Raw genomic sequence first — 60948 nt, 5'->3', positions numbered from 1 at the left:
TTTCATCATATATGTATATGTTTCATTTTTATTGAATTCAGATCATTAATTGTGACTTTCGTTTCAACTTTTAGTCGATTGATCAATCTTACGTATAACCACGGTACCAGGCGACGGGGACATCAACGACACTCTCACCCGTCAACTGAGACTTGGCATTACATATCATCGTATCCTTTTGTATTCGTTTTTGTATTAGTCACAATCAAGTCACCCCCTTCAATCCTTTCATCATTTATAAAAATTTATGCATGTAACATTTTCTTTTAAAGCAAGCATGTAACACGTCTTTTAGCTTTATCGTTTTTCATCATAAAATTCCATAAAATTTCAAAATAAATATTTTAACATTCATTACAATATTCAGGACACTGCCATGACGTCTAACATTTTTCAGGTTTAAAATGGCCGTTTTGTCCCTGAAACCCTAACTTCCCAATTTGCCCTTGGACCTTAAAACGACGACCCAAATCCATCCAAACTTAACATAACATCTTAAAATACACCCATAAACATTTCTTAGATGTAAACTTAAACTTCTCGACTAAATTTTCATTTAGTTTTAAAACTTGAACATACGTCCCAGTTTTAAGCTGAATCGACTCGAAACTTTACCAAACTTGAACCATAGCTTATTAACACAGAACTAACCCTTTTTTAACCCAAATCAAGCCAATTAAGACCCATAGAACAGCCTAACATCCTACTGAATTTCTGCCCCTTTTTCGAAAAAACCATAACCTTAACAACCTTGCACCCCTTCAACCCTATCCCTTAACCAACAAAACCAGACCCTATGCAACCTTCCTAAGACCTTGATCAAACCCCTTAGACCCTTCCTAGAGCAGCGCTACAGCCCATGCACGCCACAACCCTTAACTCGTCGACTTCAAGCCTTGCACGACCCCAACTCATGCCTACAGGCCTCCTTCTCGCATCAGGTACGATACCGACCATCTAGGACCATGACTAAGCCCTCTTAGGACCCATGAACAAGTCCCTATAGCAGCTAGCAGCCGCACCCTCCTAAGAACCCAAAACCGTGCCCTAGTTTCCTCCAAAACTTTATAACATGCGACCCCATTATATCCTGAACCATACCAGCCTACATCATGCATCTTAAGACCATTAAACATACTGAAAAACATCCCTTTAATGACCCTACCATGGAAGCCCCTTTGTGCATCATTAACATGAATTTAAAATCATGAAAACTCAAATTTTATCATGTACATGCTATGAAAATGAAAATATATAAGCGGAGATCATATTCATCATGCAATCATGTATAAACACACATGATATGGTATGAACGATGAGTGAAGGAGGATTAAGGCATGCCTTTGCGTGTTTCACGCACGAAAACAATCCTTTACGCAATGGACGTTGACGGAGAGACGGGAGAACCTTGCTGCGTTTTCCTCTTCCTAAATCACGTGAATTGCCTTGGATGTGAGGGTGTATGATTGTGTGTGGCTGCTGATGGAGAGAGTCCTAGTGCTTGGCATGAGTTTGCGTGTGTTTAGGGTTTGGAAACTCAATATTTTTATATAAATAATTAGATAGGAGTTTAGGCCCAACAACCTTGGTATAATAGGCCCTTAGACCCACTATAATGTAGGTAAAATATTTTGCTTAGGAAATTTTTCGAAAATATTAGCCGAGTTCCAAAAAAGTACTTATTTTCGTCAAAAATCGAATACCGGTTTAAAATACGACTCGGGACATAAAACACATCAAAAGACATCATTTTCGAAAATAACTTATAAAATATACCATATATTAAATAAATAAAAATAATCATTTAATAAAAATATTTTTCCTTTATGGTCTCTGGTCTCCGTTCCTCGATCGCGCTCGAATAACCTTTAAAACACAGTTTTATGCATTCTAGTAGAAATCCATATTTTAAACATGTAAACATGCCTATTACATTTAATAAATGTAATTAAATAATTTAAATTAGTCATTTTCCATTTTTCCTGGATTTGCATGCAGTTGGATTACGTTATATCATTTTGGAGCTTACAATATAATTCAGAAAACAACATTTCGGCATATTCTCCGAAGCACATTTGTCAAGTATCACTTATTTGAGTCTGCCTCTACCAAATTGAGAACTCAAATCTGCAGACCCTTGGATTTTCAGCACACCTATGTAAGTATCCTTAAATGGTTAGACAGAATTATCAAAAGATCTCAAATTCAGATAATGTTTGAAGTATAAAGACAAATTGAATATGGTATTTTCATATAGTGTACCCGATATTTAATGTGACATATTATTTTTGGCTAGAGACAAAATACATGTGGCACCTAATACTACTCAATTTGAGAAACACACTCTAAAAGTTTTATCAGACCATTTCGAAGGATCACTATATTCTGATTTTCTACTCACTATCAATTTCAAGTTTTTTATTTCCTTCCACATAAATTCCATTTGTTCAATCAAAGTTGTTTACCAGAAGTTTTGGTAGGAATTTGTATAAGTCTTGTCGAAGGCAGTTGTATAAGATGTTGTAACAATCAAAGTATTCTAATGATTCCTTATTCGAATTTCCAGAAACAAGTATTTGAGCTTTTACTTTCCTGCACTTGAATTCTTGCTGCAAGTTTCAGACTACTGAGTTTCTTGATTGGTTGATTCAGTGAGTTTGGTTAGACTATTTCTGCACTTCTATTTAAAGTATTTTAGCATATTGAGATTAGCTCATTACTATTGACACCAGTTTTGAGCACAAAAAATTCCACGAAATAAGGAATGACAGATATCATTCCCATGGCAAGACGGTCCCTCTAATCCTTTCCAATTCCACGAAAATGAGGAATGAAGGCGACATCATCATTCAATGACGCAACCATACGTGTGTTTTACAATAAATAAATTCTCATAATAAAAATCTTAATTCTAGCGAATCAATAAGTCATAGCAAAGTAAACTCCACCAAGTCTGTTGGATCGGTCATTTCCGCCATCTATAATAGGTGGGTTGAGTTGATAATTTCCCAACCCGCCAAAGGACGACTAATCCTGTTAGTCAGTTTTGACATTTCTATCTCAACTCAAATCAAAACAAGAAATTATTCGTAGTTCGTTTCCCAAATTAAATCAAATTAAAACATAAGTACAATTGATGTTGGCGAACTTTTGAAACATTAAAACTGAGAAATATTGCTGTGTCATCATATACCAACTCATGTTCATGTAAATATATATATATTGTTCTTTAAATATTTGTCTTACAACTAGAATTAAGTACAGATGAAATTATTATAAGATATTGATAGAGACAAAATATAAGAAAGAAAGTTCACATTCAACAATCAGCAAGCCCTCCTTTAAACTTGAAAACCTCCTTTTTTTTCTCTGTCTCAGCGCATAAAAGGAATCAAGAAATATTCTGCATAGAAAAGCTGCCACAATAATAACAAAGTTTAGTTAGTTTGGTAGTTGAAAACCCACAAAATGTTTAAGGATTCATGCATTAGGCTTAAGCTAACTAACTTTTCATGGAACAAAATCTTCAAATTATTGAGTAATAATTTTTTTTGAGGCTAGGTTTGATTCAAACTGATCGATCGTGGACGTCAATTTCTCAAAAAAGTGTATCGTTATAATCTCAAAGTAAAATAATCACCACCTAATATCTTTATACACTTTAGGTTTACAGTTAATTTTTTACACAAGTGAGTGTGTGTATGTATTAAATCTCAAAATAAATTGGAACAAAATTAAATTTGAGCAGCATATATGCCTACTTACCTTCCATATGAACATGTAAAAGCCATAGACAGATCCTGCAGTGGATATATTAATCCGGAGGGCTCGATACATGAGAAGAGATGCAAGTGAAAAATGGCCCAAAACCTACATATATAATTAATTATTGTTATTAAATGTTAAAAGGGTACGGGATAGATTTAATCGTAGACTTAAAAGCAAAAACAAAAATTACGATTTTTACAGGAAAAAATTCACAATATGTTTTTTTTTTATAAAAAAACTATTATTGTAAAGAGACAATACTCTTTATTTTTTGAAGAATAAAGAGAATACTTTTGCTTGCTCCTTATTGACTTGAAGTGTTATAGAAAACTATGTCAAATAATACCAATATTTGTTATATATGTTTGAATATTCAAAAATCATATATTAGTAAATATCTGAAACAGTTGATACTCAAATATTATATATTAGTATCATATTTTTAATGTTTTGTACCGAGTTTCATTCGAAAAAAAGATGTGGCCTCACGTAGTGCAAATATATTTCGTTGTGGATCAGAGACTACAAATACATAATTTTTCTGAAAGAGACTGAATGCAAACTTAAGTGTTAGTGTATGGATTTAAAGCAAATTTACTCTTGATTTTAATAATAAATAAATTAGAATATTTTTTTAATCTATGATATTTATCTAGTAAATAAGATATTAAAGTTAGACCATAGGGAAAATACTCACAGTGACAATTTTGTTCAATAAAGAAGAGGAAGAAACTCCTATGGCCATGGCACCACCATAAGCCACCATAAGTATGTTAATACACATCCAAAATACCTTCAAAATTGACAGGAAAAATCATTAAAAGAAATGAAAAAATTTGAAATCTGTTCATTGCGATTTTAAATATACAAAACTTAAATATAATATTAGAACTTTTATTTAGTAATTCAATTGTTTTTCCACCGGATTAGATGATGTATGCTGACATGTACAATGACACATATTATTAGAAACTAAAATTACATAAAAAACTAAAACTAAAAAAAAAAATAAAAGGTAAGAGACTATGACTTAGTCTTGACGATACGATTAATCGAAATCACATAGAAACAAATATACATAATAAATATTATAATTTTCTAAGAAAGAAATTACGTATCACTTACACGTTCTTGTCCAAGCATGACGCTGAATGATTTAAAACCATGCATTTCGTCTCCTTCAACATCAGGTATGTCCTGTAAGGTTTTTTTGAAAGAATTAATGTGGAGTTAATTTTTTATTTATTTTTAATCATGTGATTTTTAGCATTTTTATATATAATTTTAAAATTAAAGGTAATACACGATTAATTAATTAAATTGTGTTCTCGTTACATACATTTTTTCTAAATATATTATCCAGTGGAATGTTTATACTTTAGACTATTATATTTCATTAGGGATTTTCTATTAATTAATTTACAATATTTCGTATTATTTAGGAAATATATAGATATTTTTCCAATTTTTTTTACATGTATATTAATATTTACAAAAATACAAGTTTTGTTTTAACCTAATATATTGTATGTAAATAATATGTAAGAAATAATTACCTTGAACAAGGAAATAACGCTGGCAAATAGGAACATGAAACAAGCCGCAAATGTAACTCCCCTTGAAAACACTAATGGTTCACCAAGAACGTACATCTGCACACATGAAGAAAACTTCCAAGATTTAAATAACGAAATAATCACGCGCGCTCACGCACTTTTTTATATAGTTGAAGCGTGCAATGTTTATTTTTATAATCTTTTCAAAAAAAAATTAATCGAGATGGGATGATCGCTTTTGATCGGCACATGTGAAATAGTTAGTTGTGTTCTACCAGGATCTCCCTATAAAAAATTCAAAAAAACTCTTGTGATACAGTTTCATGAGTCAATATTGTGAGACAAATCTTTCATTTGGGTCATCCAAAAAAATATTGCCGTTTATGCCAAAAGCTTAACCCTTTATTGCAAATATGAGCATGGTTGACCCGTCTCACGAATAAAGATCTATGAGAACTAAATCAACTTTGTCATGTATACAAAAAAAAAACCGATTCTTAAGAACCCTACGGGCCCTTTCCCCTTGAATCAGACAAACAAGAAGGGAATCATGCAGGGTTCTTACGTTTACAACTCAATTCATCCGATTACTACAGGGATGAACCTAATCCGGAATATAAACCATTAAAGAAAATTCCTATTAAACCAACCATAATAATACCAGTTTCAATATCTATTATCCAAAGAAAAATCATTCCAGTAGTATCGATCATTTATTATCAATTGATCGATCATAATAAAGTATACATTTTTTATCTTGCGATTTGCGACTAATCGTAAAGTTTTTAAAATACCTGTATATGAATAAAATAAGCGAATTGAATCACTAGAGCCCGAGCTGTTACAATGGTTGCTGCAGCAAGAAATGGATCTCGTTTCCACCTCATAAAAGGTAACTACAAGAAGCAAAAGTAGATCGTTCAATTTTATAGGAAATAAAATCAGGTTATCGTGTCTCCCATGAGGGCCGACCCCACCCGACCCAAATGCATTCAAATATTACATTCGAATGTTTTTACTTTTTGTAGCAAAGACAAAAATTTATCACCATTGTAAAAGCATTTGGACTCTGCGAATCGATTCTTTTCTATTCATGATTGGCATCGGATCATTGTGAAGCATTATTATTACATATCGTCGGAAGGAAGGTTAGTAAATCATCAACTACAAAAAGATCCTAAATCGAATCGTGTTTATTCATTTATCATATACTATTCATGTTATTTTTCTGTCAAATTCAATGTTGGATACAAAACTACTAATCCGGTTTCAAAATCATCGAATCCAACACGAAGACAGATAATCAATTAACCTGATAGCTAGGATGAACCGTCGTGGAACGAAAAATGAAATCGGCTCATTCTATATACTAAATTCAATACATAAAAGATGTAGATAGATTTGTGTCACCTCTATGGAGTATAAACTTCCTAAAAAAAACAAGCAAAGGAGAGCAGCCATTAGAGCCAGTGATCCAGATATCATTCCCATGGCAAGACTCTGAAAAATATATATTATAATCTCAAGTTAATTATCTCATGTATTTTTTTTTTAAACTTGTTGCACAATTAATTATTTAATTTTCAATTTTATGAAAAAATAATAATTACATATACACAATGCATGTATCAGTTAATTAATTGAGTAAGTATTTTACTCAGATTGGAATATATATTAATTAATTAACAATTTAGTTACCATTATAAGAGATATAACCACGACTCCAACCCCCAACTTCATTGACATTACTCCAGAAGCTAAAGGAAGATAGGGTTTGTTCACCTGAAAACAAGAAGTGATAAATTTTTACATAAAGTATGCTCAAAATTAATCAGATTTTGCATTTCATATAATAAAAAAATAATATATTTATATTTCGGGTTCATTTAACTGGTATATATATAATAGAGAAATTAATCATGATAAAATAAAAAAAATTGATGGTTTAACATGATTTTGAATAGAATTAAGTATGCTTATTTTCTTTGGTCGAGATTGAGAGGGTCTAGAGAAAGTGTTTGATGTAAACAGTGAAGACTATTATAAAATTCCAGAAAAATCACTCGCTACTTTATTTTTCACACGCAAGTTTATGTATGTTTAAACATAAATATGTTTGTTATATAAAAGTTTTTATTTTATTTTAAAATTAGGGTTGTGTTAAATATGTCCTTTTTTAAATAAGCGTGTGGATGCCAAACACACCAAAAAAGTCCATGGTATGGATTTAACTTATTTATCAGGAAAAATTGCGATTTTAGCCCGTTATATATTCAAATTATAATCTTAGTTATGTATGTTTATTTTTTTGGCAATTTTGATCGGAAAAACCCTACTTACCGGATTTTGATTATTTTTGACATCGGCGCTTGCTTAGAAGGCATAAAAATTGGGGGTAGTTCAAATGTGGTTGAGAAATGTCGATTTGGGAAGATGATGCTCTTGAATCCCTTTGAACAGTTGCTTGAAGGATCCTCAATTTTTATACCATAGGAAATATTCGACGCAAAATCATCAAACTCCGGAGAGTAGGGTTTTCTAGCCAAAATCGGACCAACATTGCCAAATAATTAATTAAACATACAAGACTAAGACTGAAATTTGACTATAAAGCGGAGTAAAATTTCAATAGGGGTATGATTGTGTGTGATCTTATAATATTTAAAAACAAGTGACCAGGATATTATAAAGTTTTAATATAATTTCATTAATATTATGCCAATCTATTATTTAAAAGCTCTTAATAATTATATATATATATATCTTATAGTCCTTTGGCTCATATTATTTTCTTTCTCGCACTCATTTGATTTATTTCTTTTTGGGATACTTGATTTTATGGAAAGGTTCAAAGAGTCCAAATTTAAACTAAAATTTCAAAAAGTAATAAAATAGGTGAACAAAGAGATTAAATTGAGAAATGAAGAAGGATTTGAAATCCCCATTTATCAAAATCAAAAGCTATGTAAAGAAAGTGTGAAGTTTAGTCATTACCTTGTCTATTTCAACATCATATATTTGGTTAAGTCCAACCACAAATATATTCATAAAAAAAGGTTGGAACAATTGCCTGCAAATGGATCAAACAAGAAACTTCATGAACCTGGCAAGATATGCATACAGTATTGCTCTTTGGCATTTATGAATAATAATTATATAAATAAGTTATTCTTAAATTTAAATATTTTAAAGAAGACAGGAAAAATTGCAAGAATGATCATGCACGTCACTTGGTTTGTTCTAGTTTTTTGTCTTTTAAATAGTAAAAGTTTGTTCTTAAGTTAGCCTTTTTCTGTAATTTTTTTACTTTCATCGTTTTTACCTACCCTGTGATAATGGAGGGTTTAATTTGGCTAGCCAGGATTTTAGGGAATTTAAAAGAGTCTAGTCATGTAGTGCACATGATAGGTTATTTATTTAAAATATGTTAGCCGACAAAATTCATACTATATATTTATTTATCTTTATAGAATTGTCGATTTACATTACAAACAGTGACTTATCTACAAATAGTCACGTATACTTTATATATCATACATTCTTTGAATCAACATAATGAAATCACATTCGATGTACTGCGAACATCGTTGCAGATTTACTGTCGTCTTTTGCTATTTCTCACCCAACTTTATTTGTTTGGATGCCCGATGATTTTACTTATTGTAATTTATGATACTTTTCAATCTCAATAATATTAAAAAAACTAGTGGGTTGTGTATTTATTTATAGGCTTCAGTATTTATCTTGACGAGTTATTGGAAAATTAAATAGAAGTGGGAAATAATCGAAATTAGGTTGTGTGGTGATGTGTAAGAACTCAAGTTTATAAATATAAATTAAATATATTGTTATAATAAGAAATAAAAATAAAACTACTCAACTATTCTAGTACATTTATATATCATCAATTATATTAATTATTTTCTTATGTTATAAATTGATTGGTTAACTCTAATTACAGTGAAAAAATTATCTATATAAGAGACACTACAATTAAATCTCAATATTAACGATTTGAATAGTTGATTAATCATTTATTTTTGATAACATACAATGCCATCAGCATAAATTAAAATTTTAAAAATTACACCCAACTTTTGAAACTATAAATAAGTTATATTTTCAAGCATATTCATTTATTTAATCAAGCTTTTATAAAGATATTTCTAAATAAAATTAAAAATTAAAATATAATATAACATTTTGTTAGAGAATAGTAATAAATTAGAATTTAATATAATCAAATTTAATTTTTTGTATTATTATTGTTATCAGTGAGAGAAGAAATAGAGAAATTTTAAAAATTACAAAATTAAGAGACTAGTGATGTAATACAGATGATATCTTGTCCCTTGATATTTTATCAATAAATTTTTTAAAATAAAGCTTAGTTCCCTTGTCTCGAATTTCTGGTTCCGTCCCTGTCCGATCTAGACCTGATTAAAATTTTTAAAATATATATATAAATAGTTTTGATGTTGGGTTGGCCCATTAGTTACTTGAGGTTTCAAGAAATTTAAACATGTGTACTAGATCTAAAATGAAAAATTAAATATTTATAACTTTATACATTGAATATTGTTGGGTGCAATAATTGTTCCTGCTTGGTAGAGCGATCGAATCGTGGTGCTTGAGCTGCTGTGTGATTTAAAAGATTTGAGTTGCACCATTACCACCAGCTATATCTTTTGATAAAGCGGCAAGCGATCGATCTTACAATTGATATCAGCGCCAAGGTCACGGGTTCGATTCTCATTGATTGCAAGGGGTGCAATTATTGGGAGGGTGATTGTTGGGTGCAATAGTTGTCCCTGCTTGGTAGAGCGATCGAATCGCGGTGCTTGAGCTGCTGTGCGATTTAAAAGATTTGAGTTGCACCATTACCACCAGCTATAACTTTTGGTAAAGCGGCAAGCGCTCGGTCCTACAAAAATGATTTCTAATTTCATACTTGTAGTAGACGACCATTTTTATTATTGATTATCAATTGACCTTTCAAAAATCTATAATCGCCTTTGAATGAAAAATACTTTAAATTTTAATTGGACATGTATTTGGTTGTAATTCTCTAGTTTTGGTAATAACAAAATTACCTAATTGTTATAGGATCAAGCTGCCATTCAATATATTTACATGTGACCGAAGATCAAGTAGCCAACCACAATGTTTGCAACCGGAAACATCAATATCGGATCATAGTTTAACCTGACCAGACTATTTATATAAAACAACCAAACATTATCTAGTTCAACCAGACACCGCATGTTTCAGTATATTTGGATTAGAATCGGACAGCCAGTTCAAAAATATGTTTAGAGGGGCTAGTGAATTAACTTTTTGAAAGATTTACAGTTTTAAAAACTTAAGTGAATTCAGCTGGATTCACAACTTAAGTCTGTTTTCAATCAACTAAGTGCAGTAGATAACTAGTAAAAATATTTTTTTAATACAGAAAAAGTTTGTCAAACTCAATGAACAAGTATACACAACTAGCTGGTTTAAAAACAAGATCCGGACAACAAGAATTAATAAATGTTAAAAGTAAATTGCAGTGAGTAAATGAGATAAAATTTGTTTATTCGAAGGAAATTGTTCTACATATCTTCCTCCTCTTCATGGGTTGTAAGATATTCACTAGAAAGCAAGTTCACACTACAACTTGTACAAACCTACTTCAACTGATATTAAAACCTAACCAGCTCAAACTTCAGGCAACTCAACTACAAACTCAATCTGTCTCGAATATGATTTATGATAATTTCAAAGATTCACTCTTCTAATTAGCTCACAGGTACAAATGATTAGAGTGCATGAAAATAACACAGGTTTTCCTTATTGACCTGATAGGATAATTTCAGTGTGTACTTGAAGTTTGAAGCAACAAGATAATTAATTCAATCATGCATGGGATTTACATGTACTAGTTTTGGCACCACAGAAACAATAAATTCCCGTGATACAGACATTCAACAGACATAATGTTTTTGTCTTGTATACTCTGAACATTCACTGATATTTGAATTTGCTGATAATAATATGTCTTCATCAAATAAGAAAACAAATCCAATATTATACGACTGATAATGCAATTTAGTCTACATTAGAGATATTATGATAAGTCAGTGAAGATCGTCTTCCCTAATTCGGTAGACCCTAATCATATCTTCTGAAGTAAATGCGAGATTTCTACTGAAATGGGGATCACTGAATTTGCTTGTTTGCTAAATTCTAATGCGTCCGAGTTTTATGAATTATGTCACATCACCAAAACTTATAAATACTCAGCAATTAAATAATACAAGTGTTACTATTCGATTATACTAACAATTATCGCACAATGATATAATGTCACTTAATTATTTTTGAAAATATGTACAATAAATTTTAGTTTTTACATTTATATTAATTAAAGAATATGATACATATCGATTTAAATCAATAAATTTCCATGGTCTAACATAGAAGTTTTACTGTACTTTAGATTAAAAGAAACGTCTAATCATTGTACCGTCTAGATTTTATTATAAATATATAAATAAGCATATAACAATTAATTTTTAGTCTCCAGTACAATTTTAACTTGGGTTTTGTACAATCCACAGTTAAATTATTACAAAGAAAAAATGTCCAAATGCATATGAATTCAATTGCTGATTAAAAGAATCCCACCGTGTATGTGCTTCAATTCTTTTCGCATTATGGAATTCTTTGAGGAATCGCAAGCACCAATCAATGTCAGTATTCTTTTCGCATTACGGAATTCTTCGATATATCGAAAATCACCTCGTTTATTCTATATCCAGGATGGACAAACTGGTTTAAAATGCCTTCGAATATCGAATGCCACGAGGCTTGTAGGACAATGACGTAGCATGCCTTGATTCTCGTTGCATTATTTTGAAGGACTTGAGAATCGCTAAGGTACAACAACAGGTAGTAAACCATTGTAACGGAGAAATGGATCAGGTGAAGGCTCGCGCCCTCGAAATTCCAGGAACACCTGAATGAGAAGCAAAATGAAAATATAATTCGACCGACAATATCAGAGTAAATTTATAAATATAATCGATTCTGATTAACATTAGACGAAAACTTGTGTGAGATAATGATGAATATAATGGATTCTGATTAACATTTGCCGAGAACTTGTGTATGATAACACGCGATCTGGTGTTACAAGTACCTCATTAGGAGATTTTCCACCTCCAATGGCCAAGATTGTTTCTCTAAATTTACCGCCCATTGCTTTAATAGCCTGTTGAAGATGCATCAAGTTTAAACTTGAACATGAATTTTAAAAAAGATACACCAATCCAGGTAAAAGTTTAGAGCGAATATACTAACATGTTCATTGTCCAAACCACCTTCTTCAAATGCTGAAAAAGCATCATAAGATAACACTTCTGCCCACTGAAACATAATAATTTTGATCAAAAATCAAGCAAACTTTGAAGCGAAAAAATTAGTGGGGGTTCTTTTTTTCAAAATATTAAATGAGTAACTAGATATCTCAAAGAATCAGTTAGGGAATCAACCTGATAACTATAATATCCAGCAGCATATTTATCTGCATTTTGGACATACATGGTAAAAAAATGTCAAATCACAGTCGAACATGAATCTGGATTGGATGAAAGAAGATACACGTCGGCCAACCTGCAAAGATATGGCTAAAACTACAAAGAAATCTGTCTTCTGGAAGCAAAGGAATTACGTGAGTCTTTTTTCCTATTCTCTGATCTATGTCATGTACCGACTCTGCCGCACCTGGAACATATTTCGAATGTAGCTCCAAATCCAAGCTAGCATAACGAAGCTGCAAGCACGAAAATCGTGTTGAAAATCATACAAATATACCACCAAATATAGTTATGATGAACTAGTGGTGACAGTCACCTGACACCCAAGGCATCAAAGAGTACTCTTTGTTCCTAGTTGGACGTATATGGTGGTAGATAAGTCATTTTTATCTTATCAATAATGCTCAAAAAGCCGTTATAAAGGAAAATAAAGTTTGAGCATAGTTATTACAAGTCCACATGGGGTGTGCAACTTGGCTCAATGCCCATCGAGGCTCGTCCTTTTGCATAGACAAACCTTGTGCTTAGAAGCGAGGGCTTGGCCTTGAAAGATGAGCCCGGGTGTGGGGGGAGGATTTTTGCTTTAATGTGTGTTCAAACCACGCCTTTCCTCAAGGTGTTGGCTAATCCTCAATTGGGAGAGGTTTGTGCCACTAGACCACTAGGGGTGTTGGCTGATACTATCTTATTTCTCATATAGATTATGGTTATTTGTTCTATTGATGTTCAATAGTTTGTAAATTACATAATTGATCGTGTACTATAATTATTTTCAAATATTTAGATTCTACCATATTAAATCATAGAAAGCCTTTGACAGCTAAGATGTATGGCTAGCCTTAGGAATCCCTTCGATGAGACACAACCTAGCCTTGGACCTGAACTCTAATATCGAAGGGTTCAACCGTTCAAGAATCTTATTTTCTGATGGTCTTGGAACCATTGAGCAATCATCAAGAAAGAAGCATTACATGTTCTGAAATAGTAGAGAAAGGTACTCTCAATGGCCATACTAATAGGTAGAGAAAAAAGTGATAAAAAACCTGTCACAGTTTTAGCTTTAAGTTCACCTGACGAAGCAATAGTGAACCGGCCCTAAATGTTCTTGCAGAAAGAACTCTCAAGCATGTCTCTTCTGCAAGAGATTCTCCAGTTTCATAATGCCTGGCTATGCTTAACATAGTGTCCCTGAAAAGGCATGCAAGATTATTAGCCACTGTTATGCTGCCACAACTTGTATAACTCGAGTTTCGGTGGAAACTTATGTTGCCTGTTTATCTCATTTTTCAAATAACTCACGTAAACAGCCTTCATAAATTTAGACTGCGTGCACACATAATGTGGAAACCTGATATTGCTAATTCATGAGGTAGTAACATCAAATATGACATAAATATGAGTTGCAAAGGTGCTACGGTAGCCAGGGGAGGAGAAACTAAAGTCATGTTGCCTGTTTATCTCAGCATTAGTAACAAAGCACATAAAGTTCAATAATGTTTAGAGTCAGTTCGGAATATACAGTAGGGACATCATAATTTGGTAGAAGACAAAGGATGCATAAGTAGAGATCATTTACCGTTGGTAACACCAGTTTTCCATAAATTGAGAAGCTATTTCTACAGCATCCCATTCTATTCCTTTAGTACCTGACACAAGACCCTCATCTTGTCTGGTGAGCATATGCTGAAGCGTGTGGCCAAATTCATGGAAGACAGTCTCAACCTGAAGAAATTATGAACATTCACTGAAAAATAAAGATGTATCATAAACTGATGAACAAATAGATGCATATATGTTGACTATGGCTTATAGGAGCTGAATAATGGAAATAAAAACTAAAAAATTTAAAAAATAATCATGGGGTCGGGCGATGGTAAGAGATAACTGAATGAAGCTAAAGTTCAATGCGCAGTTTTGAATTAGACTCCAATAGTATTCTGATGTACACCTCACGGATTGTCATAAGACTAGGCTTGTCTTTAACTGGCGGTGTTTGATTGCACACAACATGGCAAATTGGCAACCTAGGTGACTTATTGTCACTAGAAAACACAACAGTTCGACCAACAACGACATCCATCCACGCTCCGCCGCGTTTCTCTGATGGACGAGAGTAAGGATCAAAGTAAAAGTATGCTATGGTAGTGTGTGAAGAGTCCTTGACTTTGTAGAAGCTGACATCTTTATTCCAAACCTGCATAGAAGCACAAATGTCCAAACATGTCTTGGATTCTCAACAAGAAAGACAACCTAAAGCAGCAGAATTGTTAAGAAACTTTACCGGAACAATGCCAACAGCTGGCTCAATGTCTATGTCAAACAGCCTCTTTGCCAGGTTGAAAAGACCGTCCATGACCTTTGGCAAAGAGAAATATGGGCGTAGTTCTTCCTGAAAAAGTAGATTTCTTGAAGAAAATTGAACCAAAACTTTGCTTCACTAACCAACCAATTTCTTTATGTTTTTACCAAGGTTCTAGTTGCCTCAGCGGCCGCCTACACATCGCTTAGGTGGTATTTAAAAAATTTATTAAGTAATTATGAAAATTTAATAAAATAAAAAATTAGTCAAAACATGAATAAATGTGCTCATCAGTTTCATTATTTATATTTTTAAATTTATTTAATTTTATAAAAAAATCGAACTGCCTAGACAGTTTGTTATCCGCCTAGGCAGATGATTTTTCCAGCACCGCCTAGAGTCACCGATTTTCTAAAAATCGAGACAGTGGGTGACCGCCTAGGACCGAGGCGCCACCTTTTGAACAGTGGTTTTTACATAACAGGAACTAGAGTACAAATGCATATGGTATGATGATGAAGTGAATGAATCTGGTCGTTGGAAGTGTATCCTTATACCATTTCAATGTGACATTTTAAACATAAAACTCATTCCGTTCTTAGAAAAATGTTATATTTGAAGCATTCTGTTGTTAAGATAAACTAGGGAGGGAAGTCAACCTCATTTATGTCATAACTGGACTCACGGAGCCTTTCACTCCAGAAGTTAATGTCCCACTGATCCATATCTTTAGCCTCTTCAGCACCTCGACCTATAGCAAAGTCTCTAATGTCTTCCATGTCTACAGGCATCCCAAAAAATAGTCCACAAAAATATACAAGAAAAAGTTAAATGTCTATAAAATAATAATCATATTACAGGCATAAAAGAAGTTCCCAACTGAGCCACTTGGGCCCATGAGATATCACATTCTAAAAGTTCAAGATACTTTAATAAATTTGAGTTGTAGTAAAATCACCACTTCACTCAACATTCATTCATACATATTTTGTCACATATCATGATTTCAAGCGTTGATCAAACATGTCAAGTTAAAATCATCCACCCACGTACCCTTAACGGCAGGACTCCAAGAAGCATTATGAAGCTTTTCTATAAGATCATTCGCTTTATCAATGGTAGCCATTTTTGTTTCCATGCTGACCTAAAATATGAAACTTGTGAGCTTCTGCGAGAAAAACATTGTGCAAGAAAACAAACTTAGCTCAAGACCCATGAAATTAAAGATACCTCAGCATAGTTACAATAACCAAGAAGCTTCGCTTTCTCCAATCTGAGCTGCAAAATCCGCTCGATAAGAGGCGTATTGTTTAGAGGTCCATATGACGCACGGGTTACATATGCCCTGAAAACTTCTTCTCTTAAAGATCTATTAGAACAATGCTGCAAGATAGAGCGATACATTGGACCATCCAAGGTAATAATCCAAGGGCCTTTATCAGCAGTCGCCTCCTCATAACCCTTTTAATAATCAAGAAAGTAAGAAAATTACTTCCCAAGTGAGAAATAAGGTCTCAAATTCAGCTCAAAAAAATTAATAATCGACTGTATGATACCTTGCGGAATCGCAGTCTCTGAAGCTATCGTCAGGATGGTAAAAGGCAAGCCTAGGATTTCCTTTTTGTCTGTTACAAGTTTCTCAAAGTTTTTTGTGGCATCTAATATGTTCTCTTCAAATTTCTGACCAAGTTTTTTCAACTCCTAAATCCCCATAAAAACGTAGGAAAATGGAAAATGATTTGTTGCGTCATTAATTTAAATATCTTGTACTGATAGTCCGAGGAAATTCAATAAAAATGAGTTGTTCCATTGATTGTAGATGATAAATCTCCTTAGGCCAATACCTGTTCTATTTCATTAAAGCGTTCTCTGCTGCTATCATCAAGAGAAACTCCATTCAGAACTGCTTCTTTTAACTTCACTGCATAAAATTAACTAGCTATAGCAATAATTGTTTGATCACTTACGTTTAGGACGATATTTTTTACACTAAAGATAATAAATTTATTTTGCAGGAGTTTTCATTACATTAAGATCCATAAGAAACATTCCTAAATTTCAATACAATATTCTTTCATTTTTAAATAAAGTAATGCCACTAAGATTTTGCTTTTCTTAATCATGGGAATAATCAGGTCTAAGATATTTTGGGGTTTGAGTCAAATTTTAAAAGCTGAGCACCTCAAACAATAGGGTGCATCATTCAATTCTTTCATTAATTTGAGTTTTTCAAAACCAACCCATGAAGTTTAGACATAATGAAAAAGGCAGTAAAGTAAAATATTTAAACTATTTGTATTAAGGTTAACATATTCCAAATAATCTCAATAGCATAGAATCCATCTTGCCATTTTAAAACCAAAAATATTAACCAAGTCTACATAATTAAGAAGTTAAGATCTCTCTTTTGTTCATAAATGTTAACAAAACCATGTTAAGATTGAAACTTGAACCTAACTCAACTCCAAAAGCTAGCTCAAGGGGTGAGGATTGTCCAAGACCATAAACATCTCACAGGTATTTTATCCAACCGATGTGGGACAACTAACACACCCCCCTCATGCTCCAGATGTTCGGAATGAATATCTGGAGCGTGAAGTTTACAAATGACCCAATTATGGGCAGAACGGGTGATCCAACTATAGACAGTCCAACACATAACGGTGGAACCTGGCTCTGATACCATGTTAAGATTGAAACTTGAACCTAACTCAAACCCAAAAGCTAACTCAAGGGGGGAGGATTGTCTAAGATCATATATACATCTCCCAGGTATTTTATCCAACCGATGTGAGACAACTAATAAACCAATCCATTTAACATTCCTTGCGACATAATTGATCTAAGATAAAAATTCATTAATTTCAATTTGAAAAAATTCTTTCTTTCGGATCAATGAATCTAATACAACGATTAACTACACTTTTTTTCGGCCCCTCTCAAAATAAGAAAGAGACATGCACCTATCAATCTCATGACCTCAAGTCCAGCCTGGATGGTATTCTTGCTCAGCCTTTGCTAACATACTAGGTTGGATTATTTATATCCCAAAAACTCCAGTGAGCAGTCTCGCCGGTTAATTTTATGAGACGTTCTAAGAACCGGCCCATGAAAATATTATTATTTATGTCAAAAGTATAAGTTCACATTTTATATATGAACCAGATCGTCTCGTCTCATATAAGACCTAAATATATAAATGTGTATGCATGTGTCAAAAGAATTTTGATAAACGTTGAGATTAAACGGAAGTGTAAACTCACTGAGCACCACTCGTTTGCGGGCGTCATTCAAATTTTCCCAGTCCGAGGAATCTCTAATAGCTTTAAACGCATGGTAAATGACCTTGCTCTGCCTTAATTTCAACTCGAATTCAACCTTTGCGGGCTGCAAATTACATTATTTTCTTTTACAAAAAACAGCCACGAAAAGCCGTTTTCATCCGTGGAAACAAAACCAACCAATAATCCATTACCACCTGAATTTCCTCGATCGCGGCCCTAAGCTCCGGCGTATCCTTCACTGAATTGAGGTGATTAACGATCCCCCAAGCGACTGATAATCTATCTATGATCTTCTCCAGAGGGATTACCAGCTTTGGCCATGTGGGCTCCGCTGTATTTTCCAATTCAATCAACTCAGCCTCCTACAGCTCACAAGCCAAAGAAATTGTAAGTGTCGGGCCGTGGCCTTCGATTCAAGATGAACTTAGATTTAGATATAGTTCAAACTCTATCTAATAGATATGCATAAACTCCTTTAAATAAACATGAAATCAAACACTTCAAATTCCATTCACAAGTTGTTGCAAGCTATAAATAGCTACCAAGGAACCAAAAAAATAAAACAAAAATTGATCCCTCAACTTCGTTAATCAAAGGTCGGTTGAAGCATATATGAAATCGAACTGGCAAGGAATTCTGGGCAGTTACCCACTCACAAGTTTGCTGAGTATTGATCGGATTGCGGGGCGGATATGTTTGGGTTCGATCACATCATACGGCGGGAAGGTGAAGTCTAGGAGCAGAGGATTATCCGTAGAAGCCATGAGTGAGTCGCTGTTAGGCTACAAGAGAATGGCAGTCATCAAGAGTCAAGACCGACAAGCCGTTGGAAAAAAAACATATACTTAAAGTAATTTGTTTCTTTTTAAATAACAAATAACGAAAACGTGAGACGATTTCATAAGTCATATTTTGCGAGACGGATCTCTTATTTGAGTAATCAATGAAAAAATATTATTTTTATGCTAAGAGTATTACTTTTTATTGTGAATATCGATCTCACACATGAAGATTCTTGATACTACTTTTTTTAAATTTGGTTTTTTTTTCCAAAATTGAAATTGGCCGCCAAAATTGTCTAGTTGACGGTAGGGTAAGCTGATTAGTAAATGAATAAGAGGATTCTAGTTTTTTTTATGAGAAAGTAGTCTATCTGATTTTTTTTAAAAAAAAATCATAAGAAACTAAATCTTAATAGGTGTTTTGATAAATATTTTTTTGTGGAAATATTTGAAGATTATATAAAAATTGACTACTTTAATTTAATATAAAATTAATAACATTTTAAATTTTTTTGTTGCAGAGTAATTAAGTATTGTCTGTGTGAACTAATGTTTGGATATATAATATTTTTTGTGTTGAGTAATTTTATGTGAAAATTTACAGATTGTGGTACCCCTCATAGCACGATCCGACCCGAGTTCTATTAGGAAACCTAGGTAAGTTCGACACGTCTCATAATGAGCATACCTAATTATGGTCAAATTTATACCAGGGTTGATCCGAATTTTATGTTCTTGTTATGAATGACCCAATTTGCAAATGGTAAACAGGAATACACGTAACAAATCTCCATTGATAAGGGAGAAAACCCAGATATTTTGGATAGTCGTGAGTCTTTCAAATATGGTGCAGATCATCACAAATCTGGTAACCCAATTTCTTATCTAAGGAAATTTACCTAATAGGGAATCTAACTCAATAAAGTAACAAGTCCGGCCACCCCTACAAATACCAAGGTGTGTTGTACCATGAATTTATTCACTCATCTTTACACTCAGCATTGTTATATTTTGAACTTTTTTTGTCATCCTCGTCTAGGTTATGACTTAGGCATCAGATAGGTCAGGCTGGAAATTTTGGTGGCCTATTTCAATTTTTGAACCTGACGAAAGCTCAGAGGCAAAGAAACAGCCCACTCTCCTCCCAGGGGGGGATCACGAAGCACATATGCAAGAAAAAAAACGGTGATTTAGGATATGGATCACTTGAGGGAGCAGCAGAACAGGCCCACCTCCTCTCATCTGATGCATCTTTTTTCTGCTGATGTATTGGCAGAATAGTTACACCAGAACTTCAAATTCCCGAACGTGGGGGAATATGATGGGACGAGAGACCCTGAAGAGTATCTGTCGCATTTAAAAAATGCGGCTCTCTTACATTAGTACTCGGATCCCATCAAGTGTTGGGTCTTCCTTACCACCATGGACAGATCGGCCCAACAATTGTTCAATCTGCTTTGCTCGGGGAACATCCAGACCTTCCAAGATTTCAACGGAGCCTTCCTCCACCAATTTTCTAGTAGCAATAAACAGTTGATGACAGCCTTGAGCCTCTTCAACGGTATGCAATAGGAGCAGAAGGTTTTGCGAGGGTATGTCAAATGATTCGACAAAATGGCTATCAAGATTCCCTCCCTCACAGAAAATCTACTGATAAATGCTTTTAACCAAGGATTGTGAGGAGAAGATTTCCTCATTCCCTAGTAAAGAAGTAACATACCAGTTTTGATGAGCTATTGGCTCGAATCTAGAAATACGTAAATGTTGAAGAAGTACATATGTACCGAAGAAGAAAACATAAAAGTCATCATAAAAGTTCTCGAGATCCTGACCATCCTTCCTGGTCTCGGAGTCAAGGAGGCAGACACCCCTCAGCTCCTATTAAGTTTGCTGCCTACCTACACCCTTAAAAATGAGTAAATCCAGGGCTTTGAAAATTTGTGATGAACGAAATTTGGTATGGAAAGCCTTCCATAGTGATCGAGGACCTCAGAAGTTAGGGAAGATCAAAGAATAGCTCAGAAGTATAATGTAGAAGATATCATAGTAGAGCAGAATAAAATCAAAATTTAGCATCCTGGCTGACTTGAGCCAAAAAGGTGTGACCAATTAAACTTGATTGAAGATACAACCCAAGTCATAGCTAAAGAACAATGTGAAAAAGTCTTAATATCCTTCCTTTGGCGGCTGTTAAGATGATCAAAGAATTGGGAGATCCCTGAGATAGGAGATGCTCGAATTTTTGAAAAAAAATGTGGATGTATTTGCATGGTCGACTACCGAATTCATAGGGGTAAAACTAAATATAATGGTGCGCAAGTCGTTTGTCTTGAGCAATTTCCGACCTATATTTCAAAAGAATCGTCATTTTGTTTCAGAGAAACATGCTATTATTCAAGGGCATGTGGAATAATTGTTAAGGGAGACTGGCCACATTCGGGAAGTTTATTTCCCGACCTAGTTATCCAAAGCTGTGCTCGCCCCCAAACCCTCGGGCAAGTGGCGAACATATGTAGACTTCCGAGATTTGAATAAATCATGCCCAAAAGATTCTATCCAGTCTCTCAAATTGATAAGCTGGTTGACTATATAGCCGTACATGAGCTCTTATTTTTTTTGGATGCTTACAAAGGGTATCATCAAATTTCTTTAGCCGAGCCGGATCAGAACAAGGTTGGTTTTATCACTTTTGATGGAACTTATTGTTATGTTGTCATGCTCTTTGGGCTCAAAACATTGGGACACATAGTAAAAGCTCATGGAAAAAGTGTTCAAACAACAAATATGGAAAATGTGGAAGTGTTTGTTGATAAAATCTTGATCAAATTAAAAAAAATCCACCACCTTATGTCCGATTTGGAGCAGACCTTTTAGATGTTGTGGGACTATAGATTGAAATTAAATCCGAGCAAGCGTACATTCTGAGTTCAGACAGGTAAATTATTGGGATACATGATAATACGGAGAGGGATTGAGGAGAATCCAGAAAAAGTATAAACTAGTTTCAATGATCTCTCCCTGAAATTTGCATGAAGTGCAGAGGTTTGCAGGAAGGATTGCAACTATGGCTCGTTTTATAGCCAGGTTGGTCGATCAGAGTTTCCATTTCTTCAAATTGCTCCGAAAGACCAAGAACAAATAGAATGAGTAGAGCGAGCGAGCGAGCGAGCATTTCAAGAATTGAAATCCTATTTGAAGGAGCTTCCCATCCTCAACAAACCATTTCAGATTAAAGACTTGTTCGTCTACTTGGAGTGACATCCTGAGCTGCTAGCTCATTGTTAGTAAAGAAAAGAAGGGGTAGTTCATCAACTAGTATACTTTGTTAGCCACGACTTGAGGGAAACCGAGCTCAATTATAATATAATAGTGTTGGATCAGGAAAAATCCTCTGAAAACGTTGATGAGCTGCAATGGCTCGTGTTCAAAGAAAATATACATCGATGAATTAGATCGAGTTTGATATTAAACCAAGCTGAAAACACTCGAAATAATCATTCGTTAAGAAACACTGATATATTTTATATCTTGTGTAACTGAATGACTGGAAATAGCTAGGGATCAATTCTGGCTTATATCAGTTCAGTTATGGACAGAACTGAACTGATATCAACTGAACTGATCAAATCAGTTAAGAACGAAAACAAGCAGTTAAACAGAAATAACACAAGATATGTTTATGGATGTTCGGAGACTTCAAATGCTCCTACGTCACCCCTTCTACCACCTCGGGTAGGATCCACTAGAAAACTTTGATTAATTACATCAACTGTAATAACCCACTCAGCTTAGGACTTACCACTGCCTAACTGAACTCCTAGTCTAAACTGAAGGCATCACCTTCTAGCCATCACTTCTTTAATGTCTATGTGAGAAAGACTACATACACAGGTTTTACGTCATTGTGCAAGACGGAATTTGAGTGGTGGTGTATGCGTGTGTGAGAACTGATCTCTGTGAACTACCCGAAAGTGTTCTCACACATTGAGGGAAATATGCTTCTAATCTAAGCTGATAACACGTTGAAGTGTTCCCTCAGAAAACTGGGCCGATTGATTCTTCAAAGCTGATTTGCAATAAGCATGCCTTCTCTGTATTTTCCATCAACTCTCATCATCGTCTTCACTGAACTTCGGCTTCTATTTATAGGCGTTTGTCTGAACGTACAGTGAGACTCATTGAATGAATCCATTGCAGTTTGAATTTGTTCTCTCAAATAGATATCTGGAACATTTGGCTTTAAGTGCTGCTGAAACGTCTCTTATTGTACTATGATCGTACAATAGCTTTTGTACCTTTGTGCACAGCTGGATTAAGCTTGTCGTATCTGCAAACTGGTTCGCTCCTAACTGATGTTCTGAACTGGTCAGTTGAACTGATCTTGAATTGGTGAGGTGAAATCAGTTGACTCGTCAGCTGAACTGATTTCACTGATTCAGTTGAACTGGTCAGTTGGGCTCTTCATCAGTTGAACACTTCATCAGCTGGCCGGGCTTTTGAAGGTCTTCTTCTAAACCACCTATCAACTAGATAATCAGTTGAACTGCTCTTGATACTTCAGTTGTACTGGTTCAGTTCGATCAATCAGTTGTCACTTTTCAGTTTACGTCTTCGATAGCTTCAGTTTAGGCTCGGTAACTAATCAGTTCGATCAGTTACAACATCTGCACACTCAGTAAATCATTAGAAACAAAATAACAAGTTTTGTTAACATCAAAAATAAGATTGCGAAGATGAAATGTTCCAACAAATAGGGAAACAATATAAGACCGTATTTTTTTCACATCTTATCATTGTCCTAAAAAATGATGCCCTGGGTTAGATTGTTTCTCATCTAGAAACCTTGAGAAGGCTGACCAAGTGTGTAATGAAGCTTAGCGAATCTCATCAAATTTCAGCCCAGAATAACTATTAAGACTCAAGCTCTAGATGATTCTTTGGCATAAAAAGTATATGTGGAACATGAAGAATAATGAAAACTGTGTGTGGATAACTCCTTCTGCCAGACAAGGAATGAGGTTGGAATTGTGGTGATTTCCTCTTCAAGGGAAGATACGAGCATGGCTATTAGATTGGATTTTAGGGTCTCGAAAAATGAAGCAAAATATGAGGCTTTCTTATTAGGACTCAAGACAGCCCGGAACCTGGGGATCTCTCGAGTCATTTTCTATTCAAATTCTTAACTGGTAGTACAACAGGGTAATGGAAACTTTGAAGTTAAAAATGCCAAAATGATTTATTCCCAGACAATAGACAAATCTAAATAGGATTTTTCCCAAACATGGTTTGGAACAAATCTCCCGAGCCAAAAACAAGATGGTCGTTCGATTGGCCAAATGGGTAGCGCTCTCGCCCAAACCTCAGAGCAAGCTTTGGTCTGGAAAGAGCTAACTAGGCAGAAGTTATTCTCTCAGATTGAACATCTAGATACAATGAGTGTGGGGGTACTTTAAGGAGTTATGAGGAATGCAACGTACCGTACTTTTAACTTGAAATTTGCGGAAAAAAATAAAAAAATTTCTTACATAAGAAATAAACTCTCAATTTTGATTTAAAATAAACTGTTCATCCAAAAATGATTGCAATAAAAAGATCGTAAATAAAGTTTGCTAAAAACATTTGTTTAAACATCGTTACTCAAAACATGAAATTAGAGTAGTTGAAGCTTTTCATAAACTAAAAACAGGGGCGGTCATCGGGTTTAGCCTCCCGCTCAGTCCTAGTCAGCTCACTGGTCCGCACCCCTCATCTCCTCAAAGTCATCTTCACCTGTATCGATAAAGTCTAGTGATTCTAAAGACTCAACATGTATAAACTGGGCATAACAAGTACTACATAATAAAACCACATGCAATCTTTAAAATAGAGCGTACGTACTTGAAACTTGAACATGCGAGAAAAGCTTGAACTTACTACATAACATAGACGTGCCATAACGTGAAACTTTTCTGAAACATGCTTGCAACATACATACTTGAACATACATTGTAATGCCTGAGATTTTATTCTGTTAATATGAGATTATTGATTATGAATTGATGTAACTATAGAAGGACCACTCCGAGGCACGATTTGAGATAGCATGTGATATTGTATTGTGCGAGGACAGAAGGTTTCTCGCATATGCGCGACACGAGCCGCGCATATGCGCGAGCAATGCAGAAGACCTCGCGCATATGCGCGAGAAGAGGCGCGCATATGCGCGAGCATGTGAAAAATCCAAGTGCCGAGACAGTAGGTCTCACGCATATGCACGTGGACAAGGCGCGCATATGCGCGAGCTGATGAATGCAGAATTGCCGCGACAGAGAGTCTCGCGCATATGCGCCGGTGATGGTCGCGCATATGCGCGAGACGTGCAGTACAAAGATTGAGCCACATGTCTTGGCCATGCACATTTATATGTAAATTCTTTCATTTTCCTTCAGAATTGGCAGCAAAGAACCAAGGGAATTCCAGGAAATCCTCAAAGCTTCTTCAGAGATTAAGATTTTGATTGTACAAGATCCAACCGTCAGAATTTCAATCCGAGTTTAGTTCCGTGCTCCTTTCGTCAAAGGCTTCAAAAGGACGTAAGTGTTACTAATTTTTGATATGATTCGAAAATTTGATATTAGATGAATCAGAGTTTGATTGATATTGTGTATTCCTGAAATTGTGATAATCGTATAATCGAAATCGGATCGAAGAACGGATACCGTATGAAATTGTTATCATTTTCCAGATTTGATTTGATTGATAATATACAGATACAGATTTGGTATTGGAATTGTGTTTGTCGATTGATTATGAGTTGTGATTGGTATCTATTGATATTGCATTACTGGGTATATCGAGATTGTGCTGTTATGCCGTCGAAACAGAATTAGATTGAGTTATGATCATATCCAGTATTGCTTTGAGTTGTATATTGATACTGTACTTCTTGAATATGGCATTCCAGAGTTGGTATTGAAGGCTTCGAAGAACGATCAAAGCCAGATTGAGATTTGAATCAACCGAGAACTTTCAAAAGAAATTTATAAATCAATTTTAAACCGGAAAGATAAAACTCGAGTAAGAGATAGCTTGAGTTTTCCCAAACCACATACTTTAGTGTATTGCTTTGATATTTGCAATTCTTGAGATTGATATGCTTAGTCTATTGAGTTATAGCAAAGCATGCATAGAGTCTTTGGCAGATGTGCCATGTCTTTGGCAGAGGTGCCAAGTCGCTGGACATTTGGTTTATATCGATGTTGCTTAGGAGTAGATCGACTCCTATTGTAGAGGTTCGATATAGAAGGCCAAAGTCTGGGAATAAGAACGTACAACCATCTAGCTGGGAAGAGTAGGTGAGAGACTGCTGCGTTTTTATTCAAACCGGGATCCCTAGATAAGAGTCGAGTCAAGATTTAAGAGTCAAAGAGTTTGATTTACAGTTTTATATCGATTCATGTTTTTCAGATTATGATACATGCTATTGATAACTATTCTATGCTTTTATATATGTTTATATGAAATGCATGTATACGTTGTTTATACTGGGAATGTATTTCTCACCAGAGTTATCCGGCTGTTGTTGTGTTTGTATGTGTGCATGACAACAGGTGGGACATGATCAGGGTCGAGAAGAGGATAGAAGATCGAGATTAGAGTGGAGATTCGGACCTAGATGTAGAGTTGGTTTTCAACACTTGATATGTAGTTGTTGAACCCTAGTTTGTTATAGGTTACTTTTGTATAAGACTTGTACTTTGGATCTTGTTGTAGATATTTAACTTGATCCTGTGATTTGAATGAGATGAGACCTACTTGTTATAGAAATTTGTACACTTGTTTATAAGGTATTCAACATTTAAAAAAAAAATTTATGACCCAGTTTATTTAATCGTTCTCAATTAATCCTAACGATGATTGAAAATAATGAATTAGCGTCCGGGTCCCCACATACATGAACTTCATCATTTTGCGTAGAGATATGTTTCAAAGCAAGTGACTCATACATAAAACGCCTGATCAGACTAAACCACAGTACAGGGCTGACAGGGAAGATCCACAGCCACATACATGAGATCCTCGTTCATGCTTTAACGGGTGGATTGGTCCCTGGTCATGCTTTACCGCTTTCCAATCCTGATCTAAACCCGGGCATGTTTTACCGGGGTGGATTGGTCCCTGGTCATGATTTACCGCTTTCCAATCCATACATAATTTGGTCACTAGATATTTAGCATACCTCAAAAACTTAAAAATATTTTCTTTTGCACGTCGAACATACTTACTTACTTGGCGTTGAGGGATTCGTTGGATCTCGCTTGGGGCCACTGCTGCACATACTAACAAGCGTTCAAACCCTTAACTTACATAGCTTAGACGTAAGTACTCGTGCTCACCACCGAAGCACAAAAATAGCTTATGACATTCTAGATCACTCGGGACTTGACCTCGTTAAGTCATCGTACTAACCCATGACATCGAACCCCAAAAAATCTCTAAAGTGATGTGTGAACATTTCCCAAAAATAAAAGACATGAACTCACTATTGAACTTAAAAAGAAGTACGAAACCAAACATTTTTACAGATGGGGCCGCGCAAGGGCGGTAACAAATTACCGCTCGAGCGCCAGGTCTTCTTGAAGCCTACCCTCGGACAGAAAGAGCGGCGCTCGGGCGGTAAAATATTACCGCTCGGGCGCCGAGTCTTCTGGACTCCGCGACTTAGAAGCTTATTCTCTCCAAATTCGATTAAACGGACCGTGAACAACGCCTCGAGACCCATCCTAGGACACTATAGCACTGAATCAAACCTATAAAAATGACCCAAAACAACTACGCATCACAAGCAACGTAACAAAATCTGTGAACACGACAATTGACACCAAAATCATTCCTACGACTTCTAATTCCACCCGGTGCCTAATGACACGAAACGAAACACCAACAATCACCCAACATCAATCTCGACATACCCAAATACAGCAGCGCTCACCCATTGATCCCCAACGAAGCCTGCAACAAAAAAACTTCAAGAACACATCAAGAACATATTTTTCGGAAAAATGCAGTTTGAGCAGTCCTACAAAAACGGCCATAACTCACTCATTTCTTATCCAAATATTTCGAATTTACTGTCAAATCGAAGGTATCAAAAAGTTCTACGTTTTATATGTTGAAAATTTTTCCAAAAGGTCGACCTCAAAGTCGCAGTATTTAAAATGACAGCAAACTTTGAGTTTTGAGATCCAAAAATGTTTCAAAATCGATCCAACCATTTTTGCTCAAACTTTTGCATAACATTCACATGGTTTTCATACAATAAACATCAAAATATTTACTATGGCAAGATCGATGCAGAAACGAAAGAATATACATGTAACGCCCCAGATTCGACGACTGTCCTCACTGTACCAAGACGAGTCTTTCCAGCGTGCTTATGTCCTCACTCACAGGCACCCTAAGAAACTTCCCAGGAGGTCATCCATCCCAAAATTGCCCCAAGCCAAGCACGCTTAACTTTGGAGTTCTTATGTGATGAGCAACCGAAAAGAAAATGCACCTTCGTGATATGAGTAGTACAAATCAAATCTTTTAAGCCCTCTTCAACTGTACAGTCCATTACATTGAACAGTCTCGGAATCCCTCTCATTCCCGTGTGGGTCGGTTCATTCATGTTCCCTCCACCTAGAAGCCTATCAGGAGCCACTCATTGTCTGTGCAACTGATGGCATCGGCGATCACCCCCCGCCCTCTTCGGCCCCGGGCCTCACATGCCCACCAGCTTCCGTTTGGTTCGTCCCCGAACCACACCGTACTAAGAGAGGTCGGCTCTGATACCAACTGAAACATCTACTAATTTTAAAAGCGTGGAAATATTTTTTTTTTAAATCAAAGCTCGCATTTTCGAAAAATCATTTAAAAATGTCTCAAGTATTTGACAATAAAAATCGTGCGTAAACATAAACGAGTAAAAATTTTGAAAATCATCAGCGTCTCAAAACCAGCGTATAAAAATGTTCATATCATCTCAAATCTCACTGAAACAAAATGCGGAAAACATGTGGTCCTCGGGTCGTGTCACCCCACTAGGTCTGTCTACTCAGTGTTCAGCATCTCCAGTCCTCTCAATAACAAGCTCACCTGCATCACACACGCCTAGTGAGTCTAAAGACTCAACACACCTGTACCGTTAATAACAAGTACATATACGTAGCACACAGCAGTGAAAAATATCATACTCAACATATCTTTCATGAATTTAAAAGCATAACGTAAACGTGTCGTATAAAATCATGTCGTGTCAACTCATGTCATCTCATATCATCATATACGTGTCAAGACAGCTCATCGTGTCATCATAAACTTAAACATTTTCTTTTAATTGAATTCAGTTCATTAGTTGTGACTTTCGTATCAGCTCTATCGTATCAGCTCTATTCGATGGATCCATCTATAAAAACCGTGGTACCCGGCGGCGGGGGACATCAGCGACAGCATTACCCGCCCACTGAGCCCGGGCCTCAGCTCATCATATCTCATGTCAATGGAAATACGATCGTCGGGCTCCCTCTGGGACCTTCTCCTGTAAACGGGCTCCCTCTGGGGCCTTTTCCTTGACGATATCTCCAATCATATCATCGTATACATATACATCGTCAGTCACAACCAATTCACATCCTTAAAAATATCATTTTCATCACTTAATAAAATATGCATACGCGTAACTTTATTTTAAACCAAGCATGCACCGTATTTATCATAATTGCGTAAAAATCGTAAACATGATGCATGAACATTTAAAGTATCATGAATTTGTGCTCAGGGCGCTGCCAGGACCAAAATCTCACCCCGACCCAAAAATTATCGTTTCAACCCTGGACCTCTAAAATTGACTCGAGGCTTACCATACTCCCAAAAATGTCCCAGAACATTTTAAAAAGTAGTCCTATACGTAAACTCGAGGCCACATCACAGCTTATCTAATTCGTTTTAAAACTCGGATCGAGGATCCGGTTTTTAATCCGAATAAATCCAAAATTTACCCCTCTCAAAACTTGGCACACTCTCGGTCCTCTCATGTTTCACCACCTCATGTACACTAATCTCCCAAAAACTCAACCATTCGGTCCCCTATAATTTAACCACTTGTCCCACCTTAAGTAAGACTCACCATTAGGCCCCTTAATAACCCCTCTAAACTATACCAACCCACACAAATGGCCGCTGCACTACCTTGCGAAGAAAACCAGCCGAGACTACCTCACATCACCTTCGACTCGGCCTCTCCCTAGCAGCATCCCACAACCAAACTAAACCCCAATTTCACTCCATTATCTAATCACCGATGCACCAGCTCATAACCCACCTAACATGGACTTAGATTAGACTCTAACGAACCTATCTTAACAACACAATCGGCCCCATGCAACCTCCACTAACAGCTAACCCGCTAGACACCAAAAGTGACTTCACCGTCTCTCCTTGCATTCGGTTCCATTGTCTCACTCAAAGGTTCGATCCAGCAGCCTCCCTAGACCCCAAAGCAGTACTTATACACTACGACTTACCCCTAAACGACCGAGTACAGCAGCCCCTTGCAAGAAAACTCAGAACCCGTGAGTAACAAAAATGAAAATTGAAAGGAAACCCGTGTAAAATTGATGACACTTCACGTTCATTTTCAGATCAAGAGATTTCATGCATGTACACATAAACATCAGTAATACACACGTGAGTGATGCAGAAATGAAGATACAATGCGTGCCTTATGATGAATAATCTGGATAAACAATCGAGGAATCACGGCCGAAGTGGTGAGTTTCTTGTTTGAAGTTGAAAAGGTAGTCACCGAATTCTTGCAGCAGTAGAATCACGCGTGTAAATGTGAGTGGAGGGTGTATCCGATTCCTTCAGCTGCTAAGGTGATGAAATCGAGGGGTGTGTGTGTTGAAAGAAATAGTTGAATATCGGTCATGGGGTTACGGGAGATAAAAGGATTGAATAGAGTTAAATGCCATACTAATTAAAAGATTAATGGGCTCTAATCTTCCTAATTAAAGGTTTATAATAATATTAAAGTCTAATGAGTTTAAAAGTTGGCTCGTTAAATTCAAATATATCTCTGAAAATATTTTGTGTTGGAAAGTTCTTTTAAAATAATAGTCGAAACCTCGAAATGTCTCCCGATTCGATAAAATTCACGTACCGTTTAAAAATAAAAATCATGCGCGTAAAATACCCAAAAATTCCCATTTTTCGACAAATACTCTAAGAATGCTTTAAATTAATTTATAAAAATAACTTGTGTAAAAAAAATGACTTTCCTGAAAATTCTCCGGTCTCCGATCCTCGTTCGAACGTGAAATGCACTTAGAAACCCTAATGCGTGAACTTTTAAAATTTCATGAATTAAATACTATCATGCATGAATTATGCATAAAATACATAAAAATAATTAAACATAAATTAATGAAAAAAACATGCATTTTAGGCTTTAAAACAATTTAATAAAATACCAAAGAAATTTAATAACTTGCCTGCACGTGGTTCACGTGGACCTTCAAATTTTTGGGACGTTACAATACATGTCTTTTGAAGATTTGAAATACCGAAACGACGATACCGAAGCGGAAAGGAAGCGAAGGTTGATCCGGGACGACCGTGGAACGATTTTCTTGCAATGAAATCAACGAAAACTTGCTGGTAAAACTCAGAGGGGCGGCTGCTCTAGAGACAAGAACCCTAGGTTTTCTTCTTGCTCTCAAAATAAAAATCTGAATTGAAATATGTGTGTGTGTTGTATGTGTTAAAACGTGTATGTGTGCATGTGTCTCGGTGTGTTTGTGTGTATGTGTGTGAATTTAGTTAAATTAGGGGATTAAAATATTGCTTGATCAATAATTAACAACTAATTAAAATACTAACATTCCTCTAACTTTAAATAACATCTTTTAATTTAAAATAAAATGTACAAGCGACAAATCTTTAAAACTTTAAAGTCATAGAATCATTTAATAATTAAATTAGGCTTTTAAAATGCTAAAAATTAAATAAACCTTTTAAAATGCCCCAAACCTAACTTAAAATAAAATGCCGCATTAAAATTGCCAAAAAAATCGTCACCGGTCTCTTTTCCTCGATCCCGCATCGAATAATCGCCTGAAACATGAAACTCAAGAAAATATTTAACGTGCATCACATAAACATAAATAATTAAAATAATGCAATTTAAATATATCATGCATCGCTATAAATCATTTTGAACTTACTCAAATAATTTAACAATTAAATAAATGCATGAGATTTACGTGTACTGATTTTGGGCTGTACAAGATATCTTTTGTACCAGTATTTGTGCCATGAAAATAACTCGAATGATCATAATCGTGAGTGGGAGATTAAGAGAACAACTCTATGTTTTGTCATGTTGGACATGATACTGTACAAAATATCTTTCTCCGAGCTATTTTTGAAGTTCTTGAGAGTGGATGAAGCCAATTATATTTTGAGGGAAATTCATGAGTATTGTGGTAATCATTTGGGCGGGGTGGCACTAGCTCGAAAAGCTCTATTAGCTGGTTGTTTTGGCCAACCATTCAGAAATACACCTCGGCCTTAGTCAAATCTTGTTACATCTATCAGAAACATGCTAATTTTTATAGTAAAGGTAGTTATCTCATTGTGCCCTTTGATCAATGGAGACTTGATATTGTGGAGCCTTTTCCTGTCATCGTGGGACCAATAAATTTTTTACTAGTATTTGTATACTATTTCTCTTAGTGGTTGGAAGCTGAACTCTTGGCCAAGATAACAGAATAGGAAGTATTTAAATTCTTGTGGAAAATTATCGTCTGCAGATTTGGGATTCTGAGAAAGCTTTTTTTTTTTTTTATAATGGAATGCAGTTTTGTGTCTCTAAAATGCAAGCTTGGTGCAAGGAAATGTAAATAGTGCAGGTCTTTACATTTGTGTCCTACCCTCGGAGAAATAGCCAATTTGAAGTTAACAACAGATCAATTGAGCAGTCATTGAAAGTTTGGCTCGGCTCGGCCCAAGCAAAATGGGTTGAAGAACTCCCGAACGTTTGATAGTCATATTGCACAACTACTAGGGAATCCATCAGTTTTTAACGTCTACTCGGGCATCACCTGTCTCGGGTGTTTACACTATACTTGGTAAGTTCATAGTTTATTTATGCTTGGGTAGTAGCCTTACTCGGCAACTCAATAATGTAATATTAACATCATTTAGGTAATGAACATGCTTGGGTATTTTCATCATTATAAATTTATGGTTTTATGTGATGCCCTTAATCAGGATTCCATTTTAATACTTGTTCTAGCATTGGCCTTGCTTTGGAAAAATACCCTCTCCAAGAAATTACACCATATTTGGTAAATTCTGTCATGCCCTTGTTAAAAATTTATATGTCAACTCGAGCATCAGTCCAGACAATAGTCATACTATGTTATTTTTACAACTTTACCCGTGGGATTTGTTCGGACATTATCAAGAACTTATAAAACTTTCGTGGGATCTCTCATATTTTGGATCGACTTGAGTAATCAAAATAGAAATATTGGTTTCATTTAGCCTTCGAATCCACTCACAAATTAATTTGTCGCCTTATCCGAACAGAGTGCGTCGAGCTCCTGAGACTTAATGAATTCATCCTTTTGCTTGGCCCACATCGCCTCAGCCTCCTACCTTTGTTTTTGGAGCTTCTCCTACAAGTGAAAGTTATGTTGTTTGAGAATAGCTCCATTCTCCTCAGACACTCTTAGTTGTCCCCGAACTATCTCCATCTTGGATAAGAGGAACTCCTGCTGCTAGTCTCTCTCGAGCTTCATATCCTTGATGTGTTGCATCATCTTTAAATGTCGAGCATAGAGGTCATCCATGCTCTTCTTGTAAGTTTGGATTGAGGAGCAAGCTCTCTCTGAACGGAGGAGCAAGCTCTCTCTGAACGGGTTGTGGACTCCCCCTTCCAGACCAGATTTTGCCACGAAATAATGTTAGTTAAAAGATAGACTATGGGATAAAAAGATAAGAGTCGATGATATTTACATGCATAAGGCTCAGGAACATAGCCTCATCCACCTCAAGGTCTGAGGCCTCCACACTAGGGCCAGGTCCTTATTCAAAAAGAACTGTTGCATAAAGCTCATGGCAGTACGGCCAGAGGGGCAGCCAATAAAAGACCCCTAACGAAGTGGAGAATCACCAACCTCTCGACCCGAGCCCTTGAAGGGCGAGAGGATTCATCCAATTTGTTCTTCCCCCTTCGAATGGGAAGTCAAGTTGGCCACCTCGGGGGCTTGTTGCCCTCATCGAGATTTGTGGCGCTAGGCTTGGACCCCAAGCCCACCTTTTTCGTGCAGATCTTCTTCTTAGGCAACTATTTCAAAATCAAATATGGAAGAAGTAGAATTTCTACTTTCTTCTGGGAGTTTAATTCGTAAATGTCTTTGGGATGAGAATTTTATTTCAACATCACCATCTACATATTGAACTATACTCTCTAATTTTCTAGATTGTTCTTTAATGGTAGGAGCAATATTCTTCATCGTCCAGATTTCTGGTAAAGTAACCTGATTCCAATTTATTGTTTTAGGAATCATGATATTACTTTTATTAATATCGGTTATAAAGAGTGTGGTTTCACCTCTTTTTGAAATAATTTGATTAGTATTAATTCTAAAATTAGAAATAGTTGAATTCATTACTTTATAACAAATTCTATATAATAAAACAACATTTTCTGTTCCATCTATAATGTCAAAGCCTTCGGTCTTTATATTTAATGTGAGGGCTTTTATGATATTTGGAGCAGAAAGAGAGATCGGAAAATTAGGAAAACAACTAAAATGTATTGGTCCTTCACATAATGAGGACTCTACAATTCTTAATAAGGAATCTTCAAATTTGTTATGCCGTTGATCTCGTACTAGAATTAAGGCCGAAGTATTTAAACCTAATCTGGTGAGTGGTTTTAAACCTACTTGTATCATACCCAGATGCATAAATCTATAAGATTTCATATGAATATTTATAAGATTTTGAGATAACAGACTGAAAGAATCATAACCTCCTTTTAGAGGAATAGCTTTTTCAATAGTTTTAATTATATAATAAGATTTAAAATTAAATCCATTAGATCTATATATCTTCGTATTAGAGGATACCGGTAATTTCTAGTTTTGAATATTCTTTTCGAAATTTTCAGAAATAATTAATTCTTTATTCTTAGTATTACTACTTGAAGATTTATTTTTTGTAAAAGATCTTATTATTTTATCAATTAAGAAATAGGTAGATATTGTCAAGGATTTACACCAACCTTACCCTTTGGCTTTACAGGCTTTACGGAACCTGACTTAAGGATTTCTCCTGGGTAGAGCTACCCTCTTCTTTATGAGATAAAAGAATAGGATATATTACAAAAATAAAACTTTATTGAAGAATTTCTTCAAAATAATGGCTCTGATACCACTATCTAATACAACACTATAAGTTATTACAGTAAACAACCTTAATAAAGGTTTGAAATAAAAAATTAATCTCCAGCTTTAAGCAGCAAGCTGTGAATCGAATGAAGAGAATATTTTTCCTTTAAATAATCTATTTAATAGTTCTCTTTTATTTGGTAATGGATGCTTTATCCATTTTAATGCTTTATTAAGCGGTTTATAATTAATAACAAGTCTAGGAGCTCCTCTTTCTATTTTAGCTGCATTTTCAACATAGAAAGCTGGACAACTCCAAGGGCTATTACTTGGTCTAATTAAACCAGAGAATTTTTGCAGGGATCCAACATGGAAGACAGTCCTAAAACGGCCAGCAACGGGAAAAAAGCCCATGAACAAACCATCTTTTAAAAGAGGTGCAACAGTTTCTCAGCCTAATATGGCTACTACAGAAGAAGAGAAATTTGATCCAATAAAAGAATTTGCAGATGATGATACTGCCTATGAAATTCACTACTATCATAATGCAATATTTGCATTAAAAGGATCAAAAGAGAAGTCTGAATATCAGATTAAAACTATTATCAAACAAATGTTAATATACTCTTCTGCCGCAAAAATAAAAGGTAATAATGATAGGCAAATTGCTCAGGACATTATTATTTGTTTTACTGGCCAACTTCAAGGTTGTGGGATTTTTATCTCTCAAAAGATGGAAAAAATAAAATTATTAACTCTTCTGTAATTGATCTTAATGGCAGAAAAGAGTCAGATGCGGTTAATATACTGATTTATACCATTCTATCTAATTTTATTGGAGCCAATGAACTTCAAAGATAGACACGTACAAACCGATAAAAAAGCATCTACAATAATTTACAAACTTTGAGTCATGGGTTCCAGCTCATCTTCCCATTATGCATTCAATAATGCAAAAATGTCATCTTCTTCATCATACGGATCTTGAGCATTTTGCTCTGGTTTGTCTTGTTCTGTCATCAAAGTAGCATCCTCAGTCTTGTCTTTTCCTTTTGAGGAGATAGAGGTCGATGCTTGAGTTGATAAATTTGATTTTTCACCAAATACTTCAGAAAACATAGAAGTAATAGTATTTTTATCCAAATGTTGGAAAAGCTCTTTGAGTAATGTAGTCTGGTTTGGGATATCATGATTCAAATTTTTCATAGTCTCCCTGGCTGGTCCAAGAGCAATTATCCCATGTCGATCATAGGTTTTTCCTTCTGGAAAGAAGTCTTCTTTGCCCCACCATTTTATTAAAATTTTTCTTATTAAAATAGTAGGGGCGAATTTGATTTCGAAATTTTCTTTTTCCATTTCTTGGAGCCCATATTCCCATCGTATAATCCAAGGAACATTATAATTTATGGCAAATTGAATCATGGTAGTCAATCCATCAAATTGTGTATTTGCTTGTTGAAATTTAATCCATATGTTTTTAACATTTCTTGGTAGAATAGAAGGCATTACCCCCTACGAAAAAAGAAAGTTTTAAACCAAATAGGTATAAATTGATGAATATCATCTAATTGGAATTTTATCTTGCTGGAAAATATAATTTTTCCATCCATTTGAAGAAGTCTAAATTTAATTTAGTTTCTTCAACCCATTCGGTATATCTTAAAGAATATAAAGCTTGTTGTTTTGAGTTTAAACAACTCAAAAACCATTTTTTCTTATTTAGATTTTTAATTTTTTCTAAACTTTTTTGAAAAGAATTGTTATTATTAATAACCATAACATTATAACCCATATCAGAAAAATTAGGAGAATTAGATTTTTATTATTAACAGAATAACTTCTTTGAAATCTAGAAGTACTAGATTCAGGAAGATCAACCTTATATTCTGGTTGAGATATATTATCATTAGTCTTTTGAAGACCAGATATACTAATCTTTTCAAAATCAGATATGGAAGAAGTAGAATTTCTACTTTCTTCTGAGAGTTTAATTCGTAAATGTCTTTGGGATGAGAATTTTATTTCAACACCATCATCTACATATTGAACTATACTCTCTAATTTTCTAGATTCTTCTTTAATGGCAGGAGCAATATTCTTCATCTTCCAGATTTCTGGTAAAGTAAACTGATTCCAATTTATTGTTTTAGGAATCATGATATTACTTTTATTAATATCGGTTATAAAGAGTGTAGTTTCACCTCTTTTTGAACTAATTTGATTAGTATTAATTTTAAAATTAGAAATAGTTGAATTCATTACTTTATAACAAATTCTATATAATAGAACAACATTTTTTGTTCCATCTATCATGTCAAAGCCTTCAATCTTTATATTTAATGTGAGGGCTTTTATGATATTTGGATCAGAAAGAGAGATCGAAAAATTAGGAAAACAACTAAAATGTATTGGTCCTTCACATAATGAGAACTCTACAATTCCTAATAAGAATCTTCAAATTTTATAATTTCAAAGTTGTTGCTTGAGTTCATATTTCTTATCTATTCATGCGTCGACAGTTCTTGCATGATTTATTTATTTTTACTAATTTTATATATTATATAATATGATAATTGAGCCCTTGATTTTGTGAGTCAAGTCAAATATCAATTTTTAAGGATAATCGAGTGATATTAATAATTTTATTGAGATTTATAAAAATTATTTATATAATTATTTCGAGTTCATTTATATAATTATCATATTATATAATATATAAAAATAAATAAAAATATTTATTTGATTTTAATTTCTACCTACTAGCATATATTTATAAAAATAATTTATATAATTATCATCTAGTGATACTAATTTAGAACTTGATCATTTATAGGGTTTAGGATTTTATATATTGAGGGCAATTAAGTCATTTGTGATATTTTTTTATCATTAAATTAAAATTATCACATCTCATAAAAGGATATTTTATCATTATAATATCATGTGCTTTCTAAAAAGGTACCAAACGTGGGATAAAGAAGACTATTTATCAATCCTTCTCTTATCCAGTGTACCAAACTATACCGAAGTAGAATAATATAAGTTAATTATACGATTCATATGTTTTATAATAATTATTCAAATCGAGGTGTGATTATTTAAACTTGGAGAAGATTTAAGTACATTTTCTAAAAATTAACTTTGGGCAAGATTTATACAATTTTAAATTTAATTTTAGGAATGTTTTATAATAGTATTAATTTTCAATGTCAAATATTAATTATTATATAAAATTATGAAAGCAGATGACGTTGTTTAATACGTTGTTATTAAACACATTATAACAACAAATTTCAACCTATGATATCCCTATACATGATATATGATACTATAGAAATATATATAAATGTCTAAAAAATTACTCTCTACATCCTTATTATATAGATTTCATTTCTTTTTGTGGTTGTCTTAAATATACAGTCCTTTATTTTATGTCATTTTCTCGATTTAGTCCTACACGATTCTAATTGTCTCGAATTGATCCTCCATTTTTTTTATTCTTTTGGGATTTGTTCATCCAGTTAATTTGATTGTTAAAATGGATGGAAATTCAGTATGTAATGGTCACGTTCTTGTATTCTACATGTTTAACCAGTGGAAAGCTTCTCTTCATCCATTCCCCTGAAATAGATTTCCATATGATAAACCCTAAAATCGATTTTTTCATTCCACAGAATTACCGTGTTTCCTTACCATTGCAACCTTTGAAGGCGGCGTCGACACCATCCCTTGCCACCGTTCTTCCTTAGCATCACGACCGCCGTGCTCTCCTTCTCTGAGGTAGATGTATGTTTTTATCTTCTTCTACATCGGATGAAATTCATGTTGATTTTACTGTTACATTTTGAACGAAATTTTAACTTTTTGATTTGAATTATCGAATGAAATTCCATCTACTATGATCAAGATCAAACCATTGGAGAGAAACATTGTATATCTGTTATATGATTATATTGAATATGAAGAATGAAGGGTTTTTTTAAAAATAATGTAAATTTTAAATCTTTTTTCAAAAATAATGTAAGAAAAAAAAATTTGCAAAACTAAGGCAATCCGCGCTTACCAAGCGCGGACGTCCGGTGCTCACGTGGAGGACCGTCCGCGCTTGGTAAGCGTGGACGCTGCTCCACGTAGGAGCGTCGCGCGGACGCTGCTCCACGTAGCACCGTCCGCGCTTATTTTTATTTTTTTTTTAGTTTTTGATTTTTATTGTCCGCTCATTTCGTTTACGTACGCTGTCTCAAAATAATTTTCACGTGAAAGCTGAAACTCTGAAATGATAATTTCAGAGTCAAAGCTGAGACTCTCGAAAATCACGTGAAGACCAATAATTCAAATATGAATAATCTTCACATTTCTTCTCCTATATAAGTGATGAAATATTCAACGAATGAGTTATCAACTTTCGCCTAAATTTTCTCTCAATTTTCATTGACAAAATGTCTAACATCGACGTACTCTTATATTTTGGTGGTGATGTAGTCAGTGATAATGGATCGATTGAATATAGCATTCCATTTGTTAGACCGATACGAGTATTACGATCTATTAATTTGATGGATTTAGTTAAAGTTGTGCATAGAATGTTAGCAATCGATCCAGCGATTTTTTCTCTGAAGATGTCAACAAAGTATTCATTCATGGAGAGAGCATCTTGGCATGAAATTCAAGTCAATCTCGTTGATGACGATGCTTTACAGTTTATAATGCAATGTGACAATATGCATGTTTTGCATCTGTATGTGGAAGCAAATTCAATTGAGCATAATGTTGGATTTGATGAGCCTGAATCCTACATTTCACATGCATCCGATTCAGTTTTTTATAACCAACCCGGTACGTCAACATATGGTGGTTTTCAGGAGCAAGAATCTTATGTTCCATAGGTTACTGAAGGACTCGGTAATATGAGTTTCGATGATGTAAGTGGGCCTTGGGACCAATATATAAATGTCTCGTCGGAACAAAATAATGCTCCATATTGGCCGAATCCAACATTAGATTCAAGTGCTTGTTGTCCGGAGCAGGCCAATAATGATGATATTTGGAGGACTGATTCCGAACCAGATATGTCATACATCGAGTCTGAAGAAGAAGAAGTGAAGGTTGATGATGAAGTGAATACTTTTACAAATCTTGATGAGGGGACATCATCTCGACAACCACCACGTGACACATTACAGAGGCAAACCGTACCATTTCCGTCAAACATTTTTGAAATGCCATCAATTTTCAATAAAATTTTTGGGGAAGAGCTTCCTGATTCTGTCGATGTTCCTTGTGGAGTGCAATCAAGCTATTACAATCCGGATAGAGGTGAAATATGCGTTAATATGTTATTTAAAGATAAGAATGATCTTATTGCATCTGTCAAGGATTATTCAGTCAGAGTTGTCAGGCGTGAGTACTGTGTCGTGGAGAGCACACGCAGTTTGTGGAAGTTACGTTGTAAAAATAATTCTTCTACGGCCATTTTTCGATGGGGACTTCGCGCCTCTTTGAAGGCCAAGACTGGTTATTGAAAAATAACAAAATATGGCGGGCCCCACACATGTATATCTACCTCGGTTGGTATAGACCATAAGAATTTGAACAGTGATATGGTGGCATATACGCTATTGGGAGTTGTTCGTTGTGATCTTTCGTACGAGATTAAGTATATAATCGAAAATGTGAAAGATAAATATAGAAATCAAATCTCGAACACGAAGGCATGGCGAAGTTTGAAACGTGCTATGGAAATTGCTTATGGTACATGGGAGAACTCTGTTCAATTACTTCCAAAATATATGTGTACTCTTTCCAAATATAATCCGGGAACAGTTGTGGAGTGGAAGCATCTCAGAGCCAACAATGAAATGAGTAAGACACTGAACTATGTTTTCTGGGCATTCAGGCCGTGTGTTGATGGGTTTCGACATTGTCGAAAAATAATTAGTGTTGATGGTACACACTTCTATACCAAATACAAGCACAAAATGTTGATCAGTGTCACTCTGGATGCGAACAATCAGGTTCTACCGCTAGCATTTGCTATTGTGGATGAAGAAACAACAGATTCTTGGAAATGGTTCTTGGAGAACCTAGGAAGACATGTTGTTCGTGGTGAAAGTGGCGTGTTTCTTATTTCTGATAGACATACCGCTCGGGCGCGAGGTTTACCCTCCCCCTCTCATTTTCTTTCCCCTTCCCTTTCCCTTTCCCTTTCCTTTATATTTCCTCATCCCCTTATCCAAATCTCCTTATCTCAAAACCATCACTTTCCAAATCTATCTCATTTATCTTTCCTCCTCACATTTTCCTTATTTCATTCTCAAAACAAATTATCAAATCCTCATCTCATTCTCAAACCATGGCTCCCAAGAAGGTGAGAGGAAATCCCGGCTCTTCTTCTTCGTTTGATAGAATTCGATTTGTTAGTGATGCGGCGCAGGCTCGGTATGAACATGCCAAAATTAATAGAAACCCGATCACCGAGCGGGGAATTCGTAGACAAAGGGAGGATCGATACGTTGGGCCTCTTGTTGGGTTGGAGAGACGCAGATGGAAAAAATTTGGATCTCAACCGAAAGCGGCAGTGGTATCGGTGGTACGAGATTTTTATGCAAATGCGGGTGAGAGGACGGATGGCAAGGCATTTGTCCGAGGTAAACTTGTGCCATTTGATTCTGGTATAATCAATGCTTTTTTAGAAACGCCCGACGTCGATGATTCCGCCTTCCAGACTTCGGTTGCTAACCCCGATTATAGTGTGATAATCGACACCCTGTGTCATCCAGGGGCGATCTGGAAACAAGTAGGGGGGTCACCGAGTTGTTTTGATGAAAAATATTTTACGACCGATAATGCTCTTTGGTATTTATTTTTGGCAAGGAGAATGATGCCGGTCTCACACAAAAGTGAAGTACAAAAGGAGCGGGTCGTGGTTCTATATGCTTTATCTCAGGGTTACCCAATCAATGTGGGAAAGTTTATCAATTCTCAGATTTTGATGAGCGTTCATAATAGACACATCGGGACATTTTTTCCCAGTATCATATCAGAGATGTGTGCGATGGCTGGGGTTGTGTTCCGTGATGATGAAGAGTGGTTGCAACCAATGAAGCCCATTTGTGCACAGGACTTGCAGCGAAAATACGCTAAACGACAGTTAGACTTCTGGACGGATGTGGGAGATACAGGTGGATCGAGCACCGCCGCCCCGCGTCGCCCACAACCCCACAGACAGTCCCTAAACGACAAAGTAGATGAGACTCTTGCCTTCATGGCTCATCAGGAACAAGTTAACTTGAACCACAACGAATATTTCGCATATATCGAGTCCATGATGCAGACAACGATGGTCCACATGGGTGTTGACCCAGGGGCCATCCCTCCATCTCCGCCGTTCATTCCTCCGTTCAACTTTCAGTATGACTATCAGCCGCAAGGGAATGCATCAGGAGCGCCACCACCAGATAATGACGAGGATGAGTCGTGATCAACGATTCATAATTGGACGTCAATTATGTATTTTGATCTTATCTTCCGATTGTGTGTATTCTTCTATTCAGGTGCGAATATTTTTTATTTCACCTTTGTTTATTTGTGTTTTTTCCCTGCACTTTTATTCATCTTATCTTTCGCTTAGTAACACTATACTGTAGAAATAATAAAATTTACACGATGCAACAATGCAAAATGTACAACAATAGAAATTTTATAGTTACAATTAATTAGAAAATTCATCGTCATAATTAAAATGATACAAATGGCTACCTGTTCCACAATCAGATGAATTGCGTCTTCTCGTCCCTCTAAGCAATCCTACATTTTCAGGAATAGCCTCATTTGAGTAACCTGGATAAGTGATATGGGAAATAACATTCCTCTGTGGTCGAGTTTCATGCACAATATGCTGAGGTCCAACGTTAAGCAAATTCGTGAAACTTTGTGTGTTCGACCAATAAGGAGTCTGAAAATCCGTCTGACCAAACGAACGAAAGTCACCAAACCCTGAATCACTGAAAAAATCAGGTTGAGTATTAGAGGTTCCTGCCATATTCATTTCAGCTGACGCAATAATCTTATAGTCTCCTGCAAACCCACTTGGTTGCCTAACCATGTCACTTCTCCATCCTAATGATGACTGATGCGAAAACGGAGAAGGTGTACTAAAATTTTGTTGAACATTAGTTTCTCCAACAAAAGTAGTGTACGGATGTGGTTGAAAACCAACGACGATAACTGCAGGTGATATGGTGCGCACATTTATTCGACTGTACCATTGGATGTAGTCTTCGTCAGTTTGCATCGATCGTCCGTGTCAGACCCCTTTAAAAACATAGCTCAGCCTATTATTCCACAACTCAATTGAATTTCTATGATAATCTCTCCAATCGGTGTTTCGATATCCTATTCTCGTGATATTATGCATACCGTCATTGTCGACGGCAGACCCTGGAATTGATTGTCGTCTTCCAAATTGTCGCATTACCCAATTAGGACGATGCATATCCACAATGTCAAAGCATATAAGGGGACAAACACATCGCCATATTCTGTTGTCGTATGAATCAATAATCGTCTTCACATCTATGTCATTTTTCTTGTATACGCTCCAATTAAACTGAAAAAAAGTACCGTTGAATATTCATTTAATCAATCAAAACAAAATAGTCCTCGTTAAATCACTATTACATATTAACATTCTATAATACCCCATTATTATTCATACGATCTAGAGAATCCATTATAATTCTTACAGAATGTGTTGGCGAATGTGTGTAACTAAATCCATATTTCCACCTACAATTATAAAAATAATAAATTACATATCAAGAAAATATACAAGATATATATGATATTACCACCATAAATTTTTAAATATTACCGTGCACCATATGGAGAAACTGGAATGAAACCATCCGGATCAACGGGAGGTACAACTAATGTTAACCCATATCGATCGGGGTTAACACATTTAATCCTGCTACATGCCCATATCTGCTTATAATAATAAAAAAACAATTAACATTTACTAAAATAGTGTGTTAAATAATCACATCACATTAATGATACCTTCAGGATATATAAAGGTCCAGCCATTGTAGTCTTCTCTATACGTGACGCGTTACACAGCTCACGGTATATAAATGCTAAAAATGCACTACTCCAACTATAAGACTTCATGTTATCAACATCTCGTAGCAGTTGCAAAAATATTAGTCTACATGAACCTCCTTGATAATCAGAGAACATTATTCCTCCAATAATCATTAACGCAACACAACGAGTAAATTTCACTACATCTACATCTGAAGTTTCATCATTAACAAGGTTAGATATATAATGATCGTGTAGTGCAGTCATAGACAGATTACCACCTTTCCAATATTTAGATGCTGGCAAAAATCCCAACATATCCAAACATATGTGTTGTCATTCCTCAACTTTATGTGATACATCTACTCCAGTTACTGCTTCACCATCAATTGTTAGACCCCAAATGATTGAAACATCTTGTAATGTCACTGTTGCTTCACCACATGTAAAATGAAACGTGTGTGTCTCGCGTCGCCAACGTTCAACAAGCGCATTAATCAAATGATTATCAAGAACTTGTGACCCACATTCTAAAACTCCATAAAAACTCATATGATTTAAATATGCTAGTACACACCTGTGTAAGTAATTATCAGTATATAACTTCCAAATCAAATTGTCTGACCTCTTCACTTTGACAATATCATCAACGGTTAACGAAGACACTCTTGATGACATATGTGTCGCTTGTAAATAGAGGACACTGGGATATTCTGGATTTCGATTATCTGCCATTCTGAAATATGCCATAGATCTTCTCAACTTCGTCTAAAAAAAATTTTCTGCGAGGAATTGAGAAACCGAGAAATGGGAGAACGAGAGGGCAAAGATAAGAGGAGGAAACAGGAGGAGAAGGAAAGAAGAAGGAATCGCACATAGATAAGGATTGGACGAATGGGAGAGTGCCGCGTGGGAGGTGGAGGACCGTCCGCGCTTCGTAAGCGCGGACGGTGCTACACGTAGGAGCGTCCGCGCTTGCGTGTAGCAGTGTCCGCGCTTCGCAAGCGCGGATTGCCTTAGTTTTTGCAAATTTTTTTCTTACATTATTTTTGAAAAAAGATTTAAAATTTACATTATTTTTTAAAAAAAACCCGAAGAATGAATGTATAACTAAAGTTCCTATTCTAATTTATACAGCAATAAAAAGCTTAAATAACTGAACTAATCACTTGTCGTTTATAACTCCAAATTATATAGTTATGATATCTAGAAGAATATTTAAAGAAAAGCCTAATAGAAAACATGTTGCGTACAATAATTGTTCTTTCTGGGTAAAACAATCGATATGTGACGCTTCAGCTGTTGATTATAAATCTTTGTTTAATTCAACGTTTGGTCCAAGTTCTACAAAGAATTAGAGTCGTAAATTCATTATGTTATCTACATATATATTTTATTTATATTCATATATCATACTACATTCATCATCATATTCCACGAACTAAAAAATCGTAACTATTTTCTCATTTTACAGTCACATGTTGACGTCCATAATCATACACATTATCAACGAAAAGCAACAAAATCACTGCATGAAAATTTTGCGATACATGAATATTGATGATCAGTATGAAGATGTCATCAATCATGAAGGTCCTTGATCAGTGTCTCCGTAGCTCTCATGTATAAATTTTCAGGAAAACAATATTTTTATCCTGTTAATTGCACATTTTTTCAATTTTTGATCATGTCATCGACCGGCTCACGATTTAATAAATTAAATTGCAATATTTTTCAAATTTATTCTTATATTTCGCCTGAGTGGTGGCATGACATCGGACACTTCAACAATGTTCAGTGGCATGTCATCATTTTCCGATGTCATGTTATCATTTTCCAGTATCACGTCAGAATTCCGGTAAAAAAAAGTCCAAAATAAAAAAAAAATTCAAGTTAGTGGACTAACACTGTGAATTGATTTATAATATGACAAAAATGAAAAATGTGTAAGTTATATGACAAAAAATGTTGTTCTCCCTAAATATTTTGCTAATGCATTCCATTTCTAATTAATTATATTTCCTTGTTAGTTACTTTCTTTAAGAAATTTTTTTTTTTTGAAATCCTATTATAGGGGGGAGGACTTTCTTTAAGAATTTCATGACAAACATATATACACACATGACTTAAAATGAAATTGAAATAGCATTTACTTTTAGAGTAGGCTGTCTCTTGTGAAACGATATCACAAATCTTTATCTGTGAGACGGGTCAACCCTACTGATATTCACAATAAAAATTAATATTCTTAGCATAAAAAGTAATTTTTTTTCATGGATGACCCAAATAAGATATCCATCTCACAAAATACGATCCGTGAGACCGTCTCACACAAGTTTTTGCCTTACTTTTATAAATATTTCTTAATTTAATTTTTATACATTAAAAAAATATCAATCAGTTTTAATTAAATTCGAAATTTTGAATAATAAAATTTAAGACAATCTTTTTAAAACATATAGAGTAATCAATGAAGGATTTATCATATATATATATATATATATATATATATATATATATATATATATATAAAGTGTACGTGTTGAACAAAATGCAGAAATTGGCAATCTAATCACTTAGATAATTAGTGTAGACTTGAATTACTTTGTTACCAACTATGAACTCGAAAGTATTCATCATTATTCGTAACTCTTAGAATATGCACTATAAATAAAAATAAAGTTATTTTAATGTGATATGATGAAAAATTTAAGTTGTTTGTTGATTTCTAACTGAAATTCAAATATTATTTTTGTAACCCAAATTTTAATTTTTACAAAATTATGGGGTATTGCTAGTGACTTGTGAATATTTAAAATCAGAAATATTTTACTCTATATATATATGAGTTGATGTATGATTTTATGACAATTTTAGCATGCAAAAAAAGAAAAAATTATTACAATAAAATGGAGAATGGTACTAAGGAATATAAATACATGTCCAATTAATGCTATATAATTGTTAAAATAACGAATAACGATATGAGGAATAATGTAGAGGAATTTTGTATTAACTTGTGACGAGCCGAGTTGTTATGTCCAATTCCATTGTTATTTCCAGTTTGTCCTTCGTTAATCAGTTCATATGTACCATTTATAGTTGACACATTCACGGACGATGAACCTACAAAACATAAATCTTTTATAAGATATTAACGTTAGAGTAACGGTCTACTTGTATATCTGCAACGAAAAATAATACTTTTGACATAAAACGTAATATTTTTCCATGAATCGGGTTGGAGATCTGTCTCAAGAGATTGACGGATCAGCTGGTTTCATGGGATTTTTATTATAATGTGATATATGTGTGTGTAAAACTCGTCATGTATGTTGGTTTATATAGATTTAGGTTATCTAATTTGTCAAAAATTGATCTTAGCATGAATTTGCATGTTTTGGCCTGGATTTCAACGTCCGATAGAAATTAGCTTATATCTGACTCGATCTATGAAAAGTAAGTAATCATTTTTTATGCAAAAAATATTATTTTTCATTTCTGGTATAAATCGGATTGACCTGACTTACTTATAAAAAAATGAGTACCAATAACATCATTCAGTATAAAATTGCAATGAGTGGTATAAAACTTACAATTGTAATCCATCCATCCAATTTTTTGATGAGTTAAATCATACACAACAATCTTGTTTTGCAGAATAATATCTGTCAAAAGTAGAAGAAAAATAAATACAGATCTAAATCCAACACAAGAAAATAATATATGAAAATTGTAAAATAGGTCCTGTAAATTGTCCTAATTTTGATTATGAATTTTACTTGGTCCTAATTTCTTTTGCATATTTTGTCCTTCGCTGAAGTGAAGATTTTGTAACAGATAATACAGACATGGTATCGAATAATGCTAAGTGTATGTGGTGCCATTAACACTTTAGTGGAAAACTGACTAAATTTTAAAGATACACGACTAAAAATACAATTTTAACATTTTGAGAAGCATATATATCGAGAGAATTTCGGGCCTCTTCTATAAACAGAAATATCGAAAACCGATCCGATTCGTTTGATCATAATTTTTCCCAAAATATGTAACTGAGTTGAATATAAAAAATACATACCTCCTAAGATTGTAAATCCTTGACCCGAAACTGGTTGAATCCCAATGCACCACGTCTCGCCCGTCACGAATAGTTTAAAGCAAGTCATATTGTGTTCATACAATATTATACTTAAATAAAAGAAAGAAAAAATCAATAAAATAAAAGAAAAAATTAATATAAAATATATTCTTACTGTAGATTTTTCTTGTAAAAGATAATTGATGGGTGTTAGCTGCATTGATACAGCACCAACAAAGTTTAAAGCAACGGGAGGGAATATTTCCAAGACACTGGAAAAAAAATTAAATTAAATGAATCATATATAACTAAAAAAAATGTGCAATATCATAATTTAAACGAAGCAAGAAGAAATATATATAGGTTTCAAACACAGAGGGGAAAATGTACAGAACATAATCATATATATCCCATGGGAAATATGTAGTGTTTATTAGGTAAATTACTAAAATCGTCTCGTAAGTTAATCTTAAATATTAACATTTTGGTATTAGTGGAATAAATTGGTTTTGTACTTTTAGTCTTCTTTTACGATAGTACTGATGTGATACCGAATATTGCTGATATGTCCGATTGCATGTCAACCTTCCCGTTAAAAAATTACTAATTAAAAGAGCAAAGATACTAACTTATTGCGTTGAAACAAAATTTTGACTATTTAAATGATCAAAACCAAAATAGATCAATTTATAAGAAGATTTCGGAAATTCCCCGGATTTGTTTGTTTATTTATTGGTTTTTAAATACATTTTCTCATATTTAAAAACATAAATAATGCTAATACCTCAATTTAAATTTATTCTGTAGGAATCCATTTTCAATCTCCTAATATTATATTTTAACTTATATAACATTTTTAAAAAAATGCATATCTGATACATAATTTAAAAAATCAGCCGGGAGACAAAATTATATGATTTGACTCTTATTAGTAAATTTTATTCTTTTGTAAAAATATAATCATACATTTATTTCATTTTCCAATAAAATTTTGAAAACTAAAATCCAAAGGAAAAAACTTGTGTGAGACGGTCTCACGGGTCGTATTTTGTGAGACGAATCTCTTATTTGGGTCATCCATGAAAAAATATTACTTTTTATGCTAAGAGTGTTACTTTTTACTGTGAATATCGGTAGTATTGATCCGTCTCACAGATAAAGATTCGTGAGACCTACTCAAATCAAAAAATACCGAAAATATAACCGAGTCCATAGTTTTTAGCACTTATCATAATGTGGTAAAATTTTTAGAAGAAAACCTGGAATTAGTTATGTAGCACTGGTTTCCCTTGTAAGTAAAGGGTTGCACAGATTGTGAAACAGACTCCGTAATCTGCGAAACATGATAGTATTTCAATTTATTTGTTCCAAAATTTATAAGTTTTGATGTGTATCGATTTAAAAATCGCGTTTTTGTGTCACTCACCGCTTGAACAAAGGTATTATACGCTTCTTGGGGGAGATATGCCAGAGTTGTTCCTGAATCGACTATTGTACCCCCGTCATCTGTAGTCGCGAAGACTGATGGATCGATGGATAATATCTTCCCGTCTACAGAAATACTTTGTAGATTTACGTTGTAGTGTGGCCTGAGAATTAGGACACGGAAATAACACGTTAAAGATGCAAATGGCATGTCATGTTTAATGTTTCGTCTCTATAACGACAATTTGTTTCTCGAGATACAACGATTTATTGTGATTTCTGAGCAGAAGCATTCCAAGAAATCATTTGGTAATTTTTCTGTATCCTTGGTTTCACCATTAATATATATTTACCACATAAAATTTGTTTCCAAGAAATTAAAGTACGATGATAATATATATTTGACATATAAATCTACATTCATCCTACTGTCCTACACAATAAATCAAGTTGGTGAAGTAGAATACTGTCCTTAATTTAAATTCTCATTCTTATTTTATTGCTTCAATGAATTAATTGTACGGAGTTAGAATGCTCATGCATAATGTAAGCAAATACTATTATATATATAAGGTGAATCTATGTTACAATGGGAGTTTTACTCTAGGTGTGTTTGTATAAGATGATATGTCGATCATCTCACTGCAAAATAAAATAATATTGATCGATCCACATTTTTTTTTGTAAGTGAGACGATCGGCCGATCATCTTATATATATAAAATTACAATTTTTGGTCTTGCATATTTGTTATTTTACGATTTTAGTCAGCTATATGATCAAATTTAAGTGTTAGTCATGTATCTTCTGATTATTGGCAACTTTAGTCATTTTTCATCATGAACGATGGTGTGACAATACACGCGTCAGCGCTGCATTGGTGCCACATCAGTGTCACATTGGAAAATGAATAAAATTACTAAAAAGACAAAAATATGTAACGGACTAAGACTGAAATTTGATAATATAGATGACAAAAAATCGCAAATTGATGAAAATATCGACAAAAAATGAAATGTTCCAAAAAAAACCCCCAAAATTGTAAATCCCCATAATTTAAATAAGAAAATCAGACTCATGATTGAAGTGGTTATACGTACTGCGAGGGGACAATGGGCGTATAGACCATATTTGGATCGACAACTTGGCCAAGCACCAGGATACCGCCGCCTCCGCCGCCTCCATTCAGGCAGTGAGAGAACGCCTGGGGAGTGATTCCTTGCGAAGAAAGCTGCGAGATCACTGATAAACTAGCTTGCCCAAACCCGAATATGCCGTCTATGGCTCTATCAGTACTCGTAAGATCACCCGTCTCTAACCTGCTACATCTGCCCGTACTAACGAGGTTAATTATATATATAACGAAAAAATTGTAAAAGTAATCATCTAAGTTAGTCTGTTTTGACTTTTCGTTTTGTGAGTAATCTAAACAGTCAAATTCTTGTCTTAATCATTTTACAAATAAAAAATATCTGTTGTCATTTCGGCAATATCTATGAGTCACATCAGCAATATTTGACACGTTAGAAAAAGAGACTAAAAAGCAAAAAAAACACGATTTTATGGGAAAATTTTCATGATTTTCCTAATATATGACTTAAAAACCATTTATTGTGATTTATAACATTTTTAGAAACTAAATGGACATTGTCTTCTCTTTTATCCCCCCAAAAAAAAAAGCATAGTACACATACGCCTAGGACAATGCTTACACATGAACATTACACGAAGGATCAGAACTCACCCGAAAACAACATAGGCGGAGGAACTCGTAGTCTCCGAGTTCCCCAAGATAATGTCCAAATTCAGCAAGTCTGATACATAATATCCCGACGTCCCACTCCCATCCCCGTAGTGGAAATCGTATATGCAGCCATTGCTAATCGAGCAGCTCGAATCAGAAGATGCGAAACCCATAGTACATCTTGAATCCGAGCAAGATATTGGAGAAGATGTAGTCGATTCTGATGGATTGTAAAGCTCGAGCTCAATCTGTTCAAACATAGAAAATATAAGTCTCATAACTGTTTATAATTTTTAAATAAAATTAGAAAAGCTTTTAGTTAAAATAAATTAAGATGTTCGTTTTGAAGAAGTCCAAATTACCAAAAACATCATTCCCTAACTTCACCTATATATATTATGTGTTCCGATTCTTTAAGTCGATCGAAATTTGGTTTTAGTGCAAGCGGAAATAAAAAGTTATTAGTAGACTCGAAGATGGACACATAGTTGTGCAATATATTATATATATATATGAACCAAAATAGGGCAACTTCAAATTTTTTTTTTAATATCGATAGCTTATTAGAAATAAATATTGAAAAAACAAAAAAAAAAAATTCACAGATGGAAAGGGGAAAATCACATTGAGGTTAGTGGTTAAGGGGCAACCCAAACAAGGCTCACAACCAACCCACAGCACATCACTCCCAGTATCGATCTGTACGTAGAATTCTTGAGGGGGACTGCCCAATTGGATTCTTGTGTAATATAGCCTACAAAATTGTATTAGAGAGGGGGAAATTAGAAACTCTACAAGAAATTTTAAAAATTGTAATTCTAAATTTCATAAAAAAAAAAAATTAAATGGATTCAGCTCTTTGTATTAAGCCTAAACAAATATTGGCCTCATGTAATTTTTTTAAAAATTATATTTTAAAGAGAAAATATTCAATTTGGTTTTGTAATTACTGACGTGACACCGGTCATTGTTAACATGTTCAGTGTTATATTGTCATTCTCACGAAACCCAAAAACAAACAATTTCGAGGTCTAAATTTGCTATTTTCCTTTTTAGAAATCCATTTCTTAGACGTCATGCCATTTCAAATCCAAGAATTTTAATCACGTAATTCAAACCCACACTCAGAGAGTTAAAACTTCTTTTTTTTTGAAACCCTAATCTAGGGGGTGGGGGAAGGTCGAACTCTTGCCATTTTATGGGGAGTACAAGTGAGAACCAATGGGCCACTGCCCTGGTCTCTAGAGAGTTACAACTTACATACCATTAAAAAATCTTATTGCTTATATATAATGATGAGTAAGTTTTGCATATATCTAATTTAAATATGGGAATTCAAAAAAAAAATCAAATTTTAATGGATTATATATTCATTGAAATAAAAATGATTTTAGGAATAAAACGTATAACAAGAGATTATAATAAAAATATATTAAAATTTAGTTCTTCGTGTGACAGCGAAAGAATAGATAAAAATATACATACATGTCTACTAAACTATTACTATATCTTTTATGAAAATAATTTAGATTAGTATTCTATTATTTTGAGTCTCGAACCCGAGACATCGTCTCAAATTTGAGATGTTTGTACCAAATGGGCTTCAAGTCATTGTCTCTATTGATATGCTATAATTTGAGTTGGGAGAGAGAAATGTTACAATTGAGTTTCGACCAAGACATCGTCCAAAATTTGACACTTTCGTAACAAATAGGATACAATTAATTTGAGTTAAAAGCAATGTCCTTGTTTGGTAGCCTACGAATGAGGTGCCGCCCATAGAAGCTATTGAGCAAGATATTCATTAATATATCTGATATACATATTAATTTTTCTAAGTCAAAACTATCCTTAATATAATCAATTTACTAAATAAAATAAATTGCGTTAACAAACACAGAAAATGAAATAAATAGATTATGTCTCTTATGAGACGGTCTCACGAATCTTCATCTATGAGACGAGTCAATCATACCGATATTCATAATAAAAAGTAATACTCTTTGCATAAAAATTAATACTTTTTCATGGATAACACAAATAAGATATATGTCTCACAAAATACGACCCGTAAGACCGTTACACACAAGTTTTTGCCAAATAAATATATAACAATAACCTTTAAGCTAACAAAAATTTAACTGCTTCAGATAAATAAAATAAATAAATAAAAAATTAAACGCCTGTGTAGGGCGACCTGCAGACCAATTTTATTTTTTTTTCCCATTTTATATATCATGTTTTCTACCTGAGAATATCATTATCAAATAAGAATAAAAACATGATATCATGCTTAGGTATTAGGAATATATGGGCTTTATGCCCGTGAACAAAAAATTGTTACGAAGAAAATAGTTGAGACAAAAATTTGATTAGAAATAGTTAGAATGCTATTAATTTGTTGTACAAACTTTTCAATATTGAATTCTAAGCGTTAACAACTTAAAAATCCAAATTCCAATATTTTATTTCTTCCAAAACTTTGATTTAACATAATTACTTAAAAAATTCAAAACCAGAAGAAAGCTCTCAGATTTAATTCAAAAGTTTGAATTTTAAACATTCAAACTTAGAAAATTCAAATTCAAAAGTTTATATCGTTCAAACTCAGATTTTAAAAGCAAATATTCAAAATATTTGCATGTCCAACTAAATTAGAGAGGAATTGGTGAAAAAAATAATATGCAAATGCAAATAGAAGTGGGTTCTATACACCATTTCTCGTCAGTTCGAATTATTATTATTATTATTATTATTATATTATTATATATATTCAATCTTTTCGCTCGAGAAATTCGAATTATGATTCACTAATATCAATTAATTTATCATTTATCTCAACCTAGTTGATGATCAAGAAATAATTTTACTACCAAAATCTATTCACGATATATAGATTTCTCTAATTAACCGATTCATTCGACTTATTTATCGATTCTAAATTGCTACACAACCCATTTTTCCAACAATTTCATCAAACAGAAAAATAACACAAATATGTGATTAGATTTCTTTACCCAACAAGATAAGGATTATAGGTTCCCTGGACGGGGAAGTCTACGATCCCCGTAGAGTTGATCTGTTCCTTCAGTAATCTCCCATGCCTGAGTTGATCACGCGCTCTCAGTCGACTCAGTTCCATTCCTTCGTCGTTCCTTCTCTCCAGAGACAACATCACGCTCTTCCCGGTGGCGGCCTCCGCCACCATCACTGCCACCACCAGGAACGCCGCGGGGATATTTAAGGCTAGCATTTCTTGAAAATATCTTGTTTTTTCTTTTCTTTTACGCTTACTAGCAGATTATTATAATATTACAAAATCACCAGCATATTATGATTTTGATTTGAGAGACGGGAAGAGGTAATTGCATGGATTCTGGGTTCTGATTGTATTTATATTAGTTATGGGCGGACAGTGTGAGAGGGGAAATTATAGCTAGAGCTCTACTATGGCCAAGAAAAATTCAAAAATATTAATGAGTTAAAATTATTTTATTTAAATTGAAAGATTCCTAGGTATTGTTTTTATTCAAAAATATTGAGAATGATTTTTTTTTTTTTTGGGTGCTATACTTGATTTTACGCACATTCATATAAAAAAAAATAATTCGAAATTATAATTTTAGGTGGTGCTTGGTGTTCCATTTAAGACGAGTATGAATTGATAAATCCCTGGACATCCCTTGTTTGGTCTATAAAACTTGTGTGAGACGGTCTCACGAGTCGTATTTTGTGATATGAATATCTTATTTGGGTCATTCATAAAAAAATATTACTTTTTATGCTAAGAATAATACTTTTTATTGTGAATATCGGTAGGGTTGACCCGTCTCACAGATAAAGATTCGTGAGATCGTCTCACAAGAGCCTACTCTTAAATTATCGCACCACCATCAATGTTCGACAAAACTTTGTTCTACCATCTCATTTATCCTCGTATTTCAACTTCTTATGCCTTTTATTATACGTCCCACATTCATTCTATTCCATAGATCAATCCCCTCAATTTTTTTTTCTTCATAAAAATATCTGCAATTTCAAGTAGAGTTTTCAAAATAGATTAGGTCTATCGAATCGGTCCATCCTGTACAAACGAATAGGTGAGTTGTCTTGACAATTTCTCGGTCTGTCTCACTCCGCCAAATGAAAGGTTGCGGATCAGCCTGCCCCAACCCACCAAATATAACTAAGTAATGACGGTTTTGCCCGTTCTATAATACTAAATTGGCAAGTTGAATTGACAATTTTCCAACTTGACCAAATGACATATCGACTCATTTTAACGGCTCTAATTTCGATGCCCTAAGAGGAGAAAAGATTTTAGTTATCAATATAAAATAGAGAAGATTTTAATATCGGAATTACAGCCTGTTAATATCAATTCATTTATTCTCTATGTTGGCGGAGAGATTTAGGCTTTTCAGCACAAGTTAGGAATCGTAAACCACCCTACTCTTAGAAGTATTATTAGGTGGAGGCTGTTTAGATAAACATATTTAAAATAAATATTACTAAATCTCTTGTGATACGGTATTACGGATCTTTGTATGTGAGACTGATCAAACATGTCAATATTTACAATAATAAGTAATATTTTTTTATTGATGACTCAAATATGATATATGTCTCATAAAATTGACTCATGGGATCGTCTCACTAAAATTTTCGTGAATAAATATTCTATGAGAAAGTGAAGATTCTCCATTGTTTTCTCCTTATTGACTAAATTTAGAGAAGGCACATATTATTATTTTAATTGTGGGATTGTACTTTGCATGTTAAACAATATTCATGCTTCACATATGATGTATTATCTAAAAAAATATTACAAAAATCATCCTGAAAATTACCGTATTTTAAGTTTTCATATTTTAAATAGTTAGGATTTTGTATTGGTGTAATAAGTTGATTTTTTTTCACCGTTTTGGTCTTTTTTTTTCGAAGTGCTTATATGGTACCGAAGATGTCGGCAATATCTAATGATATGTTAACAATGTCGTAGCTGTTTTATGATTCTAACGAGAAAAGAAATAAAAGTATGTATTTTAAAAAGGAATTATTTGATTAAGATCAAATTTTAACTAATTGGATGACCAAATTTGCTAATTTTTATCTACCTGATTTCACATACTGTTATACCTCAATAATTCATATTTTTTGAATGGGAAAAAAGAGATTTTGAAGTTTTGTTACAAAATTCAAATAAAAAAATAATAATATATTTAATAATTCAGACATTATATTTGTTATTTTAAAGTTCAGCATTTAGGTAAATTATTCAGTTGTTTGCTCCGAATGAGCTATAAAATCCAACTCATACATAGGAATGCAAGTCGAATTTACCGAAAGCCGGCCATCAAACTTAACGTTGGATAGGATAATTTCTTTTCTAAATCCTATGCTAAAGTATCCAATTTTATTTTTTCGAAACGTAATAAAATTGTTTTACGTTAAATTTATTGAAAAAAAAAATTATAAGTTTTTGTATCATTTAAATTATTCTAAGAAAAAAAAAATTACCATATGCTTTTCCGAACTAAACTCTCAAAATTAAGGAAGACAAGAAGTTGTAAAATTGGACCCGCAAACCCGATAAGCATTATACATTTTTATTTAATTTCCTAGTAAATACATAATAAAAAGTCAAAAAACTAATACATTCATCAAAATTACTTCAAACATAACATTTTAATAATAAGTTAACAACAAAGTGATGAAAACATTTTGAATTAAAAGTTAAGAATTAGTACATTAATTATTTAATAAAGCATAAATATTTTATTATCAATATGTACATAGGGGCGGGTTTATTAAAACCCGTTAGACACCCAGAACTCGCTTAATTATCGACCCATCCCGCAAACAGTTTGACCAAGTTTAGACCCGTCTCATTTTTCGGTTTAAACCAAGAATATCATTGTCCTCCCTGGAGCAAGCAAACTCTATCTAACTTGGTAATCGAAACACATAAGCTGTGTAGCATCGTCACCATTTGCATCGCCATTGGAATTTTCTTCTTCGATGACCGAGATTAAGAAAATTCAAACTTTATCTATATGGAAATAGATAACTAACCCACCTAGTTCCCCTGCCATTGTATGAGAAGCTTCATAGCTTGTAGTTATGGGTGGATTTACACTACACAGCTATGTAGTTATGGGTGGATTTACGCTACACAGAAGCGAAAAAACTCTTGGTGTGTTTGTATAAGATAATCGGTCGATCATCTCATGACTGTAAAAGAAAAAAAATATTGATGGGATCTGTATTTTTTATTTTCAAGTTAAATGATCGATCGATCATCTTATACAAAACAAAACTGAACTGTCAATAACTCATTTAGTTATCATGATATTGGACCACTAAAATTTAGGCCGTGTCTACATGGTGGAGATTTGTTGGATGAATTGCGCTTAAACCCTATGATACTAAAACTACGTGTCATTAAATTGATCGTTGAAACCCTTGAAAACAATTTGGCTCCTACATGTATTTTGAATGGATTTCATGAACAAAATTATTTCGAATTTAGTGTTTGAAAGTCAAAAATATCGAAACACAACTATATATTAAACTCATTTTCCAGCACAATCTCTATTGTAAAATTCTTGAAATTAGTTTTGGGAGTTAATAAAAAGGGAAAAAAAACATTTACATTCAGAATGATATTTTTCACTCACTAATTTTTGAATGATTTCATGCAAATGCATAAAAGAGTCATGTGTAATACAAAAAATTAGGAAACTTGCTATTTCATGTTTGTCTTTTTACGATTTTAGTCATCTATGTTGTCGAATTTCAGTTTTAATATATTATCTTCGTTATTTTGTGCAATTTTACTTTTTTTTACTACGTGGTGCTGATGTGTCAAGTGTTATTACATAAGCAGTTTCATATAAATAAAATAAAATTTCAAAACAAAAGACAAAAATTTCCAAAAAAATGAAGGACACGTGATTAAATTCAATCTCGATAATATAGCGGACCAAAATCATAAAACCTCAAGCACAGGTGGCGGGAAAAACAGTTTTCCTACAAAATTATCCACAACAAGGTTTAAGTTTATCGGTTATTTTGTTTGCTCATTCTATATGGATGAATACTTTTTATTATTGGTTTGATATTTTTGTTTAGTTGATATGTAATTTGTATTTGCTTTCATTTTGGTATATTTTGGAAGATAACAACTTGATTTTCTAGCTTTTTGGTAATATTTGATTTGGAAGGATATGCTCACATTGAAAAGAGTTCAAGAAGACGGATTGAAATCGAGTTTTGATCTTTGAATAGAAAATATACTAAAATAAGTTCGTCGTAAAGACGACGACAATTGTTAAAATATGTTGGAAATTATATAGCCTTCGGAACAATTCCGGCTAAAAAAATTATTTTCGATCAAATCGAAATACAGCGGAAGAGATTAAATAATTTCATAAATTATAATCGAACATATGAATATAAATTAACTATGAATTAAAAATTTTACTAGAAAACTAACCTCTTGTAGTTTTTCCTTTTTCGCGAATGCGTAGAAACCACAGCCTTCCAGTACGATCCTTCCTATCGACGGTAGTGTGTGGGCACTCAAAAAACGTAAATGCTAGAAATCAAAATTTTATATTTTGTTCTCTACTTTATTTTCAACTCATGAAAAAGTAGAGAAAAAGTTATTTTTCTAGAGACCGCCTAGGATCCTATTTATATTAATTCAAAACCAAGAGTCCAAATCTTATCCCAATTTGGACTCCAAAAAAATCGACCATCACATCAAGGATAGGCCAAGATTTTATTTGGTTTGAATAATATATTTTATGCATTTTAAAACTATTTTAAAAAGTCATAAGATTTCTAAAATCTTATAAAAATAAATTAGAATCTTATTCTAACTTATTTAGATATTAAATAATATCTAAATTTTATTCACAATAAAATAAAGATATTAAATAGGATTTCTAGGATATTATCAAGATAAATTAGAATCTTATTCTAACTTATTTAGATATAATATCTAAATTTTATTCATAATAAATTAAAGATATTAAATAGGATTTCTAGAATCTTATCAAAATAAATTAGAATCTTATTCTAACTTATTTTCAGATAGCAAATAATATCTATAATTTATTCACAATAAATTACAGATATTATAATCAATTTTTTTGAATATTACCATAATAATCAAAATATATAATTATCTCATAATTATTATTTAATATAATTAATATCACATAATGAATTATATTTATTTCCAAACTTTTGGACTTATGGAAACATTTTTACATATCCATACATGATTTCTAAATTGCATTTTTAATCCGTCATTAATCTGAAAGGCGTACCGGGGACTATGGACTCATAATTAGAAGCTCCAATAAATTAAATAAATAATTAAACTATTTAATTAATTTATCTAATTTATTAATTCCATAATTACTCCATTAAAAATATGGAATTGCACTCTTCTTCATTATGAAATATCTTACTCTACAAAATTGAGCAGTCCATTGATATAATCATTACATATAGATTAATCCTTCATAGACAATTCGTAATTGAAGCAAGGAATTTTCCGTTTACCTCTTCAATTACATTTTATCCTCATTTACCATTAATTCACTAGTGAGTAGTTTAATTTATAACTTAATTATAAATTAGTTGGGCCCAACACTCAGTTCTAGAATTAACAAATGAGGGAATCGTCTTTCTACTTCTCGCAAGAAGGAATGGATTTCATGTCTGTGAATTCATATTCCCAGCCATTTATTTCAAATATAAATCTAAAATGCAAGTAATGAAAAAAATGCACAATTGCAAATTTTAAACAAGCAAATTAAGAATCATATTGAAATGAACAGGAGTTTATAATCACATCAGGATATTAAGATTTGTCCATATATGATCATCTTATGATTTAAATAGAAT

General features: G+C 33.8%; 2 protein-coding genes and 1 pseudogene across 3 annotated transcripts; all 3 read right to left on the bottom strand.

Annotated features, from left to right (window-relative positions):
• Positions 1–3196: 3196 nt before the first annotated feature.
• Positions 3197–8390, bottom strand: LOC142556547 (homogentisate geranylgeranyltransferase, chloroplastic-like). Of its 2 annotated transcripts, none has more exons than XM_075668006.1 (9): positions 8319–8390; positions 7023–7106; positions 6735–6824; positions 6119–6220; positions 5325–5438; positions 4894–4965; positions 4466–4561; positions 3766–3870; positions 3197–3416 (listed from the first exon to the last, which is right to left on the bottom strand). In XM_075668006.1, exons 1-9 carry the CDS (start codon positions 8370–8372, stop codon positions 3375–3377), a joined length of 759 nt encoding a protein of 252 aa, XP_075524121.1. In that variant the 5' UTR covers positions 8373–8390; the 3' UTR covers positions 3197–3374. The 2 variants fall into 2 exon arrangements, with proteins under 2 accessions (XP_075524121.1, XP_075524123.1); XM_075668008.1 differs by having other exon boundaries at positions 5325–5420.
• Positions 8391–11820: 3430 nt separating this feature from the next.
• On the bottom strand, positions 11821–19314 carry LOC142555208 (organellar oligopeptidase A, chloroplastic/mitochondrial-like; annotated as a pseudogene).
• A 28336-nt stretch (positions 19315–47650) lies between these two features.
• Positions 47651–55376, bottom strand: LOC142556546 (aspartic proteinase 36-like). The gene is made up of 10 exons (XM_075668005.1): positions 55044–55376; positions 52651–52780; positions 52027–52274; positions 51383–51610; positions 50285–50447; positions 50118–50191; positions 49034–49130; positions 48859–48913; positions 48374–48445; positions 47651–47903 (listed from the first exon to the last, which is right to left on the bottom strand). The coding sequence occupies exons 1-10, from the start codon at positions 55277–55279 to the stop codon at positions 47731–47733; spliced, it is 1476 nt and encodes a 491-aa protein (XP_075524120.1). The 5' UTR covers positions 55280–55376; the 3' UTR covers positions 47651–47730.
• Positions 55377–60948: the final 5572 nt, after the last annotated feature.

Source organism: Primulina tabacum, chromosome 9 (assembly GCF_025594145.1).
Source record: "Primulina tabacum isolate GXHZ01 chromosome 9, ASM2559414v2, whole genome shotgun sequence".
Lineage (NCBI taxonomy): Eukaryota > Viridiplantae > Streptophyta > Magnoliopsida > Lamiales > Gesneriaceae > Primulina > Primulina tabacum.
The sequence above is the reverse complement of the archived record's forward strand: the minus strand, read 5'-3'. Positions and strand labels throughout refer to the sequence as shown.

Bases quoted from the DNA above. Each gene is read 5' to 3' on its own strand.
- LOC142556547 (XM_075668006.1), bottom strand. From the start codon at position 8,372: ATGAATATATTTGTGGTTGGACTTAACCAAATATATGATGTTGAAATA. The intron at 6,825-7,022 runs GTAACTAAATTG...TATATTTTTCAG, and splicing joins TGGTTATATCTCTTATAATG to AGTCTTGCCATGGGAATGAT. The intron at 3,871-4,465 runs GTGAGTATTTTC...TTATATATGTAG, and splicing joins TATTGAACAAAATTGTCACT to GTTTTGGGCCATTTTTCACT.
- LOC142556546 (XM_075668005.1), bottom strand. From the start codon at position 55,279: ATGCTAGCCTTAAATATCCCCGCGGCGTTCCTGGTGGTGGCAGTGATG. The intron at 52,781-55,043 runs GTAAAGAAATCT...ACAATTTTGTAG, and splicing joins TATAATCCTTATCTTGTTGG to GCTATATTACACAAGAATCC. The intron at 47,904-48,373 runs GTAAGTTTTATA...TATGTTTTGTAG, and splicing joins TGGATGGATGGATTACAATT to GTTCATCGTCCGTGAATGTG.